Source organism: Stegodyphus dumicola, chromosome 1 (genome assembly GCF_044657685.1).
Source record: "Stegodyphus dumicola isolate Sdum_Otavi_A_Nest chromosome 1, ASM4465768v1".
Taxonomy (NCBI): Eukaryota; Metazoa; Arthropoda; class Arachnida; order Araneae; family Eresidae; genus Stegodyphus; species Stegodyphus dumicola.
The window spans coordinates 145,174,064-145,246,152 of record NC_140768.1 but is presented as its reverse complement, the minus strand read 5'-3'; the positions used below and the strand labels follow the sequence as shown (position 1 = coordinate 145,246,152).

The following is a 72,089-nucleotide window of genomic DNA, read 5'->3' as shown; positions in this document are numbered from 1 at the left end:
AAAGGAAGGAAAATGGGTTATTTGCTTGAGAGGGTTATATCCTTATTCTATTTTGCTAATGGAATGTTGGAAAAACAATATTTAACATAGTTTATTAATGTTTTATCGTGATACAACTACATTTTTAAGAACAAGATTACAAAGCTTACAATTTTACCCTGAGATGGAATCCCAGGAAAAATATTGTTAATGATGGACTAGATTAAAGTAGTGGTATAGAGAAAGCACATGTGGGATTTTTCCTTTACTGAATAACATTTACCAGTCAATTTACAGCAAAATATATATGCCTACATTGCCTACTGTTCCTTAAATTAAATACAACCTTTGAATTGCTCTTAATATTATTCTTCTTTTAAAAGTAACTTTTATCAGTTAAATCTATCAGGTACCTTTAGTATGCATAAGGTAGTAAGGAATATACTTTTTACACACATAAACATTGCTTGGATTATCCCAAATTTTCATTTATATTTTAAAATACACAGTGTCATTTCCATTATCTATTTCTACTTCATTACCTTTTTTTTCCTTTTTCTAAAGATGTGGATCTAGAACTGTGACAAATTGCATTTTGAATGTATTTTAAATTTACCATTAATATTTTAAACTAAATTTTGCAACAATATTTATGTTTGCTCTCCCATTAAGGGAAACATAGAAATAAGTTTTTGTGTTTAAATATTATAAGTTATTAAATTAAAATTCCTGTGTTTAATTCCATCTTTAACAAGAGCCATAAAATATATGGAATTTACATTCTTACCACAGATGTGGTAAGTCATGAACCCATTGGCAACTTTGAAGAGCATTTGCAAACTTGTTGGTGAGTTAGGATGTTTGCATATCTTTAAATTTATTTCAACGATGCATCCACCACCACCTATTGTTTTACATTCTTCAATACAAGACACGCACATTTCTAGGCTTTTTTTCACCGTTGTTCTTCCTATAAATCTTTTTAATTAAAAAAAAATCAGAAAATTGCAAAATTTTGGCACCAGAATCCTAAAATGAGAAAGGAAAGAGGGGCATGTGATGCCTTTTATGTTGAATGCATGCAGAAAGCAACATCGCCAAAGATTTTACCAGAAACAACAGAAATTGCAGTATGTGGTCCATCGCAATGCTGAAGTACTGAAATTCCCATAAGAGGGATCATAATCTTCAACCACACTGGTGAAAATATCTGGAGAAGTGCTGTCTGGGAGAATGCTATGTGTATACTTGGGTTGCCACATAAATGATTTTTAGTGACATGTGTAGCCACATAAATTTTTCTTAGCAACATGGTTTAGACCATGAATAATTTTTCACAGCATTCTGGTGAGGTTCAGAAAATTAGAAAGTACCAAAATTCACCATTTTAGAATTATTTTGAGTAAGTTATACACTTTGTGAACTCTGATGAACAAAAATTAATAAGCTATGCTTCCCTCAAACCAATTTCCTTTTTTTCACATAATGATTTATTTGCATATATCAGAACTTTACTAGTACTGCAATATGCTTTTGGAATGATTATTATTTCATTCTATGAGATTTTTACTATCCCATGACATAGCAGACTGAAACTAGAAAAAACGAACAGTTTTCTGTTTTCATTATTTTTAGCAAATCAAAAAGACCCATATTTATAAAATGCGAAATGGCTAACAAAAATGAAATATAAAATTACATACACAATTATCAGAAGTCAGATATGATTATACATGACTGTTACAGTTAAATACTATTTATTGGCACTTTACCACCGAAGAAAACACACAGACATCATTGCTGGGAAATAACTACCTCTAAAAATCTGAGATGTAGTAAATAATGAATAGGTACCTTTGTCACAATTTGAATTATCATTTTTAAAGCACATTGATACTTAATTATGTTAAAAGGGAAAAAAAAAAGCAATATCCTACTTGATCTGGTTTTCTTAAAGCTGGTGAATGCTTAAGCAATGAACTCACTAGTTTGACTCATTGATTAAGATAACATAATCTGTATGTATGGCTGTTTCAGTTATATTATTCTTCAGTTCAGAACTAAGTAGGTGCTACATAGCAAAAAATTAAAGTAGTTTTTTTAAAGTGACCATTGTTTTTCAGCTAACTTTGGTAGAAAAAATAAGCAGCCCTTAGGTGCTTTGCCATATTCAAATAACCTAATTAAACCCTCGTTAGAACATTATAAATGACTACAGCTATAGTTCTGCATAGAACTTTGCAAATACAAGGATAAATAACATAAATTCATTTTTTCCAGATGAATCTTAATACATCAACACCATCAAGGATCACATCAATGGTCTGCATCAACAAAATGCCACATTATGTCATGCATTATGCATCTCCATACAGTTCTGAAACCAACTGTAATCGTATGGTCCATTACATCCCAGTTGCCTTCATGTTTAATGCTCATCGGTGGCCAGGGCAACCTGTATGAGTGCAATGGGCAGCAAGACATAGGAGCGTCAAAATTTTTAGAATTTTGGCAGGAACTGGAAAGCATAATTTGCAAGCAGCAGTTATTCTATTAGGTAATAAAATGTCTAGCTCTGGCTTCACTAGCAGTAAAGTAGCTGAGTACGGATAATTCAACCTGTGTTCACATTCTGGCGAATAGGTTGGCTGCATGTGTGTTTTCATAGTTTTCCGCATATATGAAATATGTACAGTCAAAAGTCGTTAATTCGGACACCCATAATCCGGAACTCAAAGCTACAAAATTTCTGCGCATGCGTCGCGTTCACGCATGCGCACAGGCGTTTACGAGAGCGCATAAGACCCTTACAGCTGCGAATATGTTTGTGCGCATGCGCGTTTAATGTGTAACGGAGTTATACGCTAAGCTAAAGTTATCTAATTCAGTTAATGTTGCAGATAGCGTTGTTCCTTAATCTTCGAATTGGATCCGGCTTATTATTTTTTGCAGACTGTTAGAGCAATTTTATAAAAGTAAGCTTGAACTTTAGATTATGTCAAATAGAATTTCCGATATATATTTACTACAAAGCGAAAGTATGTTTTGAAATCCGAAATCTGTTTATCAATTTCACGCTGCTCTGCGGCAGAGGGGGGGGCAGAAACGTCATTATTAGATTATGATAGATTAGAAAGATTATGTCAAATAGAATTTCCGATATATATTTACTAATATGTAATTTGTATCTACAAAGCGAAAGTATGTTTTGAAATCCGAAATCTGTTTATCAATTTCACGCTGCGGATTGGAAGTTGATCTGTCAGCACTATCCTTATCTTCAGAGCATATGTTTTTATTTTATTTGGTTTATAATTCCGTACTAAGTGTAGTATTTCATCTCGATATACTCCGTCTTTGATATGATTTAAATCAAGTTCCTCGTCATTATAATTCGCTTCCGATAGTGAAGAAAGTGACCCAGAGGTTATTGAAAACGAAAACATTTCGATTGACAAATTAGTCGGTATTCTCAACACAGCAATTATAGGACTTGAACAACGGAACTTTGTAACTAAACAAGAAATTATGTCTGTTTAATAGAATTAAAGAGAAAGTATTATCACATGAAACGAAGCAACTTACATTGAAGGAAATGTTTAATAAAGTAAACAAATAAATATTAAGCTTTTTCTTTTTGTAAATTTTGATACCCTTTAGATCATAATTGTTCTTTATTTCATAAATTACGGTTTCATATTTTTAATTTTGTAATTTCTGCATGCCATCTTACCAGATTTAAACTGATGATCTATAATCCGGAATCGCCGAAGTCCCGACGAGTCCGGATTAACGACTTTTGACTGTATAAGCTAATTTCTCTTTGAAAGTATCTCTACCCTTAGCCACACTATACTGTAATCAAATAAATTAACCCCCCCAAAAAAACAGCTTCCATGTTTAATGTGCAGTTGAACAGGTGCCATTGTTTAGGGCTACTGCAAATGATTTATCAGATTTAAAAATTCTAATATTGAAAATATTATGCATATTATAATGATTGAATCCAAATAAAGAATGAGAAATTATCCAAATTTTCTTTACGTACAACAAATGTTTTGCTGTGTATGTTATGTGAGCACCAGGTACATTTTGTACATAATGTATTACCAGTACATTATGTAAACAAATGCACTCCTTAATGTTTGCCCAATGGAAGACTTCAAATATGATAGATGATGCAGTATGAAAACTCGGGGTACAAAAAATGTGATATCAATAGCCATTTGGAAGTGTGCTATGTGATCAATGTTCATAAAATGTCTGTAGCACGCGAGGTAATTTTTTAGTTTCTAGTTCATTTCCATAAATTGATTATTGTATGTATACTACTTATGAAAAGGCAGTGTTTTTAAAATCTGATGAATCATTTACTATTACTCTGAGGTTTTCGAAGCTCACTGCTGTCTAACTTTAGAGGTTGTCAGGAACTAGTGATCAACAAGGAATGTCTGGCACATAACAGAAAACAACTTTTAAATTCCCACCATTTTTTTTACTGATCTATTTATCCCTTGATCTATGATTTCATCAGATCTCTTATCTACTGAATATATCAGGCCTATGATTATGCACCACAGTCTACCCATGGCTACATCAGCTGAACACTGGTAATAATTGAATCTCATTTTCTCACATATTCTAGGTGCACATCTAAGTATCTGTTTACCTTCATGCAATGGCTGTACGAGGACGTATATTCCAAGTTTAACTGTTTTTTAAACCATGTACTTCAAGTCTAACTGATTTGCTTACACATGTACAGTTAAATCATGTATTAAAAGTTATCTGCATAATAAATATGATTTTACCTACTGTCTTCTGTAATGTTATGCTTCTAATAGCTGTCAGTGTTTTATGATTACAACAGTTATTTATGTTAATGTTAACACAAAAAAATTTAATCACTATGGAAATCTACAAATTAGACAAACTGCAATTATCATTTTCTTCTAATATTTAATCTAAAGCAGCGGTTCTCAACATTTTGACTAACGCATACCATCTAAAAAAATTGAAAACCTTTAATACCACCACCACTCCTGAACAAAGCTCAAATCACATAAATTTACGAGTGTTCGAAAAAAAAACTCAATCAGGATGTTGGATTTTAATTTTTTAATTTAAAAGTTAAAAATACTTTGTTTCTTTGCATACCACCGGTTGAGAACTGATCTAAAGAAATGTTCCTATGTTGTTTAGATTCATCCACACTCATTCTGCAAACAAATTGTGGAAATTTTCATATTTTTGTCTTTTAACAGTCAAATGGTAAGTGTGTTAAGTGATAATATCAGTAGAACATATTCGCTGCACTGATGATTTTCATACTCTTTCTCAAATGTACACATAACTACTAATAATTTATTCATAGTAAATAATTAATAGAAGATTTTACTTTTTGATGAAATACGTTTTACCTAACTTGTTAGCATTTATGCACTTTTGTAACATACATGTTAAACGTCAGTTTACATATTTTCTAATTAATATTTCTTTCACTTAAATCATCATTTCCTAGAAACTGGTACAGTCAAAAGTCGTTAATCCGGACTCGTCGGGACTTCGGCGATTCCGGATTATAGATCATCAGTTTAAATCTGATAAGATGGCATGCAGAAATTACAAAATTAAAAATATGAAAGCGTAATTTATGAAATAAAGAACAATTATGATCTAAAGGGTATCAAAATTTACAAAAAGAAAAAGCTTAATATTTATTTGTTTACTTTATTAAACATTTCTTTCAATGTAAGTTGTTTAAGTTGCTTTGTTTCATGTGATAATACTTTCTCTTTAATTTTATTAAACAGACATAATTTTAGTTACAAAGTTCCGCTGTTCAAGTCCTATAATTGCTGTGTTGAGAATACCGACTAATTTGTCAATCGAAATTTTTTCATTTTCAATAACCTCTCTGTCACTTTCTTCACTATTGGAAGCGAATTATAATGACGAGGAACTTGATAAATCATATCAAAGACGAAGTACATCGAGATGAAATACTACATTTAGTAAGGAATTATAAGCCAAATAAAATAAAAACATCTGCCCTGAAGATAAGGATAGTGCTGACAGATCAACTTCCAATTAAGTGCGCGGCATTCCCCCCCCCCCCACGCAGAGCAGCGTAAAATTGATAAACACATTTTGGATTTCGAAACATACTTTCGCTTAGTAGATCTTTTACGTACAGTAAGACCCCACTTAACGCTGTTTCGGTTTAGCGCTCTTTTATTTCAACCCGGGGATTCTCCGAAATTGTGCGCAGCGCTAGGTTTCCAAATAACATATCCGAAACAGTATACAGTAGAAGTCCGATAATCCGGCACGTTCGGGACCGGCTCGGTGCCGGACTACCGAAAATTCCGGTCTATCGGGCGGTAATTATAAGAACAATTAGGTTAATAATTAAACTAAAAATACAGTATGCAAAAATATACAACAAAGTTTATTTTACTACATTCATATAATGTATGTACACGTACTGTAAAACATATTTCACTTAGATTTAAAAAAGTCACGAATGTCTTTTTGTTTTCTTGACTTTTGGCGTTTAGTATAAAATTTATTTCTAATGATATTGAAATCAATAATTTCTGAAGTACTGTAGCTAGTACTAGCCTCGGCAAAAGAGATAAACTTATTTAGTGATTCTGCAGCTTCTGCCCAGCTGATTTTTTCCTTTTCTTCCGTTTCAGCATCTGAGTCATTTTCTTCAAGATTTTGAGTAGGCTGAGGGTTTACTACAATGTTGATAATGTCACGTGTCAATGTTACGTGTTTTCGTTTCTCTCCTTTTGAACTCGAAGGCTTAGGTTTTGAAAACATGGTCACTGTACAGTTAGAACGAAAATCACTTTTTTTATAAACAGTTTCAAAAGTTACGTTTACTGCGATGTGAAAGGACACAAAACAACAACGCACAAAAAAATGGCGAAGATGCTTCGTGATTGATTAACGGAGCTGCACTGCACCTGAATTTGTTGTGACAGCTGAGACTAGCCGGCCGCTAATTGTTTCCGAACAATACCGAGCGCTTCCGGATGATCTCGAACTACCCCGAAAACTTCCGAATAGCTCTCGAGCGGTTTTATTTGCTTTAAAGACACACTTTTGGATAAAAACAAAATTTTTACAATTTTCCGGAGCGATGCCGGACTATCGGGCATTCCGGACTGTTGGATGCCGGACTAATGGACTTCTACTGTAGTTGTGTTTCTTGCTTGGTGGACGCATTTTTATCATTTGAAACATTTGTTAACATTATTGTAAGTTTAAATTTATATAATACTATAACGATTAATACAGTGACAAATATTATGATCTTTATTTTTTATCATGGGTGATAATAAAAAACAAGAAAAGAAAGCAACCAGAAAAAGCATTTCACTGGAAACTCAAATGCTAGTGATTAGAAGATTAGATTCTGGTGAACGTCAATCTCAAATTAGTGCTGCATTGAATTTGGCAACTTCAACAATAAGGACAATTTTTAAGAATAAAGAAAAAATACTGTCATTGGCAACTGCAACTACGTCAAGCTCTGCAACTAGAATTACCCGTTCTAGAAATAACATTATAGAGGAAGTGGAAAAACGACTCTCTATATGGATTGACTACGAAATTGAAAGCAATATGCCATTAAGCCAATCTATCATAATGCCTTCTTAACAAAAAGGCAGAAAATTGGAAACCCAGAATAGACTGAATGATCTGACTGAGAATTTTATTTGTTTTTAAAAGTATATTCGTTTATATTTTATGTTTGATTTTATTTTTATTAAAAAAAATTATTCAATTTAATACCTAACCATTTTTTATCCGTCTTCCCCTAACCCCATTATTTACATGTTAAGATAGCCTCGTTTAGCGCTGTTTCGCATTACGCTCTACTTTGATGGAATGTATCCCCCACGTTAAGCGGGGTCTTACTGTATTAGTAAATATATATCGGAAATTCTATTTGACATAATCGAAAGTTCAAGCTTACTTTTATAAAACTGCTCCAACAGTCTGCAAAAAATAATAACCCGGATCCAATTCGAAGATTAAGGAACAACGCAATCTGCAACATTAACTGAATTAGATAATTTTAGCTTAGCTTATACCGTTCGTTATACGTTAAACGCGCATGCGTAAACGTATTATGCGCATGCGCACATAAAGGTTTGCAGCCATAAAGGTCTTACGCGTAAACGCCTATGCGCATGCGTCGCGTTGGCGCATGCGCAGAAAGTTTTTAGCTTTGAGGTCCGGATTATAGATCATTCCGTATTGTGGGTGTCCGAATTAACGATTTTTGACTGTATTGCTGTTTGTTATTAATTTTTCCTTAAAATGCATTCATAAGTTTTTTTTTTTTCTTCTCAGAATTTTACTTCATGTGATGAGTAAGCATTATTTCCATTAAGTTGGAAAATTTGTATCTAGGAAAATATAAATTTTGTCCAGTTTTGTCTGACATCATTCTAAATCTCAAAACAGAGCTATAGCACATTACTTCAGAGACAATGTTGATTAAAAAGTCTGTGCAAAATAACATCAACAAGAGAAGTTATCCTATCTGTATCTAAGCAAATGTTCTGTGATACATACTTACGTAGGTATAATATATTTATGATATATTTTATTATAAAGATTAGGAGTTTTACTAAACATACATCACTTAACCTAGCTTCAAATTTAAAGACACAAAACATTTGTACGCTGATCTCAGGCAGGTCATGGCTGGCTTGGTCTATCATGTATTTTCTAATCGGAAAAGCAGCTATGAGACAAATATCATTTAGTAGCTTCCATGAGAGCATCTCTCAAGCAAAATACTTGTCAAAATTAATTAATTAGCTTTTAAAGGTACATTAAAAGCATGATGTTATGAAGAAGAGAAAAGTTCCACAAAGCAGAAAAAAAATCTAAAGTACAAATTAGCAGGAAATATAGCCTTAGTCCTACAAAGCTTTATTATAGCACTATTAGATTTATCATTTTAAACTCTAATTCATTTACTCAGAAAAACCATTCTATTAAGAAATTTTAAATAATCATCATTAAGAAAAATATATTGTTTTTAATATGTTTTTATATTACTACTTCATTTTAGACAATATATTACTTTATGAAGCCAAATAATAGATATGCAAGACTTAGTTGAATATCAATTGTGTAAATCTTGTTTTGAAATTTTAATATATAATTAGGTGCTTTATTAGTGTTGGAAACATGATTTTGTAAGTAATTATTTTCTTCTCAGAAGACATGCTGTATTTTTATCTTAAATCTGGCTGGTATTTTCTAGGGAAGATAATCTTTTAGAAGACTTTTGCTTACATTTTTGTTTGATTTATCCCTTAGAAAATTTCATGAATATCATGATGTTGACTGAGGAATGCTACTAAGGTATTAGTTTTATATCATTATGCACAATGGCAAATGGTATGAGAGCGACTAAATGGCTAGTCAATAAGACAGTGTTTATTTCTGGTGCTTTTTATTAAATAAGATCTGTAGCTTTCATAAGTATAATAAAATCTGAGATAGAGTTAGTAATTCATCACGAATCAACTTGACTGCTTTATGTAATCTTAAACAATGCCTGAGACCTATGGAAAAGCCACTTTAATAGGGAGTGTACCAAGTGTCTTTCTAAATTTACAGCTGATATCACTCAAAACAGTTTTATGCATCTTATCATGCACATAAATTATGTCATGATGCAAAATATTTTCCCAACATGATGATAATGTAAGTTGAGCCTCCAGCAATGGACATTTTACATTATCAGATATACCCCATTAATAGACAGTTCCTGATTTCGAAGCAGAGAACCACTGTACACATATATAGCGATCCTGTAACTGTCTAGTAGTGGGTGGTTTTACTTTTGTTTTAATTATGCCATTAATTATATCTTCAAAGATATCCCTGCCACTATGCTAATAAAAAACTGCAGTTACTTATGATAGTGTCAAACTTAATTTTTCATCAGTTAAAATATTAATTTGATCCAAGACACTCTGATATTTATTAGTAACAAAGTGTCATGCACATATTATGCGAATATAATTATTTTGGCTTTGTATATATTGTTAATGTTTACTTCAGGACAGTCTGGCTGTGTTGTAAGTCACTTTGTTTTTTATTTGCAATCTACTGGTGGGTGGGAAACGTATAAAAGAAAATCATCTAATATGAATGTGTTGTCAACTCCATTGATGGCTGCATGAAGTCTTTAGGCGCTGTCTATCCTGAATCAATAATTTTTTATACAGAAATATGCAATAATTTTATAAACTATGTAAAGTACCTACTCTTGAAGTCTCTTAGATAACTGTTAATCAATAATACACTAATAGCCATTAAAATTGCTACAGCATGAAATAAAGCAAATAAAAAAAAAAATATTTGTTGTACGTAAATAGTATGGCATGAAGACAAAATGATTAAATTTGTAAGCAGTTTGGGGGTTTACAAGGGTGCGAAATCAGTCGAAACAACTGCTCCACCTGGCAGGTAAAACGGCCCTTATCTAGTTAGGCACTGAGTAGAATTTCGCTTGAATGACAGAAATCGGCATCTCATTCCATTCTGATTAAAGTCTGCCACACTTCATGAATCGTATTAGATGGAGAGGGTTGCTAGGCCAGTCTTCAGCAAACCATGAGCAGGTGTTTTCAATGGGTGACAGATCTAGAGACCGTACAGGCCAGGACAGCAATCAAATGCACTGCGTATCGAGAAAGGTCAGAACACAACGAGCAACATGTGGTCTTGTATTATCCTGTTGGAAGATTGCATTTGGCAGGCCTCAAAGATAGGGCACAACCACTGGACGTAAGATGTCAGAAATGTACCGATCTGGCATTCAAATTACCATCCATCCGAACTAGAGATGTGTGTGCCATGTGCTCATGGGCTGCCCATACCATCACATTAGGGTTCCTATGCCGATACTGAATGCAACCAGGCGATGTGCGGTCTCCTTGGAGCCTCTAGACACTTATACGATCATCAGAATAATGCACACAGAAATGGAACTCATCTGAAAAGACGACATTGTGCCCCTTCTATATCCAGCTTTGTTGTTGGACACACCACAGTAGCCATTTCACTCTGTGCTGCATTGTCAAGGAAAGCTAAAGTAATGGACACCGTGCTGATAGTCCATGCTGATGCAAACGTTGACACACCGTACGAGCAGATACTGGGCACGCTGCAAACATGCCCATTTTCTGACTAATGGTCTGTGATGTGGTTGTAAATTTGGAGGGCTGACCTCACAATATGCCTGTCCTCTCGGGTACTAATCTCTTGGGACGGCATTGAGATCCTGCATCCCGTTCAGTATAATCCTCAGAATTCCATACATGCCATATTCGCTTAACAGTGGTTGGATGTCAACTAGTGCAACGGTCGATGATCCACACTCTCTATAGGCAACAATCCTGGCTCATATAGAATGATAATCCACACTCTCTATAGGCAACAATCCTGGCTCTATTGAATTCTGACCCTTGATGGTAAGCATTTCTTCTTATTATTCAAGGCATATCATGATATTCTGAGCACATTCCAACCTTATAAAGTGCTTTTCGAATGACAAATCCACTACACAACTTTTTGAAATTATTAATTCATCATGACAAACTGTGCCTAGAAATACCATAATGACTGTTTCCAAGTTTTTGAATGCTTATTTTTTTCCTATGATTCACATAACTTAGTATGCAACTGAATACCCACATCCAAAACTGAAACGATGTTTTTTGATACATTACTGGTGACAATGACAAAGTAGTGTTCTAGTTTGCCTTTTTGTACCTTTTTAAAAGACGGACATCATCAGAAGTTGCTCTATATTTTTAAATAATCGAAAACAATATTCTTTTTCAGAATATAGGTTATTACTGCAAATATTAACAGTTCTCCATTTTTTAAATTTTAGTTCAAGAAAATATTAACATACCAATGAAATATTAAAAGATTAAATTGTTCTTCTGCCAAAAATTTTCAAAAATACAAAACCAATCTTGTTTTATTAAAAATAAATAAAAAATCCCTTCATGTCAAGCTCCAACTCCCTCAAAATTGAATCTCTTATGTTAAATCAAAATTCTCTTACATTATTTCACAACTTCTGATATTTGAAAATCTAAAGTACAAGATTAGATACTTTTATGCTCTGGTAACGAAATTTCTTTTACGTAATTATATATTTTGCTTGCCGGAATTTGTCTTCCTAGTAAACATATCTTATGCCATCCAAATAAAATACTTCAAGCGTTATGTCCGAAGAGGTTTGTGTTCTATATTCTTTACCAGCTGTACCTTTTAGTGATTTATTATTAATTCAGAATTGTATATGCATACAAAATCTATTATGTTTTATAGAGCAAACTACAAATTACAATTTACAGCGGTTCCACAACACTTCAGAATACATGCAATCGGCTTGTCACGTGACCAAACAAGTGACGTTTTTACGTAGTCAATAGTGATTCAGCATTGTCACAGCAGGGGGTATGGCGAGTACGTTTTAGGAACATGCGAACCGCATCAGTGCCTCCTAGATATAAAGCCGTCGGACTGGTCTGTGACGTCACGAGCACTAGGCCGTAGAATATGAAACGGCGGAACTTCCGATAACGATTTCTCCGTGCATACGAGTATGAATTTGCGTTAAATAATGAACTCTCAGAATAATCCAGAAACTATATTTCCGCAATAAAAAAATTATTTTACTATCGGAATATCTTTGAACATTACAATGCAAGAGCAATAAAACTCATTAAAGATGCATTAAAATTTCATATGTAATGTAATAAGATTTGATACTTAGTCCAGCAAAACTTGATCTTGAATATCGAATTTGGCTTTATAAAACAATTAGTAGATGCTGAATTTTCAAATCATTCAATTAAAAATTAGTTCTGAAAACCAAAATTCCTCAATATCTTAAAAATTTCTGATATGTTGTTTTTATCTCATCTATAGACATAATATCGTTTTCATAAAATCACATTCCTTGAAAATCAGAATTTAAAATTTCATCAAGGAAAATTTACATTTATTAGTCTTAAATATACTCTCAAATGTGTGGAAATTATAACATATATATATATATATGATATAATTAAATACTCTGGCTATGTTAAGAAAGGATTGGTGGACAGACTTCTTGATTTTCAAGTAGAGGATCATAAGGCAATTTTCCATACATTAAATAAGATTGCGGGAATTTTGCAACACAATGAGGTGTATTATTACATTATTCAGTAACTTGAGGTAACAATTTTGTCCATGCAATATTAGCCTGATAAGAATTTAATTTACAGTTTAATTATATTTGTTTGAGTAACTTGTTCAACTTTACCATTAGTTTGAGGCCCGTTAGTAGTTAATAATTGTTTTACATTATGATTTCTTAAAAAGTGCTTAAATTTGGAAGAAGAAGCATTTCTATCATTTAAAATTTTCTTTGGTACTTGAATTTGAAAAATTTGTCTTAAACTATTTATGTAACTATCTGTAGTTACACTTTTAGAAGCAAAAAATCCATATTTAATGAGTAGCATGATCAATAATTAAGTGAATATACATTTTAATATAATTATAATAGTTTAAACCACCAACAGTATCAATAGATAATAATTCAAAAGGTTCACATTAAACCAAATCTCTTTTGTTTACTTTTCTTATTAAACTGACATACTTCGCAATGTTTACAAAAAATTTTAGCATCTTGGACAGAAAATTCCTGACCAATAATATTGACAAGATTAATATGAGCCTTTTAAAGTAATTTAGTACAAAGAGAGATTGCTATTATGATTTTGTATAATCCTTGCTTTTTAATAGTTAACACATCATTAATTTCTTTATACTTAGGATTATATACATTATCTAAATTTTGATGCTCTTTAATTTCTTCTAATGAGAATAAATTAACTTCCAAACTTGAATGTTGACAAATAGGATTTCTAGTTAACATATCAGCTTCAATATTAGTAGAACTATTTTCATATTTTATATCAAAATCATGCATAGATAATTTTAAAGACCATCTAAATAACCTACCTGTAAGATCTTTAATGTTCTTAAGCCAAACTAAAGCAGCATGATCAGTGTGTACAGTAAAATAATTACTGATTAAGTATTAATAAAATTTATCTGCATCACCAATACAAAACATTCTAATTCAGTAATTGCATAATTTTGCTCATAAGACTTTAATTTTCTAGAATGAAAACCAACTTGGATGTAGGTTCCCATCCTGGCTTCCAACAGCTTCTTCAGATGCATCTACAAACACATAATTACATATGTAAGATATAATAAAATATGATGGCTATGTTAAGAAATAATTGGCAACCTTAAAATTGAGTATCCTAAATTTTATTTTCTCCCCCCTCCCCAAGTTCATCTGTTCTCCCAAATTCAAGATCTTTCCAAATTATTCAATTATATTTCCGAATTTCTGGGTTTACGCATCCATATTTCTAACCCTGTGATTAAAATATCATGCATGTAAATATATACACATAGTACCTACTAAGTTTTCTCATCGTACAAACTTCTAATATATCACATATATATAATAATATACAAAGATTACTTAAAAGTAACATCCAAGCATACAGTTTATATTTTAAATGAAAAAATATTTTGATGTGAAAAACATTAATATAAATCTAAATTAATTGCTGGTATGTAACGGACAACTATTACTCTTACCTATATAAAATAATACAGTACAACAAATGAAGTCTTTAAAATTATTTATTTATATAACATATTTAAATACAATTCCATAATTTTTAATATTTTAATACAGAAACAAGAAATTAAATTACAAAAATAATAAAATTACACATATATTTACTAATGCATGTTTAGAGAACAATTAAAATTAAAAAAGTGAAATGCACTAAAATTATTTTCAGGCCAAAAAATTATATTGGTACATTTCTAACATATTCTTTGTTTGTTATGCTTAGATAGAAAGTGTTTTTAGTTTTCTTTTATCTGAATATTTAGAAAAGCTATCATTTTTGAATTTACAATAATTGTTTAAAAGAGTATTTGTGCATGAGTATATAAGCAGTTGCATAATTTTACGTGACAAATGGTTTTTACAGGAAATAATTTTAATTTCCTTACACATAAGAATTTCTAATGTCATAGTGGATATTAAATTACGTTGGTTACATACTTGGAGGAAACTATTTTCATATTCAGGGCTTATGAGCTTCTGTATGACAATAAAATTATGCAGTATTACATTAATGACATCAGCAGATGGGTACTTTAACCCACCTCTATCACAATTATGAATATGTTTGAAATTGGGAGGAATTATTAGTGGTTTTTCAATAACTAAATTACCTCCACAGTCATCACATTTTAGCCTATTCATAACTGAGTGGCAACAATATCCAGCCAAGTATGCAATTAAAGGTAATTTATCAACCATAGTTTCAAGATCATTATCTATGACATTAATATGCTTGAAATTATGAAAATATTTTACAATAGATTCATGGGAAATATCATTAATCAAATCAAAAGAGTTAGAAAAGTCATCGATAACAATTGTCCCTTTACTTTTCGATATCATAGTTAGATTTAATACAGAACATGCACGTAGTTTGTTTTCTACTTCAAAAACCTGTCGAAGTGATATATGATAATTTGTTCCAGCCATCCTGCGATATAAACTAAAACGATGTTCCAATTCATCTGTCTGAATTTTACCGGGCAAAAAATACGCCATGTTAAGTTCACCTAGACAATTCTATCATACACGTTGTTGTTAATATAAGAGCAGAAAGTGTCTCTTTTGTCAACCTACCCGTATCACTCTTCATTTCTTTCCATTTCATCAACCAATCAAGAAAATTATTTAAAAATACAAACTTCTTGTCTGATTCATTCCATACTAATGGTTTACAGAAGTCATTACAAGAATGTACCCCCTTGTTTGGTGTTTTAACATTCATTATTGAAAACCACGACGAAAATATTTTAATATATGCAGATGTTTCGTGAAAATTTAACAAATTATGCTTTACTCCTAATTCTTTCAGGCCTTGTGATGTTTGATCATTGAAAATTTGTAAAGCCAGTTTCACACTTTGACGTTCTAAATTTGTAGGCCACAGAGCTTTACGAGATATTGTATATCCATATTTTAACAAATTACCACTTTAACTTTCATTAAGTCTTTAGTTTCTAACATTTCAATCTGATCAAGTATTTCATGAATTTCATTAATATTACTTACTTTTATAGGTAACTCATTATACTTACTACTGATATGAGTCAATAACTTATTTTGAAACGATACAGATAATAAAAGATCTGCAGTAATGTGGACTGCATAAAGCAATTTTACACATCCATCAGTGCATTTTAAATTCAAAAACATCAAGATATTGTCTTTGTGCACAACGTTCCAAAATGTAGAAAATTTATATTGCATACAACAGGTTAAAAGTTCATTAAAGTCTGAAAATGTCCTCGATTTATAATACTCAGCAGCTGATAATTTACTATGAGCAATAGCTTTCATCATGAGGTTTGCTTCTCGTTCCGTTTTTTTCTCATTCGGACTTTTTCTCGAACTACCAGCTTGTGAAGATAAATACGATGACAGCCATCAAATATGCTAGGAAAAGCGCCTTCTTTTAGTTTTGGTCTCTGCAGTGAAGCTTTAATGATTTTCCCATTTTTTTCATCGAAAGCTGATGTTTCCCAGATGAGGTCATCAGGTTGAAAATGTTTATGGCACACCTATTAAGTAAAAGGAAGACATCATGTAACTAACTTCTTAAAACAACCAACTGTAAAGCAAGATTGAATCACTTTCCTTATAAATAAAAACATTCAAGCTTTGGCAATGCTTTGGGCAGGTTAAATTTTAAATGCATATATGCAAATTAAAATTTTCTTTCAAATATTTAAAGATCAGTTAACACTACATATAAAAAATCTGATCATGACAGCATACGACCTCCTGCCTATTCTATGGCTTATACAGCAACGAGCTTCGAAGTATCATTAGCCCTTGAATGTTTGTAAATTAAATGTAATTTGTTGATTCACCAAATAGAAAACTATACACTGAAACCTATTTATACATGTTGGCGGGAGGTAAAAATTATAGCTTGCAGAAAGTTTCCATAGCAGACTAAGAATATTCTACCAACAATTTATTATCAATCTTAATAAATTAATTAGGATTACACCTACCCGAGAAATATGGAGTTGCTGAGAAGTCCTTCCTAGGTATATTTCTTAGCCACCTCTCTCTAAGAGCATCATTTTTGGGAAAGGAAAATGTATGCACCTTTTCAGTACCTTTATAATTTCCCCGACAACCAGTTACACAGCATTTAAATGGCATATTTTCTGTAAAAACAGTACAAAAATCAGTTATATAAATACTAAATGTTATAACAATTTAAATTTGCATAATTATACATTGAAATTCGATACACCATAAACCAACGGTGGAGAATTTCAAATGTCATTCAAACATTTGAATAAATGTGTGTGTATGTGTGATTATGGCAAAGCCTCGAGGGCTATCTGCCTAAGGGGAGGGATGCCTTCGTGGAGGACTTTCTAAGGGAAACTGGCTCATATACACGTTACACATGGGGAAAACCACGAAAACGCCCATGCATCCAGCCCGTTCGCGGGATTCGAACCTCGGGCCGAACTACCAGTGTTCAGCGACTTTACCGCTCGGCCGCTGGTGGGCCCATTTGAATAAATGAGACTTCAAGAAATTCGTATCTGAAGAACACCTAAGCTTCTATTAAGATATCTATTATTATACTGAAATTATTACTTGCATCAATGATGATAATTTTGATATTTAAAACATGCTGAAACAGTCAAATGAAAATAATATCAAACTTCAGGTGAATCATGTTTAGAATATTTAGAATATTGAACAGTAAAATTTATACGTGAAATCTGAAGAAAGACTTTGTTTGGTAAACTAAACACTATTTATGGAATGTTAAGATGAATTTATTGCTTTAATATTTAAATACATTGTATGCAAATACACAGTATAAATTTAGAAATCACATAAAATACATAATTAAACTCACAATAAAACAAACGTTTTTACTAGACTGTTCTTCAAATACTGAACGCTTTGATCACATAACTTTAAAAGTTTGCCATTCTCACTTATACTTACACTCATTATACAATGCACTCACATATTAGCTATACATATTAGCTATTATATTTATTCTACACACTCACATATTAGCGTACATACGTTTGTTAACTGATATACGTAATTATTAATTTAACTAGATTTATTGTATAGGTTTACTTTCAATTACATTTTTAAAAACTGTTAAGCTTTGTATAAATGATTAGGTTAAAAATTCGTAAAACAGTAATGAAATAATAAAAAAAAAACTTTTATAAAAGAAAATACGTAACATTAGATACTGCACACATAAAATTAAAACTTCGGTGATGCACTTAAACAAAATATATTAAGTAAATTCAGAAATAAGATTAATAATAATAATAATGGCTAATCAATACGGAGATAAACATAATAAGTATACGTGTGTTACTAATAATTAAGCAATTAATACTTAATTTAATTCAACATTAGTAATAGGGAAGCACTTCCGCAGAGAACCCGGTAAATGTAAACATTGCCAACTTTGGCGATAATAGTTCAAACCTGGTAACCCAGCGGATTTATCCTATTCGCTTGTTCGAAGTTTGCAACCATTCCTCTTGCGTTCATTTTGTTGAATTATCACTGTCGTTGTTCGCATTTGCAGATTTATATTATTCTTCTCTTACTTATTATTATTTTTTCTGAATTTTTTAACAACGAATAGATAGAAATATTTTCGTAGATAGATGCCGGTTCTCGGTTCGGGATGAAAGGAAGAAAATACGGCGGGAGGGGTGAAGCTAATTTGTAACACGGCTGTTCACGTTGTGTTCTTAATTATTAACAGCTCTAAGAACCAGCAATTTAAATTACTAAGTAATGCTTTTATTTTTATTATTGGTTATTGTCATCTAAAATTATGAGAATAAATCAATTTTCTGGCGTAAAATTTTAACAAGATAATATATTGTTACTGCTTTTCTAACAATAACCTTTCAGAGGATGGCAAGTGTGACATAAATAGATGATTGAGCTGAAATAAAAAAGATTATTCATTATCTAACATGACAGAATAGTTTGATGCATCACCATGGCATCAAAATTAGCAAACCACACTGCTGGTGTAAGGAATATATTGTTTTCTGTGTTAACTGGAATTTAAGACTTTTTTTTTTTTTTTCTTTTTTTCTTGTTTGTTTATCACGTTTAACAGGTTAATTTCAGTACATTAATACTAATTTATATTTTTCAAATGAATTTTTATTTCCGTTATAAATGCTTATATATTGTCTTATACTTAATATATTCTTTTCTGTGCTAAATTGAATTTAATATAATTTTCGTATATCACCTTTAACAGGTTAGTTTTACATCTACATGCTTATTATCTGTGAATTTTTACTACCATATGCTTAATATATTGTTTTGTCTGCTAACTTGAATTTACATGCACTAAAAATCACGTTTACAAAATATCACGTTTGCGGCTCGGCTCATCGCCGATGAACCGCGAGCTTGGCGAGTAAAAATGCAACGGAGCCAACGGGTTCTTTCCCGAAGCGCCAACGGGTTCTCTGCGGATGAAAACCCAGTAATAGCAAGCGTTTATTTCAATGAACAAAATATAAAGTTACATTTCAATAAATACGAACTTACCAAGTATTTCTTCTCCCCGACAGCACGTGCTAACATTCCTGTCTATGTACACCGCAAAGCAATGGCTTCCCAATTGAGAATCCAAACCTCCAGAACATCACGTGGGCCTACTAACTTTGACGTCACACTTGTTTCTACAACCTGTCCATTGGCTTTATAATCTAGGAGGCACTGACCATATACAATGCAAGACCACAACCGCACACACCAAAAAAAAAAAAATAAATAAATAAATAAATAAATAAATAAATAAATAAAATCAAAAAAATAAAATATATATATATTTATGTGTGTAAATTACTTAGAATATGTATTAAAAACACAAATTAAACAGTATTTATTAATTTAACTATCATAATTTATTACAACATTAATTATTTTACTATCATAATTTATTACTAGTTAATTAATGTTAGTATAACACAATGAGGCACACTGTTATTTATATAAGCTCATAGTTCTAAGAATTCATTTAAGGCGGTGAAGAATAAACCATCCCTTACATATGGACATTTAACAGATAGCAAAGAACAGTATGAGAAAAAATCGGTGAGGTATAATATTATTTAAAGGCGAAACTATATTCAAGCGATCTAAAAAGAAAAGAGAATCCAGAAGATCCGAGAGGGAAATAGCGCGATGCCCAAATTTTCCCTCTCTCGAGATTCCTTAAGGGCTTTGTAAGTGTTGACAGACGTGAACTGATAACGTTGGCGTCTGTTTGGAGTTGATACACAAAGGAAGCCACAAGCAATGGCAATTTCAAGTATTTTTTAATGCTTTAAACTGATGAAAAATTAAGATTTATTGATTTAAAGGCACTTATTTATAGAAATTTGATTTAGTTTAGATGAAAGAAAAGTACTTATCTTAAAATTCCAGGCTTTTGGAGTATATCCTTACATTGTTCGCTGTTTTATTCTCGTCAACATCGGAGTCGAAATTCATTGCAATGATATAGGTGTTGTAGAAAAAAAAACCATTTTTCAAAGAAATTTAATTGATAATCACCAAGAGGAAAGGAAATTTTTGCACTTTTTTACGGAGCGCAGCGATCGTGCTGCCGCTTGCCTCGGTGATCGCAGAACGGGCGGCTAAAACCCGCCGGGAACTGGAGAAATTCAACCAATCAGAGACAACCGTTGCGCCAGGAACTTTTGGCGTCATTTTCCGATCGCCAAACGCAATTTTTGTGCAAAACTGGTATACAAGAAAGCAGTTGTTAATGTTATGGTAACTTGTTCGTATTTCATTGGTTTTGGTTATTTTGTGTTGCCCTGATATGATTTAATATTTAAATTAATTTACTGTAGAAGCGATAAGTGAAGTATGTAAATCTCAATTTCGAAAACAAATACAACTTTATATTCCACTCGATTGGCTAACTCGATACCCAATAACTTTTCTTTACTTTACACAAGGCAATACATACAGCCTTAATTGCATAAGCTCACATTGTGATCTCTTAGCTCTCTGAGCTATAAATGGGAACTGATTTGAAGATTACATTAATCAGAAATTAAATCAACATACAGGGATGTGTGTAACATTTCAACAACTTTGTAATACTCTTTCTTATATACAGTCAAAAGTCTTTAATCCGGACGTCCATAATCCGGACTTCAAAGCTATAAACTTTCTGTGCATGCATTAAAGCATGCGCGTTTAATATATAATGGACGGTATAAGCTAAGCTAAAATTATTTATTTCATTTAATGTTTAAGATTGCGTTGTTCCTTAATCTTTGAATTGAATCCGGCTTATTATTTTTTGCAGACTGTAAGAGCAATTTTCTAAAAGTAAGCTTGAACTTTCGATTATGTCAAATAGAATTTCCGATGCTGGAGCTCCCAAAGGATCTAGAAAACGAAAGTATGTTTCGATGTCCATCAAACAAAAAACGAATTGCTACAAAAAATGGATAAAGGCATATTCTTTGTTTATCTAACCGTTCCGAATTCTGTTTATCAATCTCACGCTGCTCTGCGCGGGGGGGGGACGTCGCGGCGCGCAATGAACTGGAAGTTGATTTGTCAACACTATCGTTATCTTCAGGGCAGATGTTTTTATTTTATTCGGCTTATAATTCCTTACTAAATGTAGTATTTAATTTCGGTGTACTCCGTCTTTGATATGATTTAAATCAAATTCGTCGTCATTATAAATATCACGAATACAAATCAAATAGTTTTCTGGTTGCAATTTTCTAATTTCGGCTATGCGTAAGGTATGCTTTACGCATCCGCGAGTTGAAAGAAATGTTTAATAAAGTAAACAAATAAATATTAGGCTTCTTTTTTGGTAAATTTTGATACCCTTTAGATCATAATTGCTCATTATTTTATAAATTACGGTTTCATATTTTTAATTTTATAATTTCTGCATGCCATCTTACCAGATTAAACTGATGATCTATAATCCGGAAAAATCGATAATCCGGAATCGCCGAAGTCCCGACGAGTCCGGATTAAAGACTTTTGACTGTATACCTTTCTTTACACTATTAGGAATTCCATTATGCAGTTTTCATGTTAAAACCATCTCGATGGAAATCCTAAAATAATTTATTTATATTTCATGTTTTAATATAAAATTTAACTCATGTTAAAGTACGGTTACAACATGCAAGACGTTTTTCCCTGGAATAAGTAATAAGCAAACAAAAAGAACAAAGGACAAATTGAGCAAAGGACGCGTGGAAACTTCGTACATCTCATCACTGAAGATATCATAATGGACTTTTTGTACCCCATTTAATGTTGAAAACACCTAATATTACTGATACTAAGAATAGGCTAAATAGATTTCTCTTGTATATATATCAAAGCTATATTTGCAGACATCTTTAGAAATTTTAAGACACTTTCAACTCAGACTAATTGCCAAGCAGGCTCATTTCCATTGTAGAACTGATGGTAATGAAAAAGCTGATTTCCTCACACAGAAAAAACAAATTTACTGAGTGCATTAGATTTCACTTTTGACGAATTTAATTTGTAAATTTTTCATGCAGAGTCATTTCGAGCATGTAATCGAAGAACATGGAATGCTGTTCGAACAAATCCACCTGTGGTCCCAGTTTCTCAAAAATATATAGTTGTCACAAAATTTGTCAGGTCATGAATTTCAAGATTAAAATAAATCAAGAAGGCTTAGAATGATGCAGAATTTGTATAATTCTTATTAATTTTGAGTGTTATCTGATATCTGTTCTTCAAAAGGCCAGGAATAAAAACCTTTTTTCATTTTTATTGAAGAAGAGGGACCTACGTCAGTTATTTCTTAAAACTGACACAAGATTTTATGTTAAGCTGCTATTTTTGCCTTACTTTAATTTTATATGTTTTTGTCAGTTAAGTATGACTTTTATCTGCTCTTGAATGTCAGAAACATTAATTTTTCTAAACCATGGGTTGTATCAAAATAAAGTACTTTGGAAGTAGATTTAAGCAAAATAAGTATGTTTCAGAGAAGACTCATAAGTATTACAGAAATATAAATTCTAATTGTATTGGAAGCCTATAACTTTAAAATACATAATTACAAATGTTTGATATGTACATATTTAGTTATATGGTACCTGTCTCCATACTGCTTGATAAGAGTACTCTAGCTGATGTATTTTGTGTAATATCTACATGACACATATATTTCACTGGCATGTCGGTTTCCGCAGCCACAGTAATCTTGTTTGCAGATCAGACTTAATATTGGGTACAAATACTTTGTTTTTCATTTACCATTTTATACAGATCATCAGACCAGCCAAAAATACAGTACATTTGAAATTTTTACTATCAATTTATTCAACATGCTACATTTCTTAAAAATCAAATATCACACAAAAACGTAATGCATTTTAGAAAAAGTTCAATCAAATTATTTATTATTATTTAGGAATCTTCTAATACATATATATATATATGTTCTGCATGTGGCTTTGTTGGCTAAATTTGAGTACCTAATAAATACTTATATATATATATATATATATATTAAGAAAGAAAAAAGCAACACATCTTCTGCACAGGCCAAATTAATAAGCCTTTTTCATGTGCATTTTTTTCTTGATGATCAAAAAATAAATTCTTTCTGTAATTTTCAGTGCCACAAAATAAAGTGAAATGTACAATTTAGCATAAAACTTTTGCGATACAACACCGTACACCTTTTGCGGGAACAGGCTAGAAATTTTATTACACATTTCACGTGATAATGCACCGAATTTTCCGTATTCACTACATTGTCTTTTATAGTAATAAAAGTTAGAAAACTATTATAAATTGATGCGAAAAAGACGTAATCAAAAGATACGAAAAGAGGAATATGAGCGGAAAATAAATCCAAAACAAACCCTTCAATTGCTGGCATAAAAATTGGTCGCCAAAAACAGTCTCCGGCGGTAGCTTATTCTGATTGGTTGAATTTCTTCAGTTCCCGGCGGGTTTTAGCCGCCCGTATCGCAGACCTCCGGTCAGCAGAAATCGCCATGTTTTCAGTTACCATGCTAATTACCATGTGTTTTTATTTTCATTATGACGGTCACGATTAAACTTTTGACTTGCCTCGGCCCAAGGCCCAAGACGTTTGACTTCCGGAGTACCTTTGCAACTTAATGCAATTACCTCCACAACTTAACTATAAGCTATAACTATAGATAAGGAAACTGAGTTGAATAAGAAAAAGCATTAGCTAAAGGAAAAATGAACAAACCATTAAGGGTTTACAATGAAAGAAATGAATAAGGAGTCCACATAAGGGACGAGTAATTCTCTCTGCTTTCAACTTGTAATTCAAGATTGAAAGAGAGAAAGGTGTTGGTTGAGGCGAATTCCGGAACGCATTGCGTTAATGGAATCGGAAAGGTTGGAAGAAAACAGCCGGGAAACATGTTGTTCCAGGGCTTGGGAAAGGTAATATTAGGTAATACGGACAGCCGCAGTGATTGCTAATGCCTTGGGGATGAGCGGGGGGGGGGAAGAGTCTTTCGACTAGAACTGGAATCCAGGGAAGAAGGAGCGAAGAGGAGGGGGGGGATAGTTTATTCAGGAAGGCGAAAAGTTCTCCGACCGCCCGTGGCGAGAGGAGAATAGGAGCAACTTTTCGAGCGGAAAAGAACCGTGAGGAAAGTTAACTGTGAAAATGACGGAGAAATTATTAGAAGAGGAATTAAAGGGACTGAAAAAGAGCTAAGGAAGGAAGTAAAAGGAATTGATCGCAATCGCAGCGAGAATAGATAAAAGGGTTGCAGTTAAAAACAACTATAGCATTTTAATGAAGCTCGTTTTATGAAATTAAATATTGATTCTTTGAGAGATGTATTTTGCTTTAATTTCTTCAAATAACAATATTTTTACATTTTGCATTATATTTTCTATACTACCGTAACTAACTGAGTAGTGTACTTTTAGCTCAATAATTTATTCGTATGAGAATTTTTTCTGTCTTTTCTATAATTTCTATTTACTTTAAAGAAATTAATGACCTTAATTAAATCAAATTAATGAAGGACAAAGTTTCTAATTTGAAAATGCTTGTTTCACGAACTCAATGACTGTTCCATTGTTTCAAGTGCAATGACCACCCACCCCTACCATCTGTCTATATGTGATCGGATGATCATCCATTTAACCTATCAGAACATTGACTCTGGCAACTGAGCGATGCGTTTAGTATGTTTAGTTATTAAATTAATTTTATGGAAAAAAGATGGACAAGGAGTTATAAAACAAGTAACATGTTCTTGCTATGGGGTATAACAATCTTATTTTAATAATTCATGACGTTATTGTAATAAATTTAAGCTTTGCAATCTGGCCCTTTTCTAAGAAAGTGCTTACAGCAGGCGGTGTCTGCATGATTTTTTGCAGTAATATAAATGTTAATGGCATGTTCTTTTTCTGAGTTTTGCTGCGCATAAATTTGATTAATATTTTGTTTGTTTTAGTTTTCATATTATAACTTTGTCAGAATAATTGAGTTTCAGCTATTTTAAGATGCATATCTCTTTGTGTGAGTAGTCCCTAATTCGATAATCTAATTAGATTTTGGGGAAATTTGCTTAACTGTGTTTAATATTATTTTATTATGCAAGTTATCATACTTTTGAATTAAAATTCAAACTGAAAGCTCAAATTTGAAGGTATTATTTGTTTTTTTAACGAACATTGCGGTTAGCTGAAGTATTTCCGTCAGATGTTTCTCAATAGTTTTTTTTTTTTTTAACCAATTTTAAACCCAACGAAAAATAAGCGATTAATACTATTAATTATCATTGTTAGTTATATGTTTAAAAACAATTGCTTAAATTTCGAATCATAACAAATAGGTAACATTTACTAGACATACGTGATTTAAACTTTAGATTGACTGTAAGCTCTTGAAAATGTCTTATAATTTTTAGTGATATGTTGAAAAGTAACCTAAATATTAAAAACAAAATCGACTGCAATAGATTTGCAATGAGAAACTGCGAGAACAGCATTTGATAATTTATTAAAATATATTGTAAAAATTCGTATGTTACATTACTAGAAATAATTTTTTAGCAACAAATTTCCTAAAAAAGTACATTAAAATATGTAAGTAGATGTTTGATTTAAAAGCAAGTTTCATGAAAATGCCAGTGATTCAATATCTGCGAAAAAAAATGTTATGTAGTGCTTTTGCTTGAAAAATTTTTGATTTGGCATGGTTTGGGAAGGGAATCCACCCAGTTTTTTTTTTTTTTTTTTTGGTACAGAATTGGTGCACCATATAAAAAATTTTAAGAAAATTACGTATATGTGGGAACAAATTATACACTACCTTTGATAGCTAAGTTTCATGTAAATAGCAGTGGTAACACCAACAAAAGTAAAAGGATAAATACAAAATCAAAGCAGCTCTAGAATTTAAATTTTTGCAGTTGTCATGTATCTGTCACTTAAATGTCAGAATTTGCTTATATGCATAACTACCTGGTTTGTATTCCAGGTATTAAACTATTTTAAATAAAGTCAAAATAAAAAACCAACTTTATCATCAATAAAAAATTGTAGTGTGCTGTATGCAGCATTATATATAAACAAATCACTATTTTTAAAGTTGATATTTTTCTCTAATTAGAAACATAATATACAGGGTGGTTCAAAACTATATCTCAAAAATGTAAAGACAGGTAGAGGGGACCTGAATAAGCAGATTTTATACAGGAATGTGTGTGTGTGGGGGGGAGGATAATGCAGCATTAAAGCACTAGCAGGTAAAGCAGTATGAATCACAGGAAACTGAAAAGACGGGGAGGGGGAAATGTGATTTTTGTGCCAAAACCATTTGTCATTTATACACCAGTCAATCAATGTTTTCTTTCTCAGTCGTTCTCAAGTGTACGGAAACCTCACGTTAATCATACCAACAGCACGCATTTTATGGCATAAAATATAAAGTAAGCAACATACATCATAACCAGTATCTAACACTTAAATAAGTCCTTACAAAAATTTTCCCATAAGTCAAATTCACTGCAGCCGTGCAACCAATCACGTCATAGTAGGATTTTCATAAAATTCAACTACTCAGGTTACTATAAATGAAACAACTTGGCAATAATTCAAGGGGCACCCTAAAATATAGACTAACATAATAGACAAATGTAAAAGTATACAAGTTTGTAAGTAAACATAATTATATATTTAAATGGTATTATATATAATCATAATTTTAATTAAAACAATGAAACATTGAACAATGAAAGTAAAAAATTTAATACAATTTCAAATTTAATGAGAAGGATGTTAACTGATGGGTTAATGTAATTTTGTCCTCATATAGTATTTATACAATTCATCAAAATTTCTTGAAATTCAATGCATGTAAGTAATGAAACCACAACTTTACAAAATCTTAAAATGAAATTAGCTTGAAATCTATATTACTAATAAAAACATATTACTTTTTAATTAATGTATGTAACTATATTAATATGTTAATTTTTCTATCATGCGTGAATGTATTTCATATAAAACTGTAGAGAATTGTTCAAGGGATTAAATACAAGCATTCAAAATTTTCATTTAATACCGAAAATTTAATATGCTGTCTTAGCCAGATTTTAAATGAGAAAATATCTAAATTGTGAAATATTTGATATAAAAGGGAAAGGTAATCTGTTATTGGGAGCAGATTCAGAAATGTATGTATGTATGTGCATATACAGTACAAAGTCCGTAATCCAGACTCGTTGGGACTTTGGCGATTTCGGATTAGGGTTTTTTCCGAATTATAGATCATCAATTTAAATCTGGTAAGATGGCATGCAGAAATTATATAATTAAAAATATGAAACCGTAATTTATGAAATAAAGAGCAATTATGATCTAAAGGGTATCAAACTAAAAAAAAGCTTAATATTTATTTGTTTACTTTATTAAACATTTCTTTCAACATGTGCATGCGTAAAGCATACATTACACATAGTTGAAATTAGAAAATTGCAACTAGAAAACTATTTGATGTGTAATTATGATATTTATAATGACGAGGAAATTGATTTAAATCATATCGGAGTACAACGAGATGAAACACTAGATTTAGTAAGGAATTATAAACTGAATAAAATAAAAACATCTGTCCTGAAGATGAGGATAGTGCTGACAGATCAACTCCACCCCCCCCTCCCCAAGAGCAGCTGAAATCGATAAACAGATTTCGGAATGGTTAGAGAAACAAATCATTAAGCCAAGCTGTTCTGATTACGCAAGTAATATCGTGCTAAGTAGAAAAAAATGCGGTTCATTTAGTCTGGAATTAAACAACACTTAAAACCTGGTGAATCCCTTTCCGAATATTTAATTGCCATGCGTGAAACAGCCAGTCCCAGTTCCGTTGACGATTCATCAATTCTTGATTATGTAATCAATGGGATACCGGATCAGAGTAGCAACAAAATTATTTTGTATGGGTGTAAAACTATTTCTGAATTCTCACATTCCAGATAAGAAAAATAAGGGTTATTCAAGTACTAACACACAAAATAAAGCATGCGCTATACCTAATAAGAGTAAAGAACCAAGGTGGAAGACTGTGGAAGTATAGGGCACGTAAGGTCTTTATGCGCATGCGTAAAGCATACAAAAAAAATGTTCGTGGCTTTGAGGTCCGGATTATAGATCATTCCAGATAATGGATGTCCGGATTATTGACTTTGTGCTGTATATGTATGCATATATTGGCGAACACACACAAATGTACGTACAAACATATATGCATGTTCACATATCCATCCATCTGTACACACATGCATTTCTGAATTTGGTTCTAATAACAGAAGAGTACCAAGAAAAGTATTAAATTATGAATTTGAATTTGATATTTAAATATCAAGTAAAATTTTATAAATAAATTTCGCAAAAATGAAATACTTTCAAAATAAATATAAAAATGAAATCTTTTGAAAATGCGCCTACAAAGTATAAAAAGCAGATATTCTGTAGTAGCTTTTTGCTTTTTTTTTTTTTTTTTAATGTCTTCTTTGTAGTATAGGATTTTTTAAAATTTATTTTGATATTTATCATCAATCGACAAAAATGACACTTTCTGAGAAAAAATTAAATTTGTCCTGATTCAACTTGCAACTGATGAAAACGATAAATAATCCAAAAAAAACGTTTTCAAATTCTTAGACAAACCAGATAAATTTCATAAATGCTGTCTTCTGTGATAAAATTTAAAATATAACAATACTTTCAGAAGCAAAAAGCACAGTAAACAGTTGTATGTAAGTAAAAAGCACAGTAAACAGTTGTATGTACATAAAAAGCATAGTAAACAGTTGTATGTAAGCTGTTGTAAGCAATTAAAAGTAAGTTCATCTGATACCTCTAAATGGCAGAAATATAGACCTATTTTTACCTCTGCCAAGCTATATACCAGGTGTAGCCAAACGTCATTAAGATGAAAGCTGCATGGTGGATTTCATGAAATTTCTAGAGCTGCAGCTTCCAAGAGTCACAAATCCATACTGATATCATTTTAGAAATATAGGCAGATTTTGAATTGAAAGAAACTTAAAAGAAATTAATGGGAATTTTACATTTTTGTGTGATTAACTTGATTACATATAAATATAAATAAAAAAATCTTACATCTCTGCTTCTTTTAGGTAGAAAAACCAAGCATTTTCTTTCATTCTTTTTTTTTTTTTTTCCAGGCATTTATTCTTGTTTCCTTTATCCCTCTATGTTTATAACTATTGTTTGGTTTTAGATGAAGAAAACTGAATTGGAAGAATATATATTGGTCTTTTATGATTACAGTTAAGTAAAGGTTTTTCATTTGAATGTAGAATAAATCATTAATTTAAAAAACAAATCAAGCATTTTTCTTTAACTCATATGCAGTTTTTAAAAATGAATAAAATAAGTGATATAAGAAGCGCTTACTGCTTAGAAACCGTTATTTGGAAAAGAAAAATTATTTTAAAATAAGCTATTAACTTCTTTAGGCTTTTGCATAAAAATTAATAAGCTTGTTTTCCTGTGTAATAATCAACATGAGGACTAACATAGTGAGGTCAAATCTAATTCTAAATAACTGAATTCATTTGATGCAAACTGGATTATTAGTCAGATCACCCCTCCCCCAAGATTAAGGCATTCGAATCCTCAGATTTTGGCAATCTTCAGAAAGATTTAAAATTCCTATTATTCAAATTTTGGGGTGAATACTAAACTGAGAAATTGTTATACATTTTAATTTAAAACCTTAGAGTGTTGAGTTTTCATGTTGCCCAGTATAGAAGAATTCATTAAAAATAGAATGTTACATCAATATCAGTGATATCACTCATGACGGCTCAGAATGCTGCACTGTTTCAGTATGACAATTCACCAAAATCTGCCAACATTTTAAGTAATCAGTACACTGCACATCACTGAAAATTCTCAAAATTATCTCTTGAATCATCGCCATAATTCTGAACATAGATAACCTATTACCAATAAATCTGCTTGCCACGATATATGAACACTGTGGCAGGCATATATTTGAACTATCTACAGTCTAACTCCAGCCATGGCTGTTGAATTTTGAACTGTTTTTCAAACACAGAGTAAATCAAAACTAATGGTATAGAAAGAAAACATACCTGTAACAGTTTTAATGAATTTATTTCGTAAAAACAGACTAGCATGAAAGTTTAACTCATTAAATTTTTATATGGACATGCACATACATGTATTTGATGTGAATGCCCTTTGTGATACACCAGAAGTCTGCAAAATAGTTTAATTAACAAGTTCTTGCCATACTGGTGTACAGATTGACCTATTCTAACTGTTAACTGTCTAGATTTGTAAAGGCAGCCAAATGAATTAGCGTCTTGTCTTAAATTTTGAAGTAAAGTAATTCTAACTGTGAAAAAGTTTAAAATAAATCTTATATATATATATATATATATATACACACACACACACCGGGGGGCCATAATTAAACTGACAGTGCTCATAGTGTTCTGTAGTGGGATCTATTTGCAAGAATGACGCCACATTTTGTAGGAAGATTAAACAAAACGGGGGACGAAAGATTCTGCGAAAAAACAAATTAGTTCCAAAAGTCACCGCTAGGGGAATATTTGGTGCTGTGTAATAGAAAATAGAGTGTTAACAAATGCAAATTAATATGGAATTAAATTACCTTTTATTATGCACATTTTCTGATTTAGTTCAAGTGCAATATGGCAACACTTTTAAAAAAGCGTAAAATCTACATAAACGCCAATAAAGTGTCGTGATCTGCAATATCACGTACGCTGAGCAGAAGAAGAAGTTCTTTATTCAAATTTCACGTTACATTCATTCGCACAGTACCAGCTGCTTGGGTTTTAAAAGGCAATGTGTTATGTTTCGAATCAATCGGATTGAAAGTTTATGTGCAATATCTCCTTCTTTAGTCGAGCGTGCGTTGCTGGTCAAATTCTTTTACCTCAACCAGTGCAACGTGTCAGCCGCTCTTCATACTTTTAGAACGCACAAAAAAATGCCTAAAGGTAATGGTCCTGCGTCAGTTAATGGGCTAAAAGCAATTGTTGCGACATCTGAGAAAACAGGTTCTCTGAAGGTTCAGTCAGGCAGAGGACGAAAACCTGTACCACAGGATATAATTGAAGCAGTTGCCACGGCGATTGTCGACAGAGGACCAGATAATATTGCTGCCACCTCTAGCGCTCATGGAGTAGCTCGGAATATGGATATGCCTTACAGTACGGTATGGAAAATCTTACGAAAGATTATCAACTTTTATCCATACAAGATCAGCCTTGTACAGGAGTTACTGTATCCCGACCATGATAAGCGATTGACTTTTGCTCTCACCTTTCTTGTCAGAATGGAGGTGGATGATGCTTGGCCGTAGAAAATCTTATGGGGAGACGAGGCCCACTTTTACCTGAATGGAACTGTGAATACTCAGAACTGCCGAATTTGGGATGACAAACCACCACATGCACTCACAGCAATTCCCTTACATTCACCAAAGATAACTGTTTGGTGTGGGTTCACAGCGCAATTTATCGTAGGTCCATTCTTTTATGAGAATATTACCCCGACAGGGCCAGAAACCTGTTCTGTTACCAGAAAGAAATATCGCCACATGTTGAACAGCTTTGTCATTCCGGCACTTCAGCAAAGATAATGCCTGGAGGAAATAATTTTCATGCAAGAAAGAGCCCCTCCACACGTTGCTGTACGGGTGCAACAGATGCTACGACAGAAATTCACAACAGAAAAAGTCATTAGCCGCTACTTTCCAACTGCATGGCCACCTCGGTCGCCTGATCTTACCCCATGCGACTTCTGGCTATGGGGTTACCTTAAGTCCAAGGTCTATCAAGGAGTGGTCCAGGACCTGGCTACGTTGAAGGATAACATATCACGGACTGTATGGAAGATTCATGCAGACATGTTACGTCGGTTGTTATTTTTTCAACCTCCGATCACACAGTATGATGGCCAGGTATGCGGCAGGTGGTTGGTGTGCATAGTAAGTGACTGCGCATCTCCCCCTCCACACGCTCTGTCACTGGCGTATTCAACACGCCATTTTCTGTTGAGTTGCAGTCACGTAAACATGGCTGTCGCTATTGATTCTCCCGCCAAGTGTGAATTGCGAGCTGTTATTCGCTTCTTGCAGGCAGAAGGGAACAGTGCAGCGGAAATTCATCGAAAAATGAGTCGAGTGTATGGAAACAGCTTTATGAGTGATGGCGTTGTTCGTCAATGGTGTCGAAATTTTAAAAATGGACGAAGTGATGTGCATGATGAAGGGGGTCAAGGACGCAAGTCTGTTGCTACAGACGACATTGTTCAACGAGTTGACCAAGCCGTTAAGCAAAATCGAATTGTTCACCATAAGTGAATTATCGATGAAATTTCTGGAAGTTTCAAGATCTTCACTGTACTCTATCGTTACTGAACAGTTGCGCTACAGAAAAGTTTGCGCTCGCTGGGTCCCACAGATGTTGACTGATGACCACAAAACTCGCCGAATGGTTGCAGCGTTTGAGTTTCTTGACCGTTACGTTACTGACGGAGAAGAGTTTTTGAAATTCATTGTGACAGGTTATGAGAAATGGGTTTAATATGACACACCCTAAACGAAATGACAATCTCAACTGTGGATGCACACAAATTCTCCAAAGAGACTGACAAAATTCAAAAGAACCTTTAACAACTGTAAGGTTATGGCAACTGTTTTTTGGGACCAAAAAGGTGTGTTGCTTGTGGAGTTTATGTAGCCAAAACAACAGTTAATGCAGATTCATATTGTAAAACTTTGTGACGCTTACGGAGAGCTATTCAGAACAAATGAAGAGGCATGCTTACTTCTGGAATTGTTCTGATCCACGACAGTGCCCGTCCTCACAGCGTTCCTGTAACCCAACGGCTCCTTCAGCAATTTCAATGGGACATTTTCGAATATCCACCATATAGTCCCGACCTAGCGCTGAGTGACTTTCATGGGCGGAAAGAGCTTCCAAACTGACGTGGAGCTGAAAGAAACCGTCACAACTCATTTCCAATCATTGGCGGGGACATTTTATGAAGAGGGTATTGCAAAGCTTGTTCACAGATATGACAAATGCCTCAATCGTCAAGGTGATTATGTAGAGAAGTAATCTGTATTTTACATTAGTTTTGGTAATAAAATCTTTTTTGTATATTCACACATTTTTTCTTTATAGCCCATTGGGCGTTGAAAAAAAAATAGCCCTCGTAATTTCTGCTGTTGTGCATACTGTGCACAGAATCAATATGTGGTCCACAACAACGGCAGCCACATTGAACCTCATTTGAATGCAAAATAAAAGGTAATTTCCGTATTGATTTGCATTTGTTAACACTCTATTTTCTATTACACAGCGCCAAATATTCCCCTAGCAGTGACTTTTGGAACTAATTAATTTTTTCGCAGAATCCTTCGTCCCCCGTCTTGTTTAATGTTCCTACAGAATGTGGCGTCATTCTCGCAAATAGATCGCGCTACAGAACACTGAGCACTGTCAGTTTAATTATGGCCACCCAGTATATATATTTAACTTGAGCCTGATGTTTTCATAATTTGTGTACAGAAAATATATCTAGAAGATGCAGTGGAATCTGTAAGATATGGGGGGGGGAGTTTGTGATTTTAGAAAATAAAAGATCAAATTTTAGAACAACATTTACAGAGTTAAATTCCAACAGAAATTTACATTGTGTTGCATAAAATTTTAATGATCAAATAATGGATTGTAGTACAACTGTCTGTTGGGTTACTAAGCTTTCATGAAAGATATGCCAGATGTATACGATGACCGAAGATTTAGAAGACCAGAAATATCAAAAAATTAAAGAAGTGTGATGCTGCCATCAGAACCTGTACAACTTTTGAAGCTGACAGCTGCACTGAGCAGCAGAACAATATATACATATATATATATATATATATTTAAAAAAAAAAAAAAAGAGAAAAAAAAAAGAAATACCAGATGACAAAAAGCAAAGTGCCAGCTCTAATTTAGTGTAATACAGTCAAAAGTGGTTAATTCGGACACCCATAATACGGACCTCAAAGTTACAAACTTTCTGCGCATGCTTCCTTTACGGCTGTGAATATGTGTGTGCGCGTGCACAAAATACGTTTACGAATGCGCGTTTAATGTATAACAGATGGTATAAGCTAAGCTAAAATTATCTAATTCAGTTAATGTTGCAGATTGCCTTGTTCCTTAATCTTTAAATTGGATTCGGCTTATTATTTTTTGCAGATTGTTAGAGCAATTTTATAAAAGTAAGCTTGAACTTTTATGTCAAATAGAATTTCTGATATATATTTACTAATATGTAAAGGTCTACAAAGCGAAAGTATGTTTCGAAGTCTATTAAACAAAAAGTAGAATTGCTGCAAAAAATGGATAAAGGCATATCTTTTGTTTATCTTTAACGCCGCGGCGGGCGCCCCGCAGTGAATTGGAAGTTGATCTGTCAGCACTATCCTTATCTTCAGGGTAAATGTTTTTATTTTATTTGGCTTATAATTCCTTACTAAATGTAGTATTTCATCTCGATGTACTCAGTCTTTGATATGATTTAAATCAAATTCCTCGTCATTATAATTCGCTTCCGATAGCGAAGAAAGTGACAGAGGTTGTTGAAAACGAAAAAATTTCGATTGGCAAATTAGTCGGTATTCTCGACACAGCAGTTATAGGACTTGAACAGCGGAACTTTGTAACTGAACAAGAAATTGTCTTTTTATAGAATTAAAGAGAATGTATTATCACATAAAAAAACGAAGCAACTTAAACAATTTACATTGAAAGAAATGTTTAATAAAGTAAACAAATAAATATTAAGCTTTTTTTTTGTAAATTTTGATACCCTTTAGATCATAATTGTTCTTTATTTCATAAATTACGGTTTCATATTTTTAATTTTATAATTTCTGCATGCCATCTTATCAGATTTAAACTGATGATCTATTATCCGGAATCGCCGAAGTCCCGACGAGTCCGAATTAACGACTTTTGACTGTATTTGTATTGAGCTAGAAGAAGTTCGTCAAGCAACACACCAGAAAATATTACAAGCTAAAGCTTTGTGTTCATTTGATCTCTTATTGCTGGATGCAGTGTTTTATTGAAATGAAGAACCTTTATTTTAACTTCTTCTGTCTGTAATCCTCACTAGAATGCAAATTAGTTATTCAGTATTTAAGCCTAAGGTTTGAATGTAAGAACATCTGGCAGCCTTGCTTTGCAGGTATGTACTATTGCTAGCTGTACAGAGTTTTACTTCGTTTCGCACTAAGTTTACCATTTTGCTAGCCGATGTTTAAATACACACTATTAATTACTTGAGCTAGCTTAAGTGTTCTGCTGTGTGTGTAAACTCAGACTCTGTTACCTAAATTAACTTCATCTTATGTAATTTTAAATGCTGCAACTAATGGAGGTTAATTTGTAGCCAAGTAGTGTCCTCTGTTAATTTAAAGAGTTGAATAAGTAAGTGATTTTTAACCTTTCTAAGACCTCATCATCTGAATTCAGGCTGAAGCAGTAATTTGCTTGTCAGTCTACTAGGGTCTGAAGATCACCATGCTAAACTTCAATAGATGTAGTGCCCTACTGTAAAAGTGAAGGATTTATATTTGGAATAATAGCGACCAAGAAAGCATCAATTAAAATCTTTGACCAGAATAGAAATCATTATTAGTGGAGGAGTTCATTCTTCCTGCAATCCCCAAAATTTCAAGATGCTCAATCTGTGGTGAAATAAATGATCTCTGTCTAGGATTACTAAGGAATTATTATGAAAGATAGTTTCATGTAGAAAAAGTGTTAAGTGCAGCATATTACCGAGAGTCATTGCGAAAATTGTGACAAAATTGCATAAAAAGGATGGGGATTTAATTTGGAAAGATACCTGTAAGTGAGAAAGTTATGATAGATCTTCTAACTAAATATGAGCAGGAAGGTTTACATTACCAACCATAAAATCCTCGGATTTCAAATTCTTTCCCAAACTGAAAGAGCTCCTGCTTGGAATCGCTTTTTCTGTTTGAAAGTGTAGTTACCCAAGCCATTCAAGGACTAAATAAGTGCAATGAAGTACATATGACAAGACATTGTAACATGATTTTATGACGTAAAATGTAAAACTGATTACATAGGAGGAATGTAAATAGAAACTGATGGAATTAACTTGCAAGAAAAATAAGCCATAAATTGAGGACAACTTATAATGCTTGAGGAGAAGGATGTAACAGATAGCGTGAGTCATTTCTCAAACGGAGCACCAGCTCTAGGTGATGTGATATGAGACTCACCCAAAATATTTCTTTTTTTCTTTTTACAGGTGAGGTGACACACCGAAGCTTTGTTAGGATTTGAAATTCTTCACTAGTTAGGACTTGAAACTCATTGAGTGAGCAATGTAGCTACAAATCTCTCACTTTTATTCTTTTGTGTGTGTTACTTTAGTAATAAATTGGCATTTATCATACTTCATTGTCTTAATTATTAGCCCAAAGAATGTTTCAGTGATATCGAAGAAAATATTGTAATAGCATTTTTTAAAAGTACCTTTGTATTTGTGGTACTTTATGCTATTTTGATGGCCATTATCTGCTCTAAAAATAGTATGGCAGTGATAGTAATGGGCAGAAGTGGAATTTGCAATTTTATTTGTTAGTCTGGCGGTAAGCAAGCGGCCAGTAGTTTGAAATCAATTAAATGATTATATACATAAAATTAAACTATTATCTGTTGCAAGCAAATTGCATTTAAGTGACCAAAAGGGCACAGTAACTTGAGAGCTACAATTTGGCAATGTCTGCTATATACAAAAGTGAGAGAGAATGTTTTTAGTTCGAAAATTCAGTAGTGAGTTTTCAGTGAATCAGTGCGAATTAGGGTTTTCATGACATATTTTTACTATTTTTGCAATGATGTCTGTCAGTGTGTATTATGTGCAGTTTTTTTTTTTTTCCCCCATGACAGTTCCTATATCAGACTTCCAAAAATTTCTGTTTTCTGTATTTAAGCATTCCAAATTCATAAAGTTGATTAAATTTTGAATAAAACTGGGCAATTGGAGCTGGTACTTGAAGTCCATAGCAGTTATCCCCAAAAATCAACATAAGTGTTGTATATATAAACTGTTACATATTGTTGCTGTTCAGCAAGCATTGTTTGCCGATACCTAAATATCATGAAGATACATGAATGAAATCAGAATGAATTTAGTTTTTTTAATGTTATAAAAATAACATAGAAGAATTATGGTATTTAAAGTTTTTATTTTAATATAAACATTTAATTTTCTTTAATTAAGTACGAGTTCTGTTATTTAACTTAAAATGTAATTTTTAATGAAAGAGTAAAGGGGCAAACACTTGATTATGTTAGTATAAATTTAGGGAAAAAAATGCTTTTTACACATGGCCAATTATGCCTACTAAAATATAATTCGAAATTTTATTTTAAGACCTTTATATATATTGGAACAGTAAATTAGATTTTGTTTGTTAACAGTCACCAGGGAGTGATATTTTACTCATTCGTATTTTAAACATAAAATTTACAGGTCATGTGTTGGCTGCATCAGATTTTCACACCTTAACCTTCTAAACCAAATTTATTAAACTTTTGCATGCGGTTTGTTTTAGAATGCTTGTGAAAAATTGAATCTTCATATAAAAATCAAAATATGCCTTTTTTTTTTTTTTTGTTGTTGTTGTTGTTAACTGTTTAAAAATATCTGACCCCTGAAGTATTCTTCTAACTTCTAAATACTGCAAGATCTCTTTTGTATTCTTATAGTTATTGTATTGCAGAATAATTTTGCATTTTGTTACCTAAATGCTATTATTATTTAGGCATTAAGTGGGTGTTTGTGTATTTATCTAACCATATTTTGCTTTAAAGTTTTTTTAGGATATTAAGATTTGCTGATATGATAACAAATATTATTTCACTATTCATACTGCATTTAAAGAAATTAGATTTAAAACTGAAAGACGTATTGAAATTCATGCTTGGCAATTTTTTTACTTAAAGTTTATAATTTTAGTGTTTCATTATTTATATTTATAAAGAATTTAATAATTATTTAGTACTTTTTTGAAACTTTATTTTACATAAATAGTGTGTCTACCAATTTGCACTGTGACAAACATGCATCAGTACTATAATTTAATCAGTTTGGATTTATAAATGTTTGTATTTTATTAAGATATTGCTGAATATTTGTACTAATTTAGTACAGTAATCTCTATGAAAATTTTGAATATTATAATTAAAGCTTTTAATGCTAGATATCCAACGCACAGCCTGCAATGTAAAATTTTGTAGCCCACAGCAAAATTGATGAAATTTTTAAAAATGTTCCACAAATAGTTGCAAGTGCTTTTGAACTAATTTACATGTGCAAATCACTTTTTTCGAAAATGAAACTAATGAAACATAAATCATGAACAACCTTAGCAGACAAAAAAACCTGCAACATCAATTATGATGTGAAAATACAAGTACTGAAATCAACTTGAAAAAAAAAAAATAAGCGAGGAATAGAGAAATAAATATTGCACTGATTATAGTTAAATATAGTAATATATGATTGTTTTATTGATTATTTTAGTATAATTATTTATGTATAGTCATAAATGTTTAACTGTTCTGTGGATAATTCATGAATAATAACTACAATAATAATATATTCTGATTTAAATTTTCACTTAAAAAAATTTATATATGCATACTTAACCCACAAAGTCTTTTGGGTTGGACAGGCATGTTTTAATGTTTGATCAAATAATTTCACAAGAGCATTTTTAAATAATATTTCATTAAATTTAGAGGAAACTAAGGGAATTTCTGTTTTGAAATATGGTAATATAGAAAGATATGTCATGAAATATACTCATAAGCATTCAAATAATATTAGATTTGCTGTAACTTTCTCATCATTGTCTTGCTGAATTTAATATGAAGGAAGGCATTATCTATAAATGTTGAAATTTTTTTTTCTAAAGTTTTAGCTGTAAAGTCTGTTTCAATTAATATGCTATTACTGAAGTTAAATTTTTCCTGCACTTTCCTTGTTTTACTAGAAAATGAAATTTTTTTCAGTTTAAATGAGAAGCAAAAATCTAAGATGGGAGGTCTTTATCAGCTAAGTCCAAAGTATAAAGATTTTGTTTTTTTTCTGATGAGTGCTGACTGTTAGTGGACTAACTTTTCACTAACAGTTAGTTCCATGAGAAGGTGTATTAGAGTAGGCTCTTAGTCTTTGTTTTGTTTTGTAAATATTGAGATACTTTTGTATTATTTTTTAGGCCTGTGGAGCCATAGTAACTTCAAGCTAAGGTACCAATAAATGTTTATTATTATCAGTTTGTATTATAGGATTGTAAGTTAAGATGACAAAAACTCCTCTTAAAGTCTAGTAAGGTTATCAGACTAAATGTAGCTAGAGCATAACCTTATAGAACAAATACCAATTGATATATCTATATACATATAATTGACAAACAGTAAAAGATAAGTGAAAGTTCTAATCATTTTGCTTGTTACTTGATGATTTATCGGTAAGCTAACATAAAATATGTAATATTATATTTTGGAATCATTACACCATTTTATAAATATGTTGCAGTTTTAAAATTTGCTATGAAATTATCATAAAATAAAAATTAATTATTTTTAACAAAATGATCGTTTGATTATGACTTAGCATATTAAAAGTTTTGCCAGAATAAATCATACTTTTTCATTTAAGTCTGTGATCATGCACATTTTTTACTCTTATTTATGTCACTCATATTATGCTCATTTATTATAGTAAACATGGCATTACAAAGACCAGTGGAAAAAACCCAAAATTATAGAAGAATTTTAAATACACTTTCATTTTCCTATGCTTTGATTATAAACATTCTTTTTCTTTAGGCTTCAAAAGATCTCATAATCAATAAAATGTATTGTTACGTGTTTTCTGACATTTTGTTATGCAATGCTTTTGAATCATGATTTTCTTAAGGTATATTAGTTTATTATGAATAACAGACATGAAATATTTATGAAAAGCAAATTTTGAGAAACTGCTACTAATGTAATACAGTCAAAAGTCTTTAATCCGGACTCGTCTGGACTTCGGCGATTCCGAATTATTGATTTTTCCGAATTATAGATCATCAGTTTAAATCTGGTAAGATGGCATGCAGAAATTATAAAATTAAAAATATGAAACCGTAATTTATGAAAAAAAGAGCAATTATGATCTAAAGGGTATCAAAATTTACAAAAAAAGAAAAGCTTAATATTTATTTGTTTACTTTATTAAACATTTCTTTCAATGTAAGTTGTTTAAGTTGCTTCGTTTTATGTGATAATACTTTCTCTTTAATTCTATAAACAAACATAATTTCTTATTCAGTTACAAAGTTCCACTGTTCAAGTCATATAATTGCTGTGTTGAGAATACCGACTAATTTGTCAATCGACATTTTTTCATTTTCAATAACCTCTGTGTCACTTTGTTCACTATCGGAAGCGAATTATAATGACGAGGAATTTGATTTAAATCATATCAAAGACGGAGTACATCGAGATGAAATACTACATTCAGTAAGGAATTTATAAGCCAAAGAAAATAAAAACATCTGCCCTGAAGATAAGAATATTGCTGACAGATCAACTTTCACTTCATTGCGCGCCGCGATGTTCCCCCCTTCCCCCGCAGAGCAGCGTGAAATTGATGACAGATTTTGGAATGGTTAAGAAACAAAGTATATGCCTTTGTCCATTTTTTGCAGCAATTCCACTTCTTGTTTGATGGACATCGAAACATGCTTTCGCTTTGTAAATCCTTTGGCAGCTCCAGAATCGGAAATTCTTTTTGACATAATCAAAAGTTCAAGCTTACTTTTATAAAATTGTTCTAACAGTCTGCAAAAAATAATAAGCCGGATCCAAAAGATTTTTAACAGATTGATAGCAGATTTTGGACATCGAAACATGCTTTTGTTTTGTAAATCCTTTGGCAGCTCCAGAATCGGAAATTCTTTTTGACATAATCGAAAGTTCAAGCTTACTTTTATAAAGTTGCTCTAACAGTCTGCAAAAAATAATAAGCCAGATCCAACAGATTTTTAACAGATTGATAAACAGATTTTGGAATGGTTAAGAAGCAAAGTATATGCCTTTATCTATTTTTTGTAGCAATTCCACTTTTTGTTTGATGGACATTGAAACATGCTTTCGTTTTGTAAATCCTTTGGCAGCTCCAGAATCGGAAATTCTTTATGACATAATCGAAAGTTCAAGCTTACTTTTATAAAATTGCTCTAACAGTCTGCAAAAAATAATAAGCCGGATCCAATTCGAAGATTAAGGAACAACACAATCTGCAACATTAAATGAAATAGATAATTAGATCATTTTAGCTTAGCTTATACCGTCTATTATACATTAAACGCGCATGCATAAACGTATTATGCACATGCGTGAACACATTATGCGTTGATGCATGTGCAGAACGATTGTAGCTTTGAGGTCTGCATTATAGATCATTCCGAATTATGGGTGTTCAGATTAACGACTTTTGACTGTAGAAGAACGCAGCAAAGAGCTAGCTGATATAGAAACTAATAAGTAATAGTAATTGTTTTAACATGAGTAAACGTGTGTTACTTAAGTTTTGAAGGTTAAACAGAATCCTTAGCTGAAATGATGAAAATAAAACTTGAACACCTTTGAGAGGTTTAAAGCACAGATGGGGCAACTCCATACAGAATCTTGACAAAAAGACATATTTGTCAAAAATTTAATAAAGAAAATGAGAATATTAAACATTTTTTACCTTATTTGTTATAATTATATCAACGTTGCTTGTTATGCAGCAATGACATAAAACTTAACAGTATTCATAAAGAAAAGTGCAATATTGCTTAATTTATGTTCTGAATATTTTGGTCATTGTTGTATAGTCAAGAGTCTTTAATCCGGAATGATCTATAATCTGGACCTCAAAGCTACAAATTTTCTGCTATGCATGCGCGTAATAGCTTTACGCATGCGCATAATACGTTTACGCATGCGCGTTTAATGTATATTGGACGGTATAAGCTAAGCTAATTCTATTTCAGTTAATGTTGCAGATTGCGTTGTTCCTTAATCTTCGAATTGGATCTGGCTTATTATTTTTTGCAGACTGTTAGAGCAATTTTATAAAAGTAAGCTTAAACTTTCGATTATGTTAAATAGAATTTCCGATTCTGGAGCTGCCAAAGGATCTACAAAGCGAAAGCATGTTTCCATGTCCATTAAACAAAAAGTGGAATTGCTGCAAAAAATGGATAAAGGCATGAAGAAAGTGACAGAGAGGTGATTTGTTTCTCTAAACTTTCCAAAATCTGTTTATCTATTTTCCGCTGCTCTGCCAGGGGGGGGGGGCATCGCGGCGCCCAATGAACTGGAAATTGATTCGTCAGCACTATCCTTATCTTCAGGGCAGATGTTTTTATTTTATTCAGCTTATAATTCCTTACTAAATGTAGTGTTTCATCTCGATGTATTCCAATATGATTTAAATCAATTTCCTCGTCATTATATATATCATGAATATGCATAAAATAGTTTTCTGGTTGCAATTTTCTAATTTCGACTATGTGTAATGTATGCTTTACGCATGCGTGTGTTGAAAGAAATGTTTAATAAAGTAAACAAATAAATATTAAGCTTTTTTTTTGTAAATTTTGTTACTCTTTAGATCACAATTGCTCTTTATTTCATAAATTATGATTTCATATTTTTAATAGTATAATTTCTGCATGGCATCTTACCAGATTTAAACTGATGATCTATAATCCGGAAGCGCCGAAGTCCTGACAAGTCCGGATTAAAGACTTTTGACTGTAGTATAGTGTAATTAACATTCATACAGTTTGAATTAAGCCGAAATATGTTCATCAATTGTCTTATGAGCTATTTAATCATGTTAAGAAAAATGAGAACAAATAAGAAAATTTCAAGTGTGGTACAAATGTGGATAATGTATAAGAAGATAAAGTACATGCTTTATGTTAAACTTTTACTAGACTTTCAAATTTGTTTATAACTTGTATTGTATGAAGCTACCTTTTTATTATCACCTACTGTAGTGGTAATGAAAAGGCAGCTTATGGAAGTCCACCTCATACAGTTTTATTATATTATTTTTTTTTTTAACTTAATGTCTAATGTTGCTTTCAAATTCCATCCAGCTTGCAGATAACGTAAGCAGTTCTCATCATTTGTTTTCTATTTATTGAACTGTTGAGCATTTTATTTGTTGACAGAAATTTTCTTTTGCGCATACCTGTACAAAAAGGGAAACATTAGTTTTTGTATTCCCTTGTAATTATAGTTTGAAGTTTCTCATATTTTCATTTCGTCATTTCAACAGCAAAATGCAAAAAACCTGGATGAAAAGTTATATTCTTAGTTATGCAAGAAATTGTCTAGTATATGCATTGTCATATCTAATTTTTAATTTCAATTAATTTCCATTGGTAATTCAACCAGAGTTAAAATTTTATTAAACAAAAAGGCAATACGTATTGTTTTAATGATTTTCTGTATGTAGTGTCATTGGAAACCAGTTTTCCTTGGAAAGTCCTACTAAGTCATCTCTCAAAAAAATAGTCCCATTTGCTTTCCTGTACTCTTATAAAGTCATTCTACTCAGTCAAGTTTCTTAAAAAAACCATTGAGTAATTACTAAATAAATAAAAAAGAAATAGTTATAATGATTAATCCTGCAATGCTGAAAATTGTCAAAATTAAATTACTGGTTCCTAAAAATTTTCATACTGTTAACATTAGCAGTCATGTTAATAATATTTTTTTTTATAATTTATTATACTCGTATCTGTTATCTAATTATATTTTTTAATAGATCACAAAGAATAAATATATGCTATGTGTCATATTTACTTACAATTTTCATGTTTTTTTAGTAATTTTATCCCTTAAAAACGCAGAGGTAAAAATTATTTAGTGCATATTATTTCTGAATTACGAACCTAGCATGTTTTAAAGAAAAAGCGTTGCTGTATACTTTATAGAGTTGCCCTTTTCAGTATAATGATTAGTGGAGTCAGCTATCATATCATTAGATCCTGGTTAATATCCCCTCCCCCCAAAAAATGTGGATATATGTAGTTGTCTGTTCTCCTTCTTGCTGGTGTATAGCCCTATGATGATCCTGAGAAACATTCTTGGTGAAGAGACAGCTGGGTGATTGTTGGCTTAGCCATTGACAGAATATTCATAACAAGCAAGTGCTCTGCTAGTGGCTTAACTATTTCAAAGATATTAACTTCAGTATTATTCCCTATATTTACTCAGTAAATTTTTGTACCCGCTCTTATATTTTATGTCATTGACATAAATTAAAATTTTGAAATCATTTGTTGAAAACGTGAGGAGTAAAAATATGCAAGATGTGACTTTTTATGTTAGCTCATAAAAATCAACACATTCACTTATATATATAACTTTTTTTCTAATTTCTTTTAGGCTCAATCTATGACAACTACCAGCTGAACTGATCTATGAAGCATGTTCAATTCTTATTCATCTTGGGATTTCTTCCAGTTGGAACAGCCTTACTCAGCAAGAATGCTGATAACATGAAAGTTGATAGTCAGAAGGTCCTGAAGATAGGGATCTCTCCTGTCAGTCTCGTAGCAAATTTCTTCTGAAAGCACTTCTGTAATCTAAGCATTGGAGAACAGTCCAGGGGAGGAGAGCTGCTGTACCCCACGATTTCTTCAAAGAATGGGGTCCATGATCAGCAGCTTCTTCCAGACAGGAGGTCACCTGCTGTCATCTGGGACATCAGAGCAAACAAGGAACACTGTACTTGCTCTGCTTCAAGATATGAGAGAGAAGGAATTGACACACATTGAATGGTGTTCCATCGAGAATTACATCAGTAATATTCCAAAGGTTGGTTGCATTTTGGGTTTAAATATAGTGGATTGTTGTTTTAGCTGAAGTGACTAGTTTAGTACTGGCTACTTTAATAAAAGTCTCTTTATATGCATATAAAGTGTATTAGCATTAAAAAGAAAATAAATAAAAACTCATGGGATTGATTCAAATCATGGCTTTTATGGGTGGAACTTAAATTTATAAAAGACTGCAACTGAAGTTACACATTTTTTGAAGAAAAAGAAAATGAGTAACTCTCAAAATATATATAGAACAACAGTTTTCCATTTCACCATGAGATAAAGAACAAGTGAAAGACTAATAGGAGGTTGTATCAAGCTGAGATAACCAGTTGCAAGGCTGAATATTGACAATTTGTCTCCATTTTTTCAAACTAATATCAGGTTTTAGAACAATAATCAGAAACTGCCTAAGAAAATATCAATATATTGTCTCCAACTGCTCATTGCAGTACAACAACCTGATAGCTTCCTTTAGAGCTTTCCTCTTCTTTCTGCATTTTGATGTTAAGATATTTTATGGAAAACTCAGTAAGATAACAGATATTCTGCATCCATTTCATCTCTTCTCGCAGAAGTGTCAGTCTGAAGTGGTGCGAGCAACATGACATAAAGAATCAGTGGGTTTGTATTCCTCCATAACAAATCTTTGTGCATTTCAAACTCTAGTTCTTGATATATTCATTTGAAGTTGGCCAAGGATCTTAAAATCTTTCAAATCATTGTAGAAATCAACCAGTATGTTGGTGTATTAATGGTATGTAATGACCTTGATGAATTCCCATTTTGGAATTCTGTTTCTTCATTGATTAGCTTAGACATCCTGTGTAGTGGCTCAGGTCTAGATATCTAGTTAGCCATTCCAGCTTTTGAATGGTCTTTTTTGAGATATTCACCAACCAACCTAAACTTGTATGGATAGGCATTTATGAAAGTGGAATAGGAAGGGAAGTTTATTAAAGATTTTGTTCTCTTGTCACGACAGTGGTCCTGGAAATGGAGTAATATGTATTTATTTATATTGGTACCTTTCAAGACCTAGTGTTCTCTGTCTATAGTATTATGCTTAGTTAGGATATGTTGTAATACTTGTGGTGAGTGTACTATATGTGGTGCTTTTCTCCAGTTGTGAATTAGAACCAGATTTTAAACTGAATCTTAACTTTTTAAGAAAAGTCATCTTTGTACTATCTAAGTAAAGCTAAATATCTTAATTCTAATGTATTTAATATGTAGTAGTAATAATACCTTAGAAATAAGCATAGTGATTTATTATTGTGTTGCTGTTAACGTGTTTAAATAGGTAATTGAATTTACTGTATTAATATATCAATTACGTATAAGATTTTACTTCTAAAATTAAATTATAAATAGAACTGGAAAATTTGGATCTTTTCCTCTGAGGATGACGCATGTCATACAATTTTCTGTAGAAAGATGTGTAATGCCAACTTGATACTTTCAGCAAGAAAACATACTCTCATCATGAATTCATTTTGACTGTGCTAAATTTCTTCTAAATTTAAGAAATCTTTTAGATAAGCTATTTTAATAAAGCAAAGAGCAAACTGAATGACTTGCTTAAAATTTTTTATTGATAATATATATTTTGAAAACAAGAACACTCTTCTGATTAGAAACAATATATTTAATTTAATGAGGGCCTATAGACAGCTAAGATGTCCATATCTTTCCACAGATAATAGTTTAGCACATGTTGTCTTTTATGGAAAGGATTTGAAGTTTCTTCATTATGTGAATTTTTTGCTCAGTTTGAATATGAATTAAAATATGTATTATTAGTCTATAAAATGAATGTAATTTTCTAACATTTTTACTTTCAGGGAGAAAATATTCTTTCTGTCGCAAGTGCGGATGGGTACAATTTGCTGCAGAGAGCCATAGGCTTTAACTGTGTTGAGCTCGTAAAATGGATTTTAAACCGAGGATGTGACGTCAACAGAGGAGCTTGTAGCTTACCTTTGCATATTGCCGCTTTCCATGGAACAGAAGAAATAGTAGAACTTCTGTTGAAGCACGGTGCCCGTGTGGATCTAGAAGCTAGAATGTGTTTTCCCGGCCCACATAACCAGAACTGCGAGTTGAGGTTTTATGTGGTTCCTGGAATGGGGATGGCAGACCGCACCCCCGACAGATTGCAGTCTGCGGAATATTATGCCATAGATGGTGATCAGTCTGAAATATTAGAACTGCTTTTAGCCCAAGGGGAAGATAATTGGCTACCCTGGCAACAAAAACGTCCACTGCTGCATCTTGCTTGTGAAAGAGGTGCATGGAATTGTGTGCGTTACCTCGTGTCTGAACGATCTGATGAAATCAACCAATGTTATGATGAGTATTACCCTATACATCAAGCTGCCATACAAGATTTGAAATTCCTTGGTCTTCTTATTCAGTGTGGAGCTGATGTTCAGGTCAGGACAGCCACGCAGCAGATGACAGTTCTTCATGTGGTTTTACTATCAGGAAGAAAATCAGCTGACGAGACTCTAAATACCATAAAGATGTTGTTAGATCATGGCTGTCGTGATTTAATAAATGAACCGGACACTCTTGGCAACACACCATTGCATGCTTTGATTGTTCGATATGCTTTGGAAGAGTCGCGATATGGTTACAATCAGGAACCAAAGCCTTGGAATAAATGGGATATGCTGCATATGGTTAGATATTTACTTCAAAATGGTGCTAGTCCAAGCATTAACCATCAGGGAAATAGTGCACTGGCATGTGTATTGCGCCATATCCGAGACTGGGAATTTCGATATGAGCTGTTGGAGATGCTTCTGCAAAACGGTGGCAATCCAAATTGTGTCGGTAGAGATGGGTCCGTGCCTCTTATGGTGTGTCTGGTACCACTTATCAATAAAGACCCACTACATTATCTGACTCACACTAAGAAAGTGTTTTATTTGAACTCTGTACGATTACTGTGCAAGTATGGTGCTAATCCGAACTGTTCCTCTCGAAGCAACCTCACACCACTTCATGTCCTGGTGTTCACTGCCAGTGAGTATATTATTTTGAATCGAGAGGAGGAAAAAAACAATGCCTTTGCCTTTATTCGTCAGCTGCTAGTCATTCTTCTTCAGCATGGACTCGATCCAAATGTCAAATTCTCGCAGAGGACACAGCATATTTTGTTAGCTTTGATGGATATGGTGCAGAATGCCCGTGTCCCAAGTGACCTTCATTATGTTTATGATTTGACTTTAGTGTTACTTCAATATGGGGCAAATCCTAATACCAGTATTACGACAACAGAAACAATGATTTGTCATTCTCAGAGTTCTGTTTTTATTAAGAAACCTTCAAATTGGGTGAGTAAATGTAATATTTTTTCGTTGTTTTTATATCTCATGTTCAATATAGCATCAAAATCAAATAATTCAACTAGAACTGTGAACAAAGAAATATGCTGCGATTATAGAATTTAGGTATCTTGTGACAATTACTTGATTTACTCACCTTCAGTTCAATTTGGATCAAAACAGTCCAAGGAATAATGATATGTATCTGAAGTAACTGTTTTTAGAAATTGTAAATATTTAAAATGTTGAAAAGAGTATGAATAATGTGTACTTGTTGTTATAGTCCCTGTCATTTAAAAAAACACCAAAATTGTCGATAAATCACATATTGGCATTATTTCAGAACAAAGAAAATACAACAAAAATATTATGATAGTGCATAACCTACTCAGAGTTATTACTAGACAGGCTGATGATCATTTGGCAATATTTGTGACATATTTAATCTTTATTAATAGTCTTAGCATTGTTTAAATAATTGGTACCAGAGTGTGCCAAATAATATTGTTTAACTTTTTGTGTCTATGCGTTTTGGATTTTGAAAGAATATCATTCAAATAATAAGTATCCATCAATTAACACAACTTCAAAAATTTTTGCTAAAAAATAGTAATACTTTGAAATTTATAAGATATTAAAGAAAAATGCTTTCATTTTTCTTACATACATGTCTACATGAGCACCATTAAGTGAACGTACAACACCAAGTCGGTACTTAATTTCTAATAATATTTTATGACTGGAATTGATGATGGTTCTTCTTTAACCTTTTGATGATCTTCACTGAGTACAGCTCATATTCCATTTATGCACTGTAGTGGGTGCAAGCACAGCTCACATTACAAATTTATGACTGACAGATATCGCATGTATGTGGGAAGGAAGAATTGCTTAATCTCGCAGCCACGGAAGGATAAATCATGATCTAAGGCAACCATCTCTAAAAGTGATCTGCATTTCTGAAAGCATAAATCAGCATTCATATTCTTTTTAAAAACTTTCTAAGAGTCGTCTGCCTTTTTTACAAAATTTTTGGTCCTTAAAATTCTGTAATTTGGGACAAAATTTGCAAACTATCCAGAATTTTGCTCATATTACATCCATTCTTTTCCTGCGATTGCCATTCAGAGTGAAATTTATATTTTGGGTGAATGTAGAATTCAAACTTCGCAGCTCAAAATAAAGCCATTGCAGATTGATGTTGTAAATAATAAACAACTACACAGAATGAAAATTTTAGGGTGCTTGATTGGTTATTTTCCATCTTTTCAAAACATGTGTAAAAAAAATACTTTTTGTTGAAAAAAAATTTCTTGGATCTTATGGCCATGCTTTAGCTTACTGTGATGAAAATGTGACAGTTGAGAGTCTTAACTTAAAAAGTTTTTCCCCTTCTACCCACTGTTATTAATGAATTCAGAAATTCTTCAAGGGTATAGATGAAAGATGAGAGGAGGATTATTTTGAAAGGAAAAGGCTGTCAATATTAGAATAGTCTGAAGCTGGAGAGACCCACATATTCCACTGAGTTCAACTGCCAGCTCCAGAACTACTAGAAACAATGGAGAGCATCTGTAGCAAACATCTGGAGAAGTGACCACTGAAGTTAAATATAAAAAAAAGGAAAAAAAAAAAAAGTCATTGAAAAAATGTAGTTATTGAGGTAGCTTTTATGCTGGACTGTGAGATTTATAAACCCACAATTATTGCATGTCATTGATTTCCTTTTACTACATTAAAAATATTTTCAGAAATATGTCACATATTTGTTCGGTAATTCCTGTTTGGTGCTGTTTTAAAGTTGATGTTTTATTTATTATAATCTTGGACTTTTAAACTGCTGTCACGTAATTTTAAACCTTCACTGCAGAGTAATTCCTTAAATTAGATTGCAGGGTGCAGTCCATGTTTGATCTCAAGAACTGTGTCGTAAAGGCAAGCTATCATTAACTGTACCCTCACATATAAGTATCTGCATCGTAATTGAATTTAATGAACAAAACCTTCATGGCACTTCTATACTAGTAGAAAAGTAAGGACTTTTATGGCAGAGCTGTAGCATAAAGTTGCTGGTATTGTTATTAGGGTTACATTCTTCAAATTTAAAACTGATTTTCATGAGGGTCCCTTATAAAAATTTGTCTTTAAGAACAATTAGATGACTTAAAGTGCTACACATGGGCAACAGGCATCATAAAGAAGCAGTCCTGTTCTGACAAGCAGAGGTTATCCAGCAATGATATACCATATATTCTGGCATATAACGCACACCTATAATTTAAAAACCACATTTTTAAAGCCTTACGTATATTTGCTGTATAATGCATGCCCGTTTCTGCACTGAAAAACCTGAAAGATATGCGTGGGTTGCTCTTATCTTTTGAAGTCATTCTTTCGAAAATTTTTCAGAACAATGGTATACTGAATTGAAAATCAATAAGGGAAACAATATGTTGGGGAGGAATACTTGACGAAGTCAAATAATTCTGCAGAGAGGATGGGTTTCATTCAGTGCAAGTGTGTACAAGTTTTTTTAAAATTTTTATTATTATTATTTCTAGCAGTAGCACTTTATATGCATCATTCGCCAGAGTGAAAATACTCAACACAAACACACAAGGAGAAACAACTAACCAAAAACATACAAAAAGAAAGGAGAAACATCACACAGTGAACTGGAAGTTGATCTGTCAGCACTATCCTTATCTTCAGGGCAGATGTTTTTATTTTATTCAGCTTATAATTCCTTACTAAATGTAGTATTTCATCTCGATATATTTCGTCTTTGATATGATTTAAATCAAATTCCTCGTCATTATAAATATCACGAGTACACATCAAATAGTTTTCTGGTTGCAATTTTCTAATTTTGACTATGCGCAATGTATGCTTTAAGCATGCGCGCGTTGAAAGAAATGTTTAATAAAGTAAACAAATAAATATTAAGCTTTTTTTTTGTAAATTTTGATACCCTTTAGATCATAATTGCTCTTTATTTCATATTTTTAATTTTATAATTTCTGCATGCCATCTTATCAGATTTAAACTGATGATCTATAATCCGGAATCGTCAAAGTCCCAACGAGTCTGGATTAAAGACTTTTTGACTGTACAGTGTTTCAAATCAGTTTGTGAAAGAAAATGGAAATCATGCTCCAGTAAGGATGTTTGGTGGTTGGGGAAGGCTGTATATGTGAGTGGAAGAAAAAATGAAATCAAAATAAATAATATGCCAAAGAATAAGTATTCTTTGTGCAAAAAAGTAACAAAAGGGACTATCTTAGCAAAAAGCGTTAGAAAATAGACAGAATGGATTAATAGTAACAAGAAATAGGAAATGTTTTATTCACCTTAAAGTGGTCAAAAAAGAGGAATGCAAATAAAAGTGAAAACTTTAAAAGAACTTTCAGTTTATGTAGTCTATTTATGGCACAGAATAATTTAGTTTTACAAGAAAAAGAAAAAGTTTCGCAAAGGCTTCTGAAAGATTTGGACAACAAATTGATAAATTTCCAGAAGTATGTTATTGAATTATGAAGGCAAAAATATTATTTACTGTCAGGTGTTGGAAATATGGATGAAACTCCAGTAATTTTCCATATGATAAGGAAAAAAATTATTGATGGGAAAGGAACAAAAACGGTTCTTATAAAAACAAGAGGTCACAAAAAAAAAAATCTCACCTCACCATAGTGCTTTCTTGTTTAACATCCAGTTCGAAATTAAAATCCATGCTTATTTCTAAAAGAAAGACTATGCTGAAGTACAATTTCGCAAAGGGTGTTTTCATTGGTGTTCACAAGATAAGATGGGTGGATAAGAAACGTAAGGTCGTCCCCACCATTTGTTTTTTTTTTTTTTTTTTCAGAGACATGGCTTGATGCTGGATTCATTAATCTTACTAATGGTATAAAAAATCAATGAGAAAATAGTAAGTCAGCACCAGCTTTGTCTAAAACAGCAGTTGTCAACCTTTAGAACTTCACAGACCACTACATATATAATTTTACATTTGGCGGATCACTGATGTGAAGTTAAAAAAAAAAAGATAAATGCACATTTATACAATAATGATTAGCAAACTACACATATTTTGTTCACAGCTTCACATTTCCATATCACTGGAAAAGAACTTGACGAAAAGCAAACCGGCAAACGCAAAGCAGTATCAGTAAACTGATAGTGTTATGCCGCCAATTTTTAATTATTGTTAACATTATAATCATCGCTCATTCAGCAATGGCACCAATGATCAACAATTAGACAAAACAAAAACAGAAACTTTCAGAGTTAGAATTATAAACAGGAATGCAGATGGTTCTCATAAAAATCCATCAAGTTGCCTAATGACACGGAGAAAAACTGTGTTATTAATGACTATAATAGCATATGTTTGTAATTCAAAAGGAAAGAGAATTCCAGTTCACGCTAATACTGATAACAGCTGCATATCCATGGATGCCAACTCTCACTTTCAAATGTCACTAAAAGTAGTAGCTAAATTTAAAAAAAAAAAATGTATAATCCATATTCCATAATAGATTTTGTTAGTCATAATTTTTTAAACTGAACCATCTTAAAAACGTAAATAATATCCCAGTTTTTCTGCGGACCAGCAAAAAGTTATCACGGACCACTGGCGAGCTGGTCTAAATCATCTACTGGGTCATTTCCAATAATGCCACAGTGGTTGGTAAAAAGAAAAGAAATATGTTACTTTCCAGAATAAAGTAAAGATCTATCTGGCAGTCATAAGCAAGTTTTTTTATTGCCAAGAAACACAGAAGTATGAGTAACCTTAAAGTCAGATTTAACGATAAAAATTTACTTCCATTTCTCTTGTTTAGCTAAAGAAACAGCATTCAGATCACCATAAGAGTTATTGCATGATCTACCAACAGCTCTGCTGAGAATAAAATGTTTCAAGTGTACCTGAACTCCCTTGTTTTTGTGTTTGAAAATATGTACAATTTGATAAAAGATCAGTTGTTAAATTGTATATTATGATAGATATCTGCCCTTTGTTACAAATATCACAAACGTACAAGGCACTGAAATATGCATAATTTTTTTAAAAATAGAAACTGATTACTTCCACTGGCATTTAAACAGATAATGTATAGTTACTTTGAATAGTTATGTTTCATACTATTAGAAGTAAAATATTTTATAAGGAAATAAACCTGTATTCCCCCGGTAATTAAATAAAGAAGAAATTGTGTGATTTCAAGTAATTGTGTTACAAACGTAAAAAAAAAAAAAGATAAATAAAAATAATAAATCAGTATTAATTCTATTTGCATCACGTGGTCATTTTCAAATTATACATGCATGCATGGGAAGTAAAAATTTTATTGCATATGTCTAAACATACACGTAATATGCCAAAAATGGATGCATTACCTTTAATAGTTGTGTAAGGAATTGTCACACTCCCCAGTGTATGCTGTGTTGGTGTTACAGCACTCAGCTAACAGTTGGAGCTGTGGCTGAAATCTCAGTAAGAGTGCAATTATTTCTTCATTTTCTCACTCTGAAATTGCTAAGAGTCTCCAGTAATGCTCAAACAACATGGTAGATAATAATTTGCCACATCATGGATTTACTCAGCAGGGTCTCATAATCTTTTGCTAGTTTCTTTTCAAGTGGAGGAGAATGTAAGGAATTGTTGCATTTTTTCATGTGTACTGCCATGATACACATCCAGCTGGAAGATCAGTGATTCAAATCCTGTCGAAAACACTGTTAATTTTTCATTCTTTGGTCTAAAGATCCAAATACTCTGCATTTATTATAATAATTGGATGTTGTGGATTTCTGACTTAAATTTACTACAAGTAACTATGTCTGTTACCGATATTTCCTGTTTTGGTTAAGTTTCCATGCAGAATTTTATTTAAAGTATGTTTGTTTTTTGTTTTTCAGGTGCTGTATCATTACATCCAACATATTATTCGCAAAGAGGAACTGTTAAATGACGAGGAGCAGACTTTCACAAAATTAATCTGGCTATATTATTATGCAATGAACCATAGAGAACTATATAGGTGTTTTAAGGTACTCAATACACAGACTTCGTTGATCCCTACCATCAGTGCTGTCGCAAGCCTTCTCAGATACATGCGTACCCACCCACGGTCCCTGAAGCAAATCACCCGAGTGGCCATCTATAAGGCGATGAACTATAATGTAGCTCCAAATATAAATAAATTACCCTTACCTCTCCCTTTGAAAGAATACATGTTAGACTGGATGCCTTGAAGGAGAACTGATTGTATGTATGCAAGTGTTATGTCATCGAGCTTAAAGCAACAACAGAATACCTGCATCTCTTCACCAAGAAGGAGATTGTAGATTGTTGGTATATTCCTAAGTGTTATTTACAAGATCAGAAGCTAAGAATTGCTGCGCTTTTACTGTATTATTATATCCCCCCTTGTCTGCAGTTGCTTTTCATAAGAGTTTCCTCGTCCCAGTCTTATGTTGCCTGGTTTCAGTAAAACTTTAGAATGTGGTACCACGTGGCACACATTCTGCCTTACAATGCCAAATGAGAAAATGAATCGTAAATGTTATGGCAATAAAAAAATTATTGGTGCCAAGTTTAATTCATATTAATTACATCGATTTAATGTTGCCTATGCAGTAATGTGGTTCTTCAATTTCTGGTACCTGCAGATTCTTAATATGTAGCTTGTAACCTGCTAGTAGGTCACAGACTGCATCTTATATAGGTTGCAGGATGTATCAGTAGGTTACAGCTGTCTTATTGTAAGACAGATTGTTAATCTATTATCAAGTTTGAATATTGTGTAAGAATATTAAACACTCAAACTTTTAATGAAATGTAGATAATTGAGTTGAAAGCTTAAAGACAATCAGCATAATGGTATCTGTTTTAGGAAATAAATTTTAAAATTGACAAAGTCTAATTTTCCCTCAAAAATATTATTATTGTACATATAATATCATTGTTATAAATAGTTAAGAGTTGGAGCAGTTTGTAAAATAATAAATCTTATAAAATTTACAAAACAAAATGTTTTGTAGTTTTTTTTTCTTTTCTGGATATGGAATTATGAAAACCTCCCATTATGGTAACATAATATTCCTTACCTTTTCCTTTGTTGTAATGGATCTGTGATATTTCTTCAGGATATGTCTCCCTCCCATAAGTAGAACTGGAATTACGGAATGTTCCTTCCTTACCTGATTATATCTCAGAATTATCTTCCTCCAAGAGCAATTCAAAAAGACTGCACAGTTAAATTAAGTAGAATTCTGATAACTGACATACCATGAGATCAGGAGTTGTAGGTATTAGAGAATTTTTCAGATCATAGATCATGTGTTTTTTAGTTTTTCTTTATATTTATTTCTCCCACTCTAATTTTTACACTGAATTTGGATTTTGCTCAATTAACTATGAAAACATACCCATATCTTAAAATTACTTAAGATTTAAAAGAATACAAAACTATTATATTTTTAATATAATTTTTTTGCATTGAAGATACTAGGATAGAGGGAAACATTATGGGAAGTGATAAATGAAAAGAAAGTATTTTGAGGGAATAGAGAACTCTTCAAAAATCTCATTACATTGTATTATGTAAAAATAATTGGTATATTAGCAGTGAAACTTCTTTCAAAATAATTTTTATGTTTCTAAATGAGAAAAAAATAAATATGCTGTTGCCAAAATTCCTGCAGTATGATTTTCTTTAATTGAATCACTGCATTAATTCCTCCATTTTGCTTCTATGCATGTGCAGTTGGTTTACTAAAGTTAATAGTAGTTAGCAAAAAGTACTAGAATCAAAATTTGGGATTATCAATGTTCTTAGCACATTTTTGATTGAAAAAATGTCTCTGAAAATGTATTTTTAATAATCTGCCCTTTTTTTTAAGTGGATATAAACAAATCAGTTATGAGGTGCATTTAAGTTAGAACTTCTCAAATAAATTCCTTGTATATGCTAACCATATAAATTGAAAATTAATTTTAAAAATATACCCCCCCCCAGATTCATGTTTACTATTAAACAAGTACTTGGATGTGCATGTAGAAAATGCTAAATGACTTAATCATAAAGTAAATTTACTTCTTTAATCAAATATATTATAAATATGAGAAAAAATTTTCATTACATTTATCATAATGAATTTGCAAAAAATTCAAATATTTGTTTACACCTAGAAAATATTGCAAATTACAGATACAGTCAAAAGTCGTTAATTCGGACACCCATAATCCGGAATGATCTATAATCTGGACCTCAGAGCTAAAATCTTTTTGCGCATGCGCCGCGTTGACGCATGCTCAAAGGCGTTTTACGCGTGCGCGCAAGACATTTACGACTGCGCATATGCGTCTGCGCAAGCGCAGAATACGTTTTCGCCTGCGCATTTAATGTATAATGAATGGTATAAGATAAATTATCTAATTATCTATTTCAGTTAATGTTGATGATTGCGTTGTTCCTTAATCTTCGAATTGGATCTGGCTTATTATTTTTTGCAGACTGTAAGAGCAATTTTATAAAAGTAAGCTTGAACTTTCGATTATGTCAAATAGAATTTCCGATGCTGGAGCTCCCAAAGGATCTAGAAAACGAAAGTATGTTTCGATGTCCATCAAACAAAAAACGAATTGCTACATAAAGGTATATCCTTTGTTTATCTAACCATTCCAAAATCGGTTTATCAATTTCACTCTGCTCTGCGCGGAGGGGGGGGGACGTTACGGCATGCAATGAACTGGAAGTTGATCTGTCAGCACTATCGTTATCTTCAGGGCAGATGTTTTTATTTTATTTGGCTTATAATTCCTTACTAAATGTAGTATTTAATCTCGATGTACTCCGTCTTTGATATGATTTAAATCAAATTCCTCGTTATTATAAATATGATGAATGCAAATCAAATAGTTTTCTGGTTGCAATTTTCTAATTTCGGCTATGCGTAAGGTACGCATGCGCGCGTTGAAAGAAATGTTTAATAAAGTAAACAAATAAATATTAAGCTTCTTTTTTTGTAAATTTTGATACCCTTTAGATCATAATTGCTCATTATTTTATAAATTACGGTTTCATATTTTTAATTTTATAATTTCTGCATGCCATCTTACCAGATTTAAACTGATGATCTATAATCCGGGAAAATCGATAATCCGGAATCGCCGAAGTCCCGACGAGTCCGGATTAAAGACTTTTGACTGTATTATTTGATTATCAGAATTCTGCTGTGTTTCTTCACTTCTCAGAAGACAAAAAGTTGACCATAGTCTGAAATCCAGCATACTTAATTACTATACATTTCTAGATTTTCAAAGAGGTAATATTTTCCTGCAGAAATTTAGCTAAAATTGAAAAACCCTCATACAAACTGGATTTAAAATTGTCCTATAAATTCTGTTGTATAGATACCACTAATAATTAATTGGTTAACTAACTTAACTACATCTATCAGATGGCCTAAAGGTGCATGCCAATCTACTTTCCATTTGAAAAGGGGTAAGAGCAGAAAGAAAGAGCACTGTTGGTTTCTCTTTCTAAATTCTCCCACCCATGGGGTATGCATATCATTTGGTGCTTTTGCTGTAGTGTGGCAAATTTAATGATGGATATTGTTTGTGTTAACCATTTTTAAGCAGTCAATTTTTTCCCCCTCACAAGTAAAATAAAATCTTTCATTTCTCCTATGTAGTAAAAGATGCCCAAGCAAAAGAAAAAAAAGGGGGGTTACGAATTCTAACTTTAAAAGTTATGACTTTTTTTCTGAATATTTTGGGTAAAACTGATTATTATACTTTCTTCAAGGTAGATGGTTATGTTGCTAATGATGAAATGAAGAATAACTTTTCACACAGAGAACTGCTGTAAAATTCTGAGTCAAATGCCAATATTAAAAAAATTAGTTTGTTAGAAAAATATTAAAAACTTTTATGAAATAAAAATATCTGTTCATTTATTTAATACATAATTTTTGTAATTCATTTTTGTAATAAGCCAACCTTTCAAACATCAACTATTAAAAAAAAGTTTGCTAAAAATTCTCAACGTATATACTAAAATGTTTTTAAATTGTAATGATAGTCATTAGCCAGCCATTTAAAAAATATTTATCTGTGCAAATATTTTTTAAACAAAATGTTACTCAAATATCCTATTAAAACAAATGTTTCTGGAATAGATTTTTATATATGAAAATTTAGATTTAAGAAAATCAAAAATTTTACTTTTCATATTTGGCATCAAGTTAATAAAACCCTGGTGATATTTTTCTGTGGTACCATTTTCTAAAGCTTAATCACAGCTTTGTTTATCAATGAAATTATACTTGTTATAAATATCTAATTTTAGCTTAAAAAATTGCTTTTTGCTGTTAATGCTTATTACTGCAGTCAACTCGGTAATAATACTTTCATCTGTTCTTTCTATAATGCAGTATGTGATAAGTGTTCACTTTTACGAATATTACAAAAAAAAAAAAAAAAAAAATCAACTGACATATTTAGTAAAGAATTTAGGTATAAATTCGGCATAAATAAATGTTTGTAATTTGTAACCTATTTTCCGATGTCTGTCATTGCACATATAACTAAAAATTATGTGCAAGTTAGTTTCAACTTTTTCCCTTTCATGACATGCATGAAATTTTTCATAGATAGCTTGCCAAATTGGAGTGATTATTAAGTTTAACAGATAGTTTGATTTAATTAATTTCTTGGTTAAAGTTTACAATAGGATGCCATTGATATTTTTGGCAATTTTTTAATGCCAAAATGCAGTGTTTCAGAGATGTCTGTTCCTCAAAACAACACCAAAAACAATAAAAGTACTTGTGTGTTCTTGGCTATGTCTCCATCATCAACGTCGGGTGATTGCTGCACATACAGAATGCAAATCATGTCCTGGAATTGATCATCCTCCTCCTTATCCCCGTGTTGGCAATGCCAAGTAGGAATACAAAATATCATCCGGTGACTGACAAAGACTCGCACTTAACGTGGTTCCACATGCCCTCCAGTGGTGTTGGTATGCATGCCAGTTTTTAGCGCCCAAATCAACTCATAGCCATCAGATTAATCCTTAAGTGTGGACATCCATGGTGAGAACTAATTAAACCTTTATTCCTACACCAATCAGTTATAGCTTTCTTATCCTTTTTGCTGTAAATCATAAAAAAATGACTATCTTACCAAACATATTTCTTTATGGAAGTGATGAGACAGAGATTAATTAGAACCAGCCAGCTAACAAAATTATCAGTTAACAATTATTAAGCTAAGACACAATAACACGCCGAATAAATACTGATTCAGAAGTCAAACAAGAAAAATCAGCGTTAATTCACAAAATTAAATTAAAAATTTTGTGAATTAACGCTGATTTTTCTTGTTTGACTTCTGAATCAATTATTAAGCTATCAACTAATGGCAATTAAAATTCCAATAATTCAAAATAAGTGATTTGTAGCATGTTATACATGTAATACAAATCACATAGCCCTCAGTCACAAAAATTAAAAGTTGAAATCTGATTAAACTTTAGAAAAACTTTGGCATGCAACAAAAAAATGGCTACCATAACAGCAAGAAAACTGTTGATTCCAGGTTACCAGAAAATCGGAAACAGTGTTGGTATTTGGCGCCAAATTAATCCATATGATCATTCTGCTTTTTTGCACTAGAACTAATTTCTTAATGGTGTTTTAAAGATTATTAAATAACAAATTTGTAGGAATCTTGTGTGTTGGTTTTCTGAAATGACAGCAAAAATTAATTTGTAATTATTATTATTATTATTATTTTTAAAACTTAACAGGGTCAGGTTTTGAACATGGTATACTAATATCACCATGATTTTGCATACAATATATAAAGGTTATTTGTTTCCATTATAAAATATTACTTCTAGAGAATAAAACAATTAAAAAAAGAAACAAGTTTTGTAAAAATTGGAAATTGCTATTTGTGGACTGATTGTGATGAGGTGTTCCCATCCTTTACTGTTCGCATAATTTATCTTTAAAAGGCAATTCTGTGTTTTTGTATAAATTATATAAACCTTTGTTATGAATACATTGCAAATTTTGACACATTATGTCTAAACCCAAGTGACAGGATTTCTAAAAATTTCATTACCAAAATTAGTCATACTTTGGTAAAGTGAGGTAAGCCATATTTGTTGGCTGAGCAATGGTTTTTTTGCTTTACACATTCATCATACTGAATTTAATTTTTGTTTGTTAATGTTGTATCTAATGAAATAATTTCTCTGGATAAGAGTGTCATATGAAATTAAAACTCAATTGTTGTGTGCTTTGACAATATAGAAAATGTAATATTCTGTGGCAGATAGCCTTTATATACTTTACTTGAGTTAAGTAATCCAAGGAGAAAATTAATTCACAAAATTTTACGTAATTACAGATTTTTTTAAAAAAAGTGGATAAATTTTGAATCTCCGAATACTAGTCCCTCTCTTCTTCAGAAGTAAATACTTGCTCTTGAATGTCAAAGAGAGTACTTTCCCATCAATAGAATCCCTTTAGGATGTTACTAAAAAGTATGAAATAGACCTTGAAAATGTCATTCTTTAAGTACATTAATGCATGTTCATGAATATTATTTATTATGTATGTTATAAATTACGTATATATATTCAAATAACTAATTTCTTCTGCTTACAACCACAATTTGATAACTGATAATATTTTATCATCAGAAATATGAATTAAAAAAGCATTTATCTAAAGACTGACAGTTTCATAAAAAAAGTAAATTTTTCTTTTGCAAAATCGACAACAATTGTCAGGCCTGTGTGTTTCTTAACACATTAAATGCCATGTTAGTCCTTAGGGACTAGCTTTAGACCAAGCAAAATAGGCTTGGCATTTATTGTGTTAATAGTGCAAATGTTTAAAAGAAAAAAAAATAATTATAAGCAAAGTTATGTCAAAATATTTTTGTGATATTCTCTACATATATAGTATATAACTTAACAAATTTTTATTTTTCTTGCATTAAATTTATATATAGCCATCTTCATATTTAATCACTTGAAACATATTAAACTACTGTAATGCTTATTTTAAAGTATGTATTCCATTCCAACTGCATTTCAAAAAAGCAAAATCATAGTTGACAGTCATATTGAAAATCAAGTAGTATTGCTGACTTTTTCTGTCAACTAACATAGGAAGTTTCTGGACTTAGGCAACAAAAGCATTTGGGGGGAGATACTGTTGATGGAAAAACAGACATAAGAAGAGAATTTTATACATTATTAATAATCAATCTGGTTTTCTAATTTTAATAATAATAATGTCATTATTTAACTAGAATCTAACATCTATTAATGGATAGCATTTTTCCACCTAGAGAAAACATCCATCAATTTCATGATAGGTCATTTTGATGTTAAGTATTTAGTGGTTTACTTTTTTATTCAAAATCTGCATAAAAATGACATTTTTAAATTTCTTTTTATTTTTGTGTAGTGTCTGCTTAAACATCTCTTATATAGATTTTACAAATTCTAAGTTTACAAAGCTTCCTGGAATATATACTGTGTACCTGTTTACATGTAAACATTAATATTACTCATTAACTTCTTAACCTATATTTTATGTTCTTATCTGTAAGATTACATAATAATATGTATTTATAATAACTGTAATTTTGAAATCTTACTGAAACTATGCTTTACTGAAACTAGTATACCATCTGAATATTTTTATGTAATGTATTTTGTGGAGTTTTATTTCCAATATGATCATTCTACTAAGGCAGAAAGGAGTTTAGTAATTAGCATTAAATAAATTGTTTGTAGTTATCATGACATTAGATACATTCAGTGATGTTCAGACTGTGATTATTTTGTTCACACTATGGGGTTATATGCTTTTTAAGTTTATGATACAAAAAAATGTACTTTACGAATTTTTTAAATTTATATATGTTCAGGTATTTTAAAATATATATACGGTAGAGAATTCCAATAAATATTAAAACTAAATGGGACTATGGCCTACCCAAATAATTGGGTTGTCATTTCCCCCCCATAGGTCAAATACACATTTATTATAATGATAAATGAAGATTTTTATGTTTTCTTGCAGGCCAAATCTGCATTAATTGCAATGCTGATAAAGGAATTATTATTATTATTAAAAAGTTAATTTCTTTTTTACCAAAATCTCATTGTTTCAACTGAAATGCAATAGTTTAATTAAATTTATGCATATAAGAGCTGTACTTAAACTAAAAATTACACAAATTTTTATGAGTGTGAAAGAGAGTGCATAATATATTTCTGTTCTGTTGAAATTAAATCATGACATTATTATTTTATTGATGTAAAGTAACAAAATTGAAAGCACTTAAAATTAACTAGCAGCTTTAATTTTACTTGATAAAAAAAGAGAAAAAACTGATGATGCAGCTAATTGTAAGTATTTAGTTTCAAACAAAATGGAGATTCTGTAACTGATTAAATTTAATTTTTAATAAGTATTGTTTATGGTTTAATAAAATACAAAAATCTAATTTAAAAAAAATGTGGCTTCCTGAAAATGTTTCCAGATAACAAAATTTTGCATGCCTGTTTTTTTTTTTTTTTTTAAGCATTAGCAAGAGAAATCACAAAAATAATAGTAATAAATAAATTTAAATTAATACTAGGATTGATGTTTTTTTGCACGAAAATTGCTCTCATAGTCGATTATTTTAATTGTTTTGTTAATGTAAATATGAACAAATAATATAGTGAAAGATATATTGTACTTGAGAAGCTATTAAATTAATTTACATGAATGTAAAAGCAGTTATGTAATATATAAATATTGAAATATAATAAATGACAAAGTAAAAATTAATGCACTTGTATTACAATAAATGAATATTTGATCCTCCAAAAAAGAATATCAAATAATCTGAACTTTTCAAATATTCCTGTTAGTGTTTGTTCACTTTAGCCCAAATATTTAAAATTCTGTTGTGTATGAAAAACAGGGTTTGTACAATCCCTTAAAAGTACTTAATTTTTTTTTAAACAATTTTTGCGTAAAAGTCCATAATGTTGCTCATCTGACATTTTTGTTTGTTTTTTTACAACTTCCATTTTGAGTGTTAACATTTTGGAGGAATATATTTGACCATTGATTGATAAATATGTTTTTGATAGATTATCATTTGAATTATTTTTTACTTTATGCAATGATCAAATTTTGAGGCATGAGACTCTGCCTGTATTAAATTATGTATTTTAAAATGATTTCTTTTTTGAGAGTGAAAAGTTCGTAAAAGATTACATCAAAAACTTTTTCCTTTTTGAGATATGTTTTTTTTATTAAGCAGGGCTAAATTTCAAGATCAATTTGACAATTTCAAGATCAATTTGTAGAAAACACTTTTTATCTGGAGATTTGTGGATATTTTTCGACATTTTCCCCCTTATAAACGTAATAACATTAATAAATATCATTAAAATAATGATAATCTTTTTAATTGTTATTTAAAAATTGCATTAAAATAAAACATTTTTATTTATGTTCATATTTTAAAATAACATTACTTTGTTTTTTGGCAACTTGAAAATATTTTGATTCCAAAAATAAATAACATAATAAATGCTATAAAACAATTTCAAAAGCACTTCTTAGCAAGAGTAAAAAAGCTAAAAAGATAATTTCATTTTTTTCTTTTATATTTTTTCACAAGAATTATTTTTCATCTAATTGTTTCAGAATATTCAAATGTGTGTTAGTTTTCTCTGAAAAATTCACTTTGCACTTTTTTTCCTAAATTTGTTATTTAGCAATCCTCTGGATTTTTGCTCTTGCAGAGTAGGGTAATTTTTTGACTTTGTGCCATAGAAGGTTTAGGATTTGAAAACAAGATTTATAGAAAAATATCTTCATGGTATTAACACGTAACAAATGGGTTTTATAGAAAATTTGTAATGAATTTCTTATTTTTTGGAGAACTTTTGTAAGAACAATAAAAACAAAGTTATTTAAATTTTTCTGCTTTTGATCCTAAAAGTCTTTCTTTGAATATGTTTATCGTCACTTTAAATAATAATTCACTTAGATCTCATCTTTCCACTTGCTGCACAAGCATGGAAAATTTCAAAAATGGTTCTAATCTTGTCACATGAACAGGCATCTGTAGAATGGAGTTTTTCTATTAATACTGAAATTGAAAACTCACAGTTTAAAATATTGATCTTGATATGTCTTAATAATAGAAGAAAGAAAATTATTCTTCAGAGGTCTATTGTTAAAGCATTTCAAAATAGGAGATAAAGCAAAAACTAGTGGGAGCAGTAATTTGTTTATTGAAACAAATAAACTTAGAAAAGATTCTAAAGAGAAGAAAATTGATGTGAGGTAGCTGAAATATCTGGAAAATTTTCAAATTAAAGATGCATAAATATTCTTTTTTGGTGGCATTGCTGTATGTTTCATAGCATTTTATGCATAATTATCCTAGTATCATTTCAGAATCAGTGTCATAAATTACATGCATAATTATGCTAAATAAATATTAGATTATGTTTAATAATAATGTATCCTACTTACAGATTTATTTTATTCTTACAGCGATATTACAGAAGTGAAGGTCGCATATAGATAATTGCTTTCATTTATTAATTCCCTCTGCTGATAAATCCTTATTTTCCTTGAATGGTCCCTTATTTCTATGTGCATTTGTACAAACCTTGTAAAAAAAAAAAAAAAAAAAAAAAAAAAAAAAAACAACTATGTATCTTTAAAATTTTCAGAACAGCTGAAAGTGTTTAAAATAGACTCTGCAGATTTAATGCAACTGAGATAGATAAAACACAAAAAACCTAAATTTTAAATTAAAGTTTCAGAACCACTGAAAAGTTTTAAGAAATCCAAGAGCTCCAGGTAAATTAGTTTTGATAAAACTGAAAAATACCAAAAAAAATGAAAAAATTTTTGAAGAGTTACAAAACTTCTGAAAACACTTCAGGGGTTTGAATATCACTGAAGTACATCACCACAGCTTAAAATGAGTAACAGCTGAATTACTGTTCTGCCCTTGCTTTGCTGTATTTAAGTATGCAAACCATTCCAAATAAATACTGGGCTTATTTCTATTTTCAGTCTACAGACAGAAATATTTATTAAAATTGATTAATATAAATAGGAAGGAGTATTCTGTGAAATGTATTAAGAACTTACTTATTCATAATATAACGAAAATTGCTTTTTGTATAAACCTATTTCTAGATTTATTAATAACTACCAAATTTCATTTTATATTAAATGGCATATTTTTAAATAAAGGTTTTAAAAAATGTATTTTAAATACATTTGATTTGTAAAATATTATACTGAATCTCGTATGCTTTATATATGCAAAATATGTATTTAGTTTTCGTAAGTATATATATGAGTATATATATATTTGTTTTTCAAAACAATGTCAAAATTTTCTGTGACAAAAGTGCTGTATGTACTATGTACTTTATTAAGAGTATGAATAAAATATATCAAATTTCAAGTAGATCATTCTCTGAATTATGAACAAACATTACAAAAGTGTGAAATATTTTTTCGTAGAAGTGCTTTTTTACACATTGCATTTTAGGAATAATGAGAGAGATTTTGGTTGAAATCCAAACCACACCAGTTTCAATATATGATCCTTCTGCATCCACAGTTTTTTGAAATGTTATATGTTTTTGTGATTTATCATACCAGCTAATGTTTCTTCAGAGTATCTTTATTCCATCAATCGCGTTAATCATTCGTGCATGCATTTCCAGGATTCGATTTATATGGTTAGGACATTTTGACTGTTTGGTTCTAAATGAATGTATGTGTGTTTACTTGGTTTTTAAAAGCATGGCAATGTAATCTGTTTAGGAGGGATACTTCCATTGAGGACTTTTTTCTAAAGAAAACAACTGTAGCACAAACAAACAACATTTGTGCTACATATGAGATTAAAGAGTGAGACGCATGTTGTCAGCGAGTTTGCTGAGATGATGAACTAAATTGGAACCTTTCATGATGATCACCTTTGGAAATAATGTTTCCAAGAACATAAATAAGTTTCAGAACATCTCCACAAAAGACCAAAATATCTGAAACTGTAAATGATCATCTTAAGATTTCCCTGTATATGTTCAGTGACATTACATATTCAGTTATTTAATATGGAAAACTGGCTTGTATTTAAATTACATGTGAGGAAAATGTGATTGAGTATGCAGTCAGGAACAAAATCGGAAGTGAGTTGTTAGTGTTTTGCATAATAGCTTAAATGGCTCGGCTGTTGCTTAACCTAAAGTTTCCAAAAATAAGGATTTAGGCCTAGCAAATACAGTGACCAAGACATTGTATAAGTCTATCATGTTGTTTCAATAACTGTTAAGAAGAATCTGGCAATGGAATTGTTGAAGTTAGTTAATTTATAATAACATTTTGTTGTATATGACCTTATCCTAGCTGGCAAATACAATGGCCATGAATATGTCTATCAAATTGTTCAGCATGACTATTCAAAAGTAACTTACCGTCCCCGTATAAGTTGCTCCCTCCCCGACTTTGGAGAAAAAGTTTCGGAAAAGCAAATTTGTTGCATCAGCGCTGCCGCCGATAAAACAGCATACTGATGTAGCGAATTTTTGCTTATTTCCATTTTAGCACACTATAAAATTTTTTAAAATATACAAAAATTTCAAAGAATTTCATTCGAATCCTTCAGAGTCTGTAAATAAATCCTGAAATTATTTTTCAGTCATTAGAGAGTTGTAATAAATTTCATCACAGCTAGTGTCATTATCGTCAGTTGGATATATTGCATCATCTTCTATGCCATCCAAGTTATTGGAAATGCAACGCTTTTTGAATGATTTAATTATCATTTCAGCTGGAATCATGCCCCAATTGTATTCAACCCACCGTGCAATTAAAGTTATGTCCAGCTTTCTAATATTGCCACCTTTGGTTTTAGTAGGCAAATCGGATTATATCCATTCCGCCCAGTACTTGCGCATATTTACCTTGAATGGCTTACTTATACTGACATCCAGTGGCTGGTTGTAAAATGGATGTCAGCCCTCCTGGGATCACAGAAAGTGTTATTTTTGAACCTTCTGCATGCTCTTTTACACTCTCTGAACGATGAGGTCGAAACATATCCCAAATCAAAAGTGAAGATTTGAGTAAAAGTGCATTTTTTTTTTATCACACATTTTGAAACCATCAATTTTTAGGGTGTCGTCCATCCAACAATTTTTCTGGGCGCAAATAAGATCACCTGCCGGAAATGTCATCTTTTTCAGTAATGTTTCTCGCTAGAAAATAATCATGGGAGTCAACTTATTGCTTAATAAAATGGAAAGAATAAATAAAAAAATCTCTATGAATGATATATTTAATAATCAAGTTTGTTGATGTGTCATCGATCGGCGGCGGAAGATCTTTTTTTTTAGGTTACGCGTATAAGTCGATCCTCTACTTCGAAGTTTGATTTTTTTCTTAAAATTGTTGACTTATATTCGGTCTATATGATTAGTATATTTCTGGAGTAAAACGTTATGGAACAGAAATTTACAACCACACGCACACACATACAAAAATAAAGAGTATGAATTTTAATCCGCTATTTCAAAAAATATAAATATATACTTTCATAGTGAAGCAAAAATTTGGAACGTAAATTAAATATAAATTTAGTCCCCCCCCAAAAAAATATATATGTATATAGGCTAACCTATTTCTTTATCTACGTGAAATGGTAACAAAAACCGAGTAACGTCATTGAAGGGTACAAAGTAAAAAAACAAGTGATTCCAAGAGAAACAAAAACTGCCTGTAAGAGACAAAAAAAAAAAAAAGTGCTATACAATTGCATGAAAATATTAATATCCTTTGTTTAAATGCTTCAAACAGAACTTGTCAAGGAAAAAGTGTTTTGAAGTCAAAGTCTGTTGATTAATGAGTACCGAATATATATTTCATTCCCCTGAACCATTTGAGACTCTATACTGCTTTTTCAATTAATCATAAATTTTAAAATGATATTTCAAATGAGTCTCAAATCCACACGGTTCTTTCCCTTACATGCATTCATACTCAATGAAAACAATTATACATAAAAATAAACAGTATTAGATACAAATGAAAAAAAAAAAAAAATAGTATAAACTACTTTAAAATTGCAAAAACTAAGTGATACAACAGCTAGGGTTTTCAGCGCCCGGGGACAACTCCTTTCACCTTTCTCTGTGCCAAGAACGGAAAAATTTCATTCTAAAAGTTCGTAACATCAATTTGGCACCCCCTGAATGCTGCGCCCGGGGACAGATGTCCCCCTTTGCCCCACCCTAGCTACGCCACTGTACAACAGATGGCTAAAGTAAATCAAAAAGACAAAAATTAAGCAAAAAGCTTTAAAAAACTTGTTATTTGAACAACATTGTCAACTGTTGAAGTCCAAGGCACAAAAAGGGCTAGCTCAATTAACTTAAAGAATGATGTTCTTTTTTTTGTGAAAAACTGTGAAACTGCTAAAAAGTGAACCAATTAAAATTATATGCTGTCAAAAAGAGAGAAAGCTTAGCAGTTCCATAATGTTCTTCAGAATTGAAGAAAAATCTAATGGTTGAAAAAGGCAGAAACAATGCTTGCAAAAAGGGTTGCCAAAAATTTTTGAACCCCAGCTAGTGGGTGTACCAGAAAGTGAGAAAAATGGTCCTCAAACTGGAATGGCAACAGTGGTTGACATATAGAAATGAACAAAAAACAATAAAAAAAAAAAAAGTCCTCTCTTTCTAGGCATCGGACCATTGGTTGAAATTTGGAAGGGGGTGTAAAGTGTGAAAACTCTTTAGAACGGCAAAGAGTTAAACAAGAAAATGGCATCTTATTTTTAGGGTGAAGTTTGAAAACTAACCACTAAAGATGGCTATGCTGTCCTACACAATCTTAAGAGTAAATTCTGGTCAAAAGTTTAGTAAAACGAAAATGGTGTTAAAAAAGGCAAAATTCTTCATGTAATCGAGCTACAATATGTCTTAAAAATCTAAAAAGGGCCTTTTCGTTATTGAAAGAGCAGCAATGCCAGAATTTAATCAAATGTACATACAGAGAGTAGTATGTTTATTAAGCCTAGCATATTTACATAGAGGAAAAAACACGAGACTTTTATTTACATATTCACATTAGATCACGTGTCACAGCCATCCAAATCCAACTACAGTGAAAAGTCGTTAATCCGGACTCGTCCGAACTTCAGCGATTCCGGATTATAGATCATCAGTTTAAATCTGGTAAGATGGCATGCAGAAATTATAAAATTAAAAATATGAAACCGTAATTTATGAAATAAAGAACAATTATGATCTAAAGGGTATCAAAATTTACAAAAAAAAAGTTTAATATTTATTTGTTTACTTTATTAAACATTACTTTCAGTTAAGTTGTTTCGTTTTTTATGTGATAATACTTTCTCTTTAATTCTATAAACAGACATAATTTCTTGTTCAGTTACAATGTTCCGCTGTTCAAGCTCTATAATTGCTGTGTCGAGAATACCGCCTAATTTGTCAATCGACATTTTTTCATTTTCAATAATCTCTGTGTCACTTTTTTCGCTATCGGAAGCGAATTATAATGACGAGGATTTGATTTAAATCATATCAAAAACGGAGTACATCGAGATGAAATACTACATTTAGTAAGGAATTATAAGCCAAATAAAATAAAAACATCTGCGCTGAAGATAAGGGTAGTGCTGACAGATCAACTTCCAGTTCATTGTGCGCCGCGCTGTCCCCCCCCCGCAGAGCAGCGTGAAATTGATAAACAGATTTCGGAATGATTAGATAAACAAAGGATATGCCTTTATCCATTTTTATGCAGCAATTCCACTTTTTGTTTAATGGACTTCGAAACATACTTTCGCTTTGTGAACATACTTTCGCTTTACATATTAGTAAATATATATCGGAAATTCTATTTGACATAATCGAAAGTTCAAGCTTACTTTTATAAAATTGCTCTAACAGTCTGCAAAGAATAATAAGCCGGATCCAATTCGAAGATTAAGGAACAACGCAATCTGCAACATTAACTGAATTAGATAATTTTAGCTTAGCTTATACTGTCCGTTATACATTAAACGCGCATGCGTAAACGTATTTTGGGCATGCGCACACGCATATTCGCAGCCGTAAAGGTCTTACGCACATGTGTCAACGCGACGCATGCGCAGAAAGTTTGTAGCTTTGAGGTCCGGATTATAGCTCATTCCGGATTATGGGTGTCCGAATTAACGACTTTTGACAAATTAAATAGCTTAAATAGTTGAAATTAAATAGCTTTGTTAAGTTTGAGGAAAGTAGGATAAATATAAGCTTCTTCTTTTATTAAAGTTGTTGAATCCAGTGATGTCATCGACATATCAGAATTGCTGGAAAAATAAATATGCTGTTCATTTGTAAGGGAGCATTGGAGCTGATACTCTTTTGTGAAGAGGAACAAATTGCCAAAATGGTGCTCAAACCCACTGGAGTGCCCTTAACTTGTTTAATAAAAAATGTGTCAATAAAAACTGATGTAATTATGAAACAAAACACTTTTTAAGTAGATCTTCCATTCTTCTCTGGAGACTACTACAAGAACCTGTTTAAATAAATCTGGTAGAGTGAGCAATTTATCATATACGGGGGGGGGGGTTATAATTAGTTTCACATTGAAATGGTAAAATTAAAACTATTGGACCAAATGTTATCAATCTTGCTAATCATGTAAAGGAGGTTATGCAAATTTATTTTCCGTGGAAAAAAGTCCAAAAGCTCACCACCAGATTGCGCAAGTATTAGAAAATTTTTTCGATTTCAATGAATTTCAATTCTTAATATATATATATATTTAGCATGATTTATATGAAGTGTTA

General features: G+C 31.6%; 1 protein-coding gene and 1 long non-coding RNA gene across 5 annotated transcripts; one reads left to right on the top strand and one right to left on the bottom strand.

Moving 5' to 3' along the window:
• Nucleotides 1-14,739: 14,739 nt before the first annotated feature.
• LOC118180333 (uncharacterized) lies at nucleotides 14,740-19,988 on the bottom strand. The gene is made up of 3 exons (XR_004756634.2): nucleotides 19,796-19,988; nucleotides 17,230-17,388; nucleotides 14,740-16,770 (listed from the first exon to the last, which is right to left on the bottom strand). It is a non-coding gene; the product is annotated as an uncharacterized LOC118180333 (long non-coding RNA).
• Nucleotides 19,989-25,394: 5,406 nt separating this feature from the next.
• On the top strand, nucleotides 25,395-60,492 carry LOC118180278 (uncharacterized). 4 transcript variants are annotated; one of them, XM_035349395.2, is made up of 6 exons: nucleotides 25,418-25,549; nucleotides 30,042-30,090; nucleotides 40,149-40,179; nucleotides 45,373-45,804; nucleotides 47,654-49,150; nucleotides 55,067-60,492. In XM_035349395.2, the coding sequence occupies exons 4-6, from the start codon at nucleotides 45,634-45,636 to the stop codon at nucleotides 55,400-55,402; spliced, it is 2,004 nt and encodes a 667-aa protein (XP_035205286.1). In that variant the 5' UTR covers nucleotides 25,418-25,549; nucleotides 30,042-30,090; nucleotides 40,149-40,179; nucleotides 45,373-45,633; the 3' UTR covers nucleotides 55,403-60,492. The 4 variants fall into 4 exon arrangements, with proteins under 4 accessions (XP_035205292.1, XP_035205286.1, XP_035205280.1 ...); XM_035349389.2 differs by lacking the exon at nucleotides 40,149-40,179; XM_035349406.2 differs by lacking the exon at nucleotides 30,042-30,090 and having other exon boundaries at nucleotides 25,433-25,549.
• The last annotated feature ends 11,597 nt before the right edge of the window (nucleotides 60,493-72,089 follow it).

Coding starts and splice junctions, on each gene's coding strand:
- LOC118180278 (XM_035349401.2), top strand. CDS start 45,634: ATGGGGTCCATGATCAGCAGCTTCTTCCAGACAGGAGGTCACCTGCTG. Junction 45,805..47,653: donor ACATCAGTAATATTCCAAAG/GTTGGTTGCATT, acceptor TTTTACTTTCAG/GGAGAAAATATTCTTTCTGT. Junction 49,151..55,066: donor TTAAGAAACCTTCAAATTGG/GTGAGTAAATGT, acceptor TTTGTTTTTCAG/GTGCTGTATCATTACATCCA.